Genomic DNA, 72,089 nt, shown 5'->3' with positions numbered 1-72,089 from the left:
TTGAGGTAATTTGTGCTTATGAATTGCTATAGCTAAGTTAAACTAATTCACAATATTTACTCCATTTAGTCTAATGATAAGTCAACTATGTCCTCCATGTGGTGTATCCCAAAATCAATCAATTTCACTTCATTGAATTTAATCAAATCTTTTACTTGTTTACTTGTCATATTTACATTCTAGCTAGTTTTAATTCTGTCAAACAATCAAAAAGAATTAAACCCCTCCCCCCATTTTTACTTTTACTTTTGTTTTACAAGTACTTGAACAATATTTTCATAGAGTTATAAAATTGAACCAATATCCGTGGATACGATCCCTTTACCACTATACACTATTTTAGTGTGTAATATTTAAGGTATTTATTTTGTTGGCCTCGACAACCACCAATTTTTGGCGCCGTTGCCGGGGATTGGTTTATATTTAATCAGTTTGTTTCTCTATGCCTAGATCTCATTGTGCAGGTACTCTAGTTTAAAACTGAAAAATTGAAAAAAAAAGTATGGTTCGGAAATGAACACTCCTTGCATTGAAGAACAACTTTCTGAGCTAGCTCAGTTAGTTATGATGATTGAAAGTAACTAAAGTGTGCAACCCATGCCTCTTATTTGTGATTTTTGCTCCCAAAATGGACATCATTCCGACATGTGTCCATATTTACAAGGAAGATGGGAAGAAGTACAAGAAAAGGGAAGCTACTACTGGTTAAACCAATGGAGTTATGATCAACCTCAACATGATCAATGGTGGGACAACAACCAAGCTTGGGGATACAACCAATGCCAAAGCCCATACGAAGCTTGGAGAAGTGACCAATACCAACCAACTCCACAATTCCAACATCCATATCCTCCACCTCCTCAACAACCTGAAACGCCAAGCATGTCCTTAGAGGAGATTGTGAAGAGCATTGCCACTTTTACCCAAAATTTGCAAGAAACAACGCAAGCTAGCCTCAAAAGCTTGGAGCAACAAATAACACAACTTGCTCAAACAATAAGTATAATGGAAGCTCAAGACAAACTACCATATGAAGAGATCCAATGGCATAGCGCATGTACCATTCCTTTGAAAGATGAGAAAAGTTTTGATGGCCCAATAGTGTCATATGAAGAAGAGGAAGAAGAAGTAGAAGTGGAAGAGGCTGTCAAGGAGGAAGAAAACATTGAGAAAGTTGACAATGGAATTATAGAGGAAGTGTTGGGTGTTAATGAAAGAGAGGTTGAGCCACCCAGTATCATTGAGAAACTAACTCCAGTGGTAGAACAACCACAAGAGCCAGAAACGCTAAATCTGTCGGACCCTTCAAAGGATATGTATCCCGAGAAAGAAGACGCCCAGCCGGTCACCTACTCAACAACCATGTCAAAGAGGGAAGAGTTAGTCACCTTATTGAACAAATACAAGAAAGAATATGGTTGGATGATTGCCATTATCAAAGATCTAAGTCCGATATGGTTTTCTCGTAAAAAGAAAGTCAAATACAAGAAAGGAGTCCTAATGGAGGTGTGGAAATTAAAAAATGTCGACACGGGGCAAATCTTTAAAGTCAATGGGCATCGTTTGAAACCTTTCTATGAAGATTTTAATGCAAATTTGCTAGATGTCATCCATTTGGATGCCCCGGTATACTGAAACCGAGAGGGAAGGACGTCTCGCCAAACATGTTAAAGAGGGGCATTTTTGGAAAACTTAGTGTTTTCATCTTTTCTAATTCCAAATAAATGTTTTAGATAAATTCTTTTTGCATTTCACATTTATTCTTCTCCCTTCTTGCAGTAAAAGAGTGCTGAATTTTAAGCCCCCGGTGTTCGTTTTGGTCGAGCATGAAGGTTTGAGATCTTTCACAGGTTCACAAATGGACCGCGTGTATTTGGAAGGGCGTCCGCGTGGGTTATACAAACGGACCGCGTGTGGCCAATAAAATCGACCAAGTTATTCTTCAAATATGGATGGTTACAGACCTTTTTACGCGAACCGCGTATACTCGAGGGGTTGTCCGCGTGGGTTATTGAAATGGTATGCGTGTACCCGATGCCTTGTCCGCATGTACTACAAATGGTTCGCGTGTACTCCAGAAACTGTCCGCGTGGATTCGTTGACCAACTTTGACTTCCATTAACTTTTGACCAAATAACTTAAGTGACATGCAATCCTTCTTTTTCATTAGCACACCAGTTGTTTCCCTCTCTCTATGCATTCTTTCTCTCTCAAGAATCAATACCCATATCCTCCTCCCGATCCCCCGGTTTAAGTACTTTCGCCTTACCCCAAGCATTGAGGACAATGCTTATTTCTAAGCTTGGGGTGGGGTATCCCCTTTTTTTTCTTTTTGCTTTCCCATGCATTCTAACTTAGGTTGCATAGCATTTTAGCTAATTTGCATTCATTTTTTTTATTTTATTTTTTATAAAATTCCAAAAAGATTTTATTTTCTTCTTTTCTACTTTCTATTTTTGCATAACACTTAGCTTAGGGCATTAGCATTCATGCATTTTTGTTATCTGTTTATTCTCACCCCTTGGATACCATGGAACAGGTTCACAGTTATTGTATCATTATTGGTCCAGGATCTTGTCGCTATCTCACCCATCGAACCGGGACCACTAGCTGCAGCTTGGGACTTCATACTTGGGATCAGATGTTGGAAGCTTAAAGGGGTAAGTGATCATGGCCAGGTAGTTTCACGAAGAATTATGCATGTAATACTAACAACTGTAGGATATACTATAGCAATGGATGTTCTTAGCCTTGCGGTCCATTCCGCCAAGAGGATCACACTTGATCATGTTTGAACCATTAGGATGAAGCACTGGTGCTTGTCCTCGAGTAGAATCCTTATTCGGTCTCTTTACATCACCATATTCTTTTTGCGATTTACTTAGGATTTTAGACAGTCTTTTAGCCTATATTTGGGCATTTTCTTTATTTTTGAAAAATCGCAAGTTTGAAAAGGACCTTACATCTTTACGCTCCACACATGGTCATTTTCACATTTAGACCATTCATATTATATTATTACTCCCTCGGTTCCACTTACATAATTTTGGGAACCAAATTTTGAGTCAAAAAGTTTTCTTGATAAAAACAAAAATTCAATATGTTAGTGAATTACCTTCAAGTTTACTGGTATTCATGTTAAAAAAAAACCTCAAGTAAATTCCAAGCGGCGATTATCTTAGATGGGTGACCGGTTCAATTATTGAACAAACTTTCCTACATTCTGGTCACCCGACGTTTGATATTCATTTATTTAGGTATGTTTTATTGTATATAGATCGAGTTGTTTTTCGCAAATTGGTGATGTTAGGGAGATTGTTGAGTCGGATACTACGGGAGGTTTGGGCCAACACTAAGTGAACTGATTCCTACAATGGTGCCCGAGCGATGAAACCCAATCACATTTGAGAGTGGCCGACAGACGTGAGATCACACAACTTTCGTGATAAGAGTGTACACTTAAAGAAGAGCTCCACTCGAGCCCATCCAGTTGCTTTCTCCCTACTACATATGTTCTTCATTGTATGCATGTTCCATTGGGGCTGCGATTGACCATCCCTCCTTACTCACCTAGAGGAGTTGTCCTAGTTGTGGTTTATGGTTCCATTGTCATCGGATGAAAAAGTAATGAAATAATAGCAAGATCAATTTTGACCATGTTGACTAACGTTGATCAGGTTCCGCGGTTCTATCCATTCTTTTTATTTTCTTAGGATAGTTTATCCCGAGTTCATTTTAGTCTTGTCTTACTTGAGGACAAGTAAGGTTTAAGCTTAGGGTGATTTGATAGTTTCATTTTATTTACTTCTTTTTATAGTTTATTTTAGCACATTCCATCTCATTTTAGTTAATCTTCATGCATATTTTCTCTTTTTGTTATTTTTCTCCTTTATTGGGTGCTTTCCAGTCTTTTGAGCTTAATTGCAGGATTTACCGAAGACTATTTGTCATTGGAGGTATGGAAGGAGTGCGGTACTTTTGGAGGCTTGCGGTTTGCTTGTGGACTTGAAGTGGTGTGATTGGGCAGGTTGTCAACATAATCAAAGGAGCAAGTTGGGCTTAATTTTAGATGAAGAATGATGATGATGTGAAGAGAATTTTGAACTAGATAAGATCAAGGAAGCAATGGACCATCTTGGGAGAGTCAAGAAGACACAATTGTGCTATCAAGAACCTTCACATGTGGGCTGGACCAAGAAATAAAGGAGAAAAACGAGAAGGACAATCAAATGGGCCAAATGGCCCAGAATCCACGCGATCCGCGTGGATTTACAAATGGTCCGCGTGGATCGCACTGTGAAGAATCCGAATTTTTGACTTTTTGAATCTATTTTAGGAAGGTTGGTGTAATGCTTTTGGGGGACTTTTGGATCCGATTTTTGACCACTTTTACTGGAGTTTTGAATGAAGAAGGAAGAAAAACACATGGAAGAACAACTCTACTTTTCTCTCTAGAAGGCTTGGGAAGATTTTGAAGATTGTTGTCATTTCATTTCATCTTACACTTTGAATAATGTTTGGTATCTCTAAACTATATTGCATTTCTTTTACTTGGGCCATGCTTGGCTAAACTTTCATTTGGTTGATTAGGGTTTAACCCATGGATGATTAGTTGCTTTCAAGACTTATTATTATCTTGTGTTTGAAGTTTATGGAAATGTTTTCTAGTCAAACATCTCCTTGTGTTTATTTATCTTTGATCATGAGCTTTGATGAATGAATGCTTATTTTTGTTGACTAATTTCTTGGTTAAGTAATGGACCCTCAAATTAGTAAGCAACAAATGGTTTATATGTTTGTTTTCATTTCATTTAGACCATGGGAATGTTTCCTCCATAATTATAATGTAAGCATTTGATTATCTTTTGGACTTGGTAACTCTTAGAACTTAAAGCTAATTGATTTTCACAAGATTACATGCTTCATTGATTTTGTGACTTTAATTAAGGAAATGGGTTAGAGCTCCTCTATCCATTTTAATAACAATGAAGAGTTGAGGTAATTTGTGCGTATGAATTGCTATAGCTAAGTTAAACTAATTCACAAGATTTACTCCATTTAGTCTAATGATAAGTCAACTATGTCATCCATGTGGTGTATCCCAAAATCAACCAATTTCACTTCATTGAATTTAATCAAATCTTTTACTTGTTTACTTGTCATATTTATATTCTAGCTAGTTTTAATTCTGTCAAACAATCAAAAAGAGTTAACCCCCCCCCCCAATTTTTACTTTTACTTTTGTTTTACAAGTACTTGAACAAGATTTTCATAGAGTTATAAAATTGAACAAATCTCCGTGGATACGATCCCTTTACCACTATACACTATTTTAGTGTGTAATATTTAGGGTATTTATTTTGTTGGCCTCGACAACCACCACACGGGAAAGTCAGCTCTTTGACTGACACTTCAAAATTCCTTTTAAAACAAACTAAACACGAATATTACTAAGCCTTAATATACGTTCGTATTTATAAAGTTTAATCGTTATAATGTTTTTCTCAGATTTATCAATAATACCAAAAGAATATCGACTTATAGTTGATAGGGAACAACCATGTAAGATCGTATCGGATGTAGGATTTGTTTGGTATATAGAAACATATTGTTTGAAAAATCCACTTTAAACACCTCACATATCTAGCCTAGACATCACTCCTATAAATAGATCGATCAGTATAACGACTGATATTACTAATAAATATAATTTATAAGTTCCTAATAGAGATTACGAACATAAGTATAAGTTATACTTAAAGTACGATAAACATAACTCGACTTACATGTTGTTTGGCAAAAAAACTCGGACATTACACGGCCAAAACTTCAAAACTAAAAGCTCTATTTCTTCGAGATCTCTAACGTTTCATAGCTTCGCTACTAACACCTAAGAAGTTCTAAGATTAAGCCTCAAGAAATTGGGAGAGCTTGGGAGAGAAATGGAGGGAATTGGCAACTAAAAGTGTTGGAAAACAAGCAAATATACAGGAATTCTCAGGGGGGGGGGGGGGGGGCGCACCGTGCCTGAACATGTGTCAAGATCCGAGCTCAAGACCTAGGGAGGAAGGGTGGAGTAGGATGGTGCCAAGTGTCGCTCATCTGTTATGCCACATGTCGCGATCTTGAATGTCCGAATTAATTATTTTTCTAAAAATCATAACTTTCGCATACGGACTCCGATTTTTGATGGTTTTTATATCCAAACGTATCTATCAACGAGTACTAAAACTTTAATTTATACCTCGTCGGCTGATTTTTAATTTATTTTTCCTTTTATGGTTCGAGAGGGCTTACACTATAAATAACATCGTGAAATTCATAACTTTTTCATACGAACTCCGTTTTTGATGTTTTTATATCACTGACTTTGTATTGACGAGTACTACAACTTTCATTTAGACAATGTCGGCTAATCCTCATTCTATTTCAGTTTTATATATCTGTACAGATTTCGACGCTTTCGAAACTTAGGGACCGAGTTTTGTTCATATCTTTCGCATACGAGTTTCGTTATCGACTGTATTTATATTGAAGAATTCATATCTATGATATCTTCAACTTTTGTTTACATTGTTTTGGCTAACAATCAACAGGTTTTAATTTTGATTTTTGTGTCGTTCACTGTTGTACTGTGTGGCACACAAAACTTAGATAAATCATAACTTCCTCATACGAAGTCAACTTTAGGCGTTCTTTATATATATGCATTCCTATTTACGATTAATACGACTTTCATTTATGATACTTAGGCTAATAAACAACTTATCTCCGATTCACTTTTTATGACACACGTTGTCGTATCGGTTTGAACGTGACACTTAGATAAATCATAATTTCCTCATACGAAATCAGATTTGGGAGTTCTTTATACCCACATAATCATCATCAGGACTGATACAAATTTCGTTAATATTGTTTATCCTAAACATTCTTTTATTTTTATTCTTTATTTTATCGCTTCAACGATAAATTTTATATTAAAGTTTTTCTACAAATATCATATAATCCTAATATTTATCCACATATCATATATACGATAAATATTTATTAGCTCGTAACACATATGAAGAACAACACATATGAAGAACAATTACTCTAATCAACGATCTTAATTGTTCGATAAAGTGTATAATTATTATTATACCTTAAACGTCAAGCCCTGAATTGCGGGCGTTACAATCAGCTTCAGGGTGCATCTTGGTTTTTTAAGATTGATTTGAGATCATGTAACCATCAGACTGGATGAGGATGTTCAGGAGATGACCTCCTAGACTCATTATGGCAACTCCGAGTTCATGGCGATGCCATTCATGCTAACCAATGCACCGACATCGTTCAAGGATATGATAAATCGGGTGTGTAGAGCGATGATTGACCAGGTTGTGATTGTATTCATTGAGAAGTTGTGGGAGGGTCTCAAGATTTTTAGGAGGGAGATGTTGTATGCCAAGTTCTCCGAGTGTGAGTTTTGGTTGTGTGAGGTTCAATTATTGTGACACCTCGTCAACCAGAATGGTATATTGGTCGATTCGACCAAGATCGAAACAATGATGCAGTGGGGGTTTCCAAAGACTACATCTGAATTTCGAAGTTTCCTTGGGTTGAATGCTTATTACCGAAGATTTATTCAGGACTTTTCCAATATAGTCATACCCCTGACCCGTCTGACGAAGAAGATTGTTGTTTTCCAATAGGGGCCTGAGCAGCATACAACGTTTGAGACATTAAGACAGAATTTGTGTGAGGCACTGATTTTGACCCTTCCCGAATGTGTGGATGATTTGTGGTTTACCCTGATGCTTCGATTTTAGGTATGGGAGTCATGCTCATGCAGAGGGATCATGTTATCATGTACTAGAACAATTTTCACACCAATATCGGTATGACTTCATTCGGGCTGCTTTATGGGAGGAAATGCCAGAACTCGGTTTGTTGGGGAGAGGTTGGTTAGAGAGTTATAGGAGCACCAAAGTCGTGATCAAGAGTATTGAGCTTATACAACAGGTGTGTGTGGGGGATTACATATTGCACATAGTCTACATCAGATTTATGTAGACCAGTTTCGGTCCGATCTTGAGTTCCAGGTCTAGGATTTTGTACTTCTGAAAGTGTCACCTTGGAAGGGTGTCATCAGATTTAAGAAGCGGAGCAATCTGGGCCCCAAGTATATTGGACCTTTCAGAGTGGTTACACGTGTGGGCAAGGATGTCTACCGATTACACCTGCATGAGGAGCTTAGTCATATCCATAACACTTTGTGTGTTTTGTAGTTACGGAAGTGCTTAGTGGACGATTTTGCAGTTGTTGTGTTGGATGATATTCATTTAGACACGCGTCTAAATTATGTGGAGAGATCGATTGCTATTTTGGATAGGAAGACAAAGGCCTTGCACGAAAAGGTATTTGGTTTGTTTAAGGTGAAATGGTAGCATCATAAGGGTTCTGAGTAGACTTGTGAGCCTGATGAGGAGATATATGAGCATTAACCGAAGTTATTTGTTGAGGCAGATTTCAAGGACGAAATATAGTTCAAGTGGGGGAGAGTTGTAACACCCGTTCCTCATGTATGAAGCATTATCTTATTGAATTATTTTATGTTTGCGAGTTATGGTTTTTCATCAAATAGTGACGCAGACATTAGTGTGTTGCAATGTGGTTCAGGTCAACAAGTAGAGACCCTGTCGGGTAGGCACCGCGGCGTGATGGCGGATGGGATCAAAACCCTAAATATCGGTCCTTGAGCCATATTTAATCAACATGTTGATTAGAATTTCTTATTATATGATCCTCCAACTCTCATAAACGAAACCCTAGCCTTTATATTGTGATTTTGAAGAACTATGGATTTTTGATGTGTTTTTTGTAAAAGAAATAGCTTATGGATCTTAAAAGAGCAATTTGAAGCTGAAATTTTTTGTTGGGTTTTTATTCAAAAATTAGTTTAAAAAACATAAGATTTTAGCAACAGAAGACTTTAGAATTAGAATGAACATAAAACTAGTTTATACCCACCAGGGATCTTCTTGCAAAGTTTGGAAAAAAAAAAAACAACAGCCAAAGAAGAAGAAGACAACCTTTGTAGTCTTTGAATCCTAAAGGGGAGGCTTGGAAGTTGTAGAATAATGTTTAAACCTTTAAGACACCAACATTAATCCAACTTTACGATGATGCTAGTCTTTAACCTCTTAAAATCTTAAGCTTAAAGTTCATATCCAAATATGAACTTCAAGAGAACAAAAAATGCAAGTATTCTTCAAGTAAATGAACAAAAAACTAAAGAGAACGAGCAAGGGAGAGAGAGAGAGAGAGAGAGAGAGAGAGAGCTATGTTTTTTGCTCAAAAAATGACCAAAATGAAAGCCTCATGTCTAGTCTTTAAAGTTGAATCAATATCCAAAAATCGTTATCACATTAAGCACTTTATGACATTAGACCATCTTGTTCCATATGATTGCAAGCCATGCTTTACTTTCCTTTTAAAATAATCAAAAGACCATGACTAGTCTAACTAGTTACATGATTTATAAAAGAAAGTCAAAGTTTTATAAATTTTATAAACTCTCTTGTAAAATATAAAACTTAAATTTTGGGACAAACACAAAAATTCTTTCTAGTCCAAAAATATGTACATGACTTGATAAATCATACTGTGTGATATATTATGTTACTTGCTAATGAAAATTATTATTTCCAAGAAATAAATAATTTCAATTAATTATAAGAGTTTATTGAATATTTATTAAAATCAATTTCTAATAAATAATAAATTGTATTGTAACACCCTAAATCTGGTACGACTCGAAACCCTCAAGAATTTACATTTTAGCATAATAGGTCCTTTAAGTACGTTGGGCGTACTTAAGAGGACGCTTAACGTACTATGTATGGATGGTCGAGGTGGAGCTGGACGTATGTGCCAGGGGTCCAAAACCCTAATTTTCGGACATGAGGCCTATTTAAGCGACCTTAAGTCCATTGGACTTAACCCTAGAGAGCCTCCGCAGCCTTAGAACGTTCTTTCACTCCAGAGAAACTTGTGAGACCATTTTGAGCTTTAAAGAGTGCATTTGTAGCCCTTTTAGTGTTCATTCCAAGAAGAAGAGGTGGTCAAGCAAGCTTGGGACGAGTTGGTGCTTCAAGAACCTGCATCTTGGTCATCTTGCAAAGCTTCTGGAGGTAAAAAGCTTGGATCTTTCATCTTAAATCTGTAGATCTAGCTAGGGTTTTCTATCTTGTCCCTTTTGGTTGATTTTGGACCTCCATTGGTGAGTTAAGCAACTCCAGTGGATGGGAATGACAGATCTGGGGTCCCTTGGTCTTTTATTATCATAAAAATGGAGTCTTGAAGGAAGTATTGGCCTCATGCATGGGTTAAAGACCTTGAAAAGGTCTTAATGGAGGTGTTGGGTGTATATGAGGCATGCAAAGGCATAAAGTTGCCAACTTTATGCCTTAGGACGTCTTAACAAGCTTAGATCTAGATTTTGGACGTAAAGGAAGCGAGTATTAAGCACTTAATGGAGAGAGTGCTTAAACTGGTAGTACGTTGGGCGTAACCCACCCAAGACCCCAGTACGTTGCGCGTACCAGGATGGTACGTCGAGCGTACACATCACAGTTGGGCCGAATCTTTTTTGGGCCTTTGAGCTATTGGGCCTCATTTGATTATTGGGCATGGTTGTATTCTGGGAATTATGAGTCATATAATCTGTTATGGGCCATGGACATATTGATTGGGCCTTATTGGGCCAAGAGGCCCATTAAGGATTTTAGACTTGGACTTTGGGCCCATTAGCAAGGGATGGATAATTGGGCCTTATGGAAGGGTTTGAAGTTTGGGTTTCCTTTGATTAATTAAAGTCCTAACATTGTTTACTATTATTATTCAGCTCGGGAGGTTACAGACTGTTAGGAGAATAGCTTTTGTATTCAGCAGATAGAGGTGAGTCTCCACCATACCAATGGGTCTAAGGCACCAAGGCCGGCCCATTTTATGATGTGTAGTATCCTAGCTGAGATTGCATTATGTGACATGTTAGTTGGTATGAACTAGGAAGTATGCTTTTGATATATGTGGTATGTTGTATGGAAGACCATGAGAGAGCCCATGGCACTCGGATGTAAGACCATGTGGAGAGCCCATGGCTTTCCTATCAAAGACCATGGGAGAGCCCATGGCACTTAGGTGTAAGACCATGCGGAGAGCCCATGGCATCCTGGAGTAAGACCCTGGGGACGAGCCCACGACATCCTTCTCGGTTGTATGCATGATTTATGTGATGTATGTAGCCTTAGGGCTAGTATGATATATAATATTTGAATTGTATGTGTGGTATGCTCTTGGGAACTCACCAAGCATTCGCTTACAGTTTTTGGAATTGTTTCAAGTACATCTGAGCCCAAGGGCAAGGGCAAGACATGATGGTGCGGCGTGCACTCTATCTCTCATTATTATGTTACGGGACACTCTGATGTTTTAAACAAAGTTGTAAATGATATGTTTTTGAAAACAATTGTAACTGGTTTTGTGGATGTTAAACATGCATTTTGGATAATTAAAAATAAAAATTTGTCTTGAAAAATTTGGGTCGTTACATGTATCAAGTTATTATTAGTATGACCCTTAGGATCATATGTTAATTAGTAATATCACTTTAATATGACTATTGAGCATACAAGATCTTTCTGTTTCCACCTTATAGACCCATTATTTGCTTTGTAAGTCATAATGTTCAATGATTTTATCATTTGCAGGCATAGATCTATGTGTGCAGTGAGATCTTGGTCCCTTTTGGTGTTTTCCCTTAAAGTTACTGGAGCTTGGAGAACTCCAGGAAAAATGGTTAGATTGGAATAACTTGTGGACCATTCTTGAGTTAGAAAGTTGGTACTTCATGCATCACCTTTGTGACATACTTGAGTCTTGGTCATTTTAGTCCCTTAAAAAAGTTAGGGTTTATGATCTTGGTTGCTTGGGTTGAGAAATGGATAAAGTTGTAAAATTTATCCATGCAAATCATTAGGCAATTCAGACGTGAGATTTGAAGCTCTGGACATTAAGGATTCAGATTTTATTAGATTAAGTTTTTTTGGACGTAAACCGTGGCACAGTGGGTTGTACGACGTGACGTGGATCGTGAGATCCAGCCACGACTGTATTGACGTTTAGTCGCGACATGACCAATGAGTTAGTCGCGACGCAGTGGTTTGTGACTGTTGACTTTTTAACCATATTGAATTTTGGTCAAGCTTGTTAAAAATTGAGATATAGGATAAGTAAGGACCTCTAGCTGATTTCTAGGTGGTTCGTGTTGTTGATTCTTCCCTGTAACGAGTATTTATTGTTTCAATTTTCGATTTAGGTGAGTCTTCTCACTATATTACCTATGTCCTGATTGGATCTTTTGTGTGTTGAATGAATGTGTATTATTATGACATGTTAGTATGCTTAGGTAGACCAATAAGGTATTGATTGTGGATCGTGGTTTGAGGCTTGTTGTTTGTTTGATTATTGATTGGTATGTTATGTGCTTTGTTAGGTTGATGACAAGTTCGGGTTAGGTTGTGAGTCAAACAATGCTCAGTGGATTGATGACAAGATCGGGACAAGTCATGAGTTAAAGAGTACCCTATTGGGATGATAGCGAGATCGAAATTGGTCGTGAGCTAAAGAGGCCCAATACTTGCATGTATAGTTATTACTATGATGTTTGTAATATTTTGAGGAACTCACTAATCTTTGTGCTCACAGTTGTGGATTAAGTGTTTTCAAGTTGTGCTTCTGGCAGTGGGAAGGCTCTAGCTGGATTGTGACACATGCGCATCTCCTATCTATTATATTATTTGGCTTCCGCATTTCTAATACATTTCACTGGGATATCATGATTTTAACCTTTTGGTACTTCAAGTTTTTATAAAACATGGTTTTTGAATGTTTAAAATATAGTTGAAAAATGAAAATTATGGTTGGAAATTTGGGACATTACATGATTTCAATCTTTGTTGATGAATTCAATTCTTCATTTATACTTCAATATCCAACATCAGAGTTATCTTTCAATGTTTAAATTTAGTGATTCTTCATCCCCTCGTCAATTATGAGATCTTGCTTCACAAGATATAATTTTATGAGAAAGTGCTTGATTCTTCAAAGAACAATATCAATTGCTTCAAACTCACTCATGGGAGGAAGAAATCACAATGGAGGAGATTCTCTCTAGCTCTCAATTAGTTATATTGATGAAATGAGAAAAAGGGTTGCATCTTATAAACATATTTTTAGTTTCTACCCTTCTTTCAATATATTTTGATAAAATGGGCCTAATCCACCAACTAGTTGGCCTTAAATCAGGGAGTTAGCCCTCTTAGTCTATCTCCATTCATGTCATGAATAATAGGGTCCACGAGTCAATTAAGTGTTTCAACTCTATGGTCAAACGTACTTTCACTATTTTGACACTCTTAGTCTGTAACTTCCAAATGTTTTAAATTTCAAGTTTCACTCATTTCATCTACCATATGAACTATTTGCATGATTCATTATTTTACTTATTGTCATTATAACTTATTTATTTTTGTGTTTTTTAATTTAATTAAAAATTAAAATTTACTCGAGAATTCTAACTACCAAAGAGCGGGAGTTACACATTCTAACTTAATTATTATTACAAAGTTATCATTTCATATTTATGACTTAACGATTAAGTTATTTTGAATTCACAAGAGCTTAAGAGGAACTCTTATTGTAATTCCCCATTCCTTTTAACCAATCAGGTTTAAATGGTTCCAACATTAACAATAAACTTTCCAAGCAATCATTAATGTCTTATACCACTTCCTAATCATCTCATTAATATTAGGAATGTCGAATTCCATTGGAGTCATGAGTTATGGTAGGTGATTCTAGAGTTGATGCAACTCAAAATTTATTTTACCACATTTACTTACAATACTTCAAAATCCTTTTTCCAACAAACTATTTTTCCAATTCGAACCAATTACTTAACATAGTTCCCCATTGATTGATATTTCCAACCAAATTTGAATCAAACTATTGGAATCATAGTCACAATCACATGGCTGCCATTTAACGCATATATTAAGCCCATACTCAATTTATGAATCCAAGTAGTGACGTCCATGGCGTTTTATGATTATTTAACTTGAGATTTGATCATAAACCACTGTAACAACAAATACAATCATCAAAAATCACAAAAATCCATTTACAATAGAATTCCACCATGGATGAAGCTCTAAAGTTCCAAATCCTCACCAAACTTAAAAATAATAATTCAGGGTTTGATTCCATGGAATTTAGGAGTTCAAATCCAACAACTAACACTAGATTCAACCATAATCATCATAATAGAATCTAATTTTAATATTTGGATACAAAACCTAAGCCCTGGTTCGAGTTTATAAAAATAGAGGGTGAGTTTTTACCTTCTAAGTCTTAGTTGATCCCTCACACTCAAACCGTAACTCCATTTTCAATTGTTTCACTCCAATCAATTTAGAATTGCTTGGAATCATCCATGACACTATGACAACCAGTGAAAATGAACAATTATAAGGATTACTGGAGTTGGTGCATGGTTTTCAAACAACAACAAATCCAAATTCGTACATATGGATGCTTGATTCGCTTGGTCTTTTACTGTTAATGCAACTAGGAAACATATTTATGATGTTTCTCTTGCTATTGGTGTTAGAAGTACAAGGTGGTGTAAAATAGTTCCCAATAAGGTAAATATTTTTATGTGGATGTTAGTTCTTGATAGACTTCCAACTCGGTTTTCCTTATAAAAAAAGGTATCAAGTTAGATTATTTGAAGTGTCCAGTTTGCAAAATGGGTGTGGAAACAACTTCTCATCGATTTTTTCAATGTCAAATATCGATGGACGTGTGGTCACGTGTAGATAAATGGTGCGATATTGTCTTCCCTGCAAACAACTTTATAGTTGAATGACATTCTTGGGTAGATGACACCAAATGGTCGAGTAATAAAAAGAACTAGATTGAAGTGATTATTATGACTACGGTATGGGTGCTAAGCATTGAATTTCGGTGGTTTATGATGAGATTCCTACTCGTAATAATTCCATTTTTGATAGTATAGTTTTAAATTAGTTTTCTTGGTTAAATAAAAAGCTTCCAAAATATATGTAAATTGGAATGAGTGGATGCAATGCCCACTATAAAGAAACGTTTTTTTAGTTCTAGTCATTTGCTGGAACTCGAATATATATACATATAGTTGTTCAAAAAAAGCCTCATTACTCTCCTCCAAGTTGTGTTTCTCCCAAATATAGAGAAACACTCAAGCTTATCTACATACATCCACATACTACATTATGGTCCCTCATTTTTTATTTCTCTTATATGGTCACAATTTGACCAATTTTTTAATGGAAATTTATATTCTAACACATTGCCTCATAATTTGCCCATTCATATCAATATGGTCATGACTAAGTCAAAGTCCTTCAAGTTTGTCTAATTGCCAGTTTTAGTCATCCAACTTCAAAAGTTTTCACCTAGGCCGTTATTTTGACTTGGAAACTAATTAGTACCTTAATATTTCCTAAATAATCATTCTTCGTATAATTTATGACTTTCAAGTCCTATTTGGTCAATCAAAAGTCAATTCTCAACTTTCACGATTTGACAACTTTGGCCCTTAATCATAAAAAACATTTTTCACTAAAAAGGAAAAATCTTTTAGGTCCATTGTGAGGATTTCACTGATTCTCAGCCATTTTCACTTTGAACTTGGACTTTCGCTGTTTGATATCTGCAATTGAATTTTTTCCTTGGCATTTATGAACTATGGTATTAAATATGGGGTTATAGTGGTGGCAAGTTTGCCAATTTCATGATAGTGTTATCATATATTTAAATGTAACGTTAGCAATTAAAACAATTTTGGCTTGCAATTTGTATATTCATGGTTATATGCTTGTGTGCATTTAAAAGTGAATTTTGATGTTTGGAGGTGCATTTTGCAGTGAATAAGCCATTTTAGTATGTATTAAGGAGGGTAGGTGATGTCATGTTCTTGAATGTTGCATCCGGAAAACAGGAAGGGAAGTTGGTGGGACAAGTAACAAGTCTGTCTTTGTACCCGTGATGGCTTGCTTGTTGGAGTAGAAAATTGATGCAACATGTACTTGGTGTAAACATAACAGTTCAGTTTGCTATGCTATTAATCCAGTAAGTTTCAAGTAGATATGCTAGTCAATCTTGGAATTTTGTTAGGTGAATTGTTTGGTAAAATTTGGAATTTTGATGCTTTTGATTGCTCGTTGACATGAATTTTAATTGAGGTTGTGGTGTTGTTTTTGTTCAAACTAATTTTAATGTTCAAATTTTGTCGTTTTAATTGGTTTTTGGCGTTCATTATCTTTTATCTATATCGGTGTTAAGTGTTAACCGATGTATTTCTTCATATTTATTTCTTTTTTATTGAAGATAATTCACGACTTAGTGCAAGTTCTTGATTTGATGTTGTCATGAAATTCTAAAGTGAAGGGTAAATCATTTTTCATTAAACACACACATCCAAAGACATAACCAAAAAATATATTTTCATCATAAGCAGTTTCATTAAAAGTATATAAATCATTTGAATCATCTAAATCATTCAATCATTAAGAGGTTGCCAAAAGGTTATCAAACAACCCAAAAAAAAACAACCATATATAACTGTATAGATTAAATACATAACCTATTAAGCTCCTTAAGTAAGAAAAGAAACAATCATTAACTTTTTATCATATCATCACTATTTTAGACAAACAACTAAATAAGTGCAAGAAGTTGTAGCTAGTGTCAGCTATAACTTTTATTTGTATATGAGTGTTAGACAAAATAACTAAAAATTTTAAAATATATAAAATTATAAAAAATTCTTCAGAATATATATATATATATATATATATATATATATATATATATATATATATATATATATATATATATATATATATATAGAGGTAAAAGTTCAAATGAGAACCCCTAAAGGTTAAAAACCTCTAAACTTAAACTACAAAATAAGATCTCAGTTATTTTTCTTGCATCCAAACACTCCCATTCACCTTCAAAAGCTCAAACACAAACCCTCAATCTATCATCATCAACTACCACCATTGCCGCCGCCTACCGGCGTCGCCACCGCCGTTGACCGACGTCGATTCCGGCCATCGTCACCATCATATTCAAGCATCATCTTTTTTTTCCTTATTTTTTTTTGTGAAACACCACCAGATCTACATCAGATCTGGTGTGTTTGATGCATTTCAAGTCTAGATCTACTCCACCACCACACATATCTACTTTACCACCACATCAGATCTACTCCACCACAGATTTTCGCCACCACCGATGTTCAGATCTGTGAGCTCTGATGACACATCTTCATCTCGCCTTTATCTTTTTTTTTTCTCTCGATCTCCATGAAAGACCACCAGATCTGTTCAGATCTGGTCTGCCACCACCTCTACCAACCATAGATGTATATCGTCAACCTCCAAAATCCTTTGTTTTTATCAGATCTGAAGCGATTCAGTCCAGATCTATGATCTCCGACGTTAGATCTATGATTTCCGACAGCAGAACTATGATTTTTGCTTATGGATCTATGATTTATGCCTTCAGATCTACGACTTCTGACGAGATTGACGGACTAGATCTAACATCGATGTCAACTGCCACCACAACTACTGCCTTCCCGCTCCGGTGTAGCACCGCCAACTCAACTCCATATTTTTCTCCGTTATCTTTAGTGAAACAACACCATATTTGCATCAGGTATGTTGATATTCGTTTGTTTTTTTTTTCTTTCTGTTAAGTTATGAATTTAATGTTCTAATCTCTCATTTGTTGTTTACTTTTGTTAAACATAATTTTTTTATACTATTAAGTTGTTAATCCATGTTTATTACGTTTTTTTATAATGTTTGCATCAAGTTTTTATTTATTTTATGTTTTATTGTTGTTAAGTTGTGGATTGAATTTAAAATGTGTGTTATTATGTTAGTGTTTTCTCAAATAATATGAATTTTGATTTTTTTAAGCTTTGAACTGTGATGTTTTAATGTTTCAACTATTGTTTAGTTCTATTTAAGTTGGTTACTGTGAATGCATGAATTAATATGTTTTTATGTTATAAATACAATGAATGAGAGTCTTAAACTGATTATTAAATTGTGAATGAGTGTTCTGAAAAGCTCTATTAAACTGTGAATTTATGTGGTGCACACAATGTATATGATTAATTTTGTATACTAAACTGTGAACTGTGTATTACGTTGTAAATTTTATTCACGACTTAATATATTAAATTCACAATTTAATACATATAAATGTCTTCATATATTAACGTCTAAATATAAGTTTTAATTTGAAAATATGACTATAAATATATATTTTTTTTGTCTTAAATTATAAATTTATTATATTAAGCTGTGAATTTTGTATATTAAACTGTGAATTGTCTGTATTAAAAGTTTTAAATTGATATTATTGTTGTGAATTTATATTTTTTGTATTAAACTGTAAATTTATTGTAATAAACTGTGAAGTTTACGTATTAAGAAATGATTTGTATTTTAAACTTTGAATTAACTGCATTAAGATGTGATTATTTATTTAAATTGTGAAATTGACTATATTAAACTGTGATTTTTGTGTTTAAAAATGTGAATTGATTGCATTAAACTATGGATTTCTGTTTAAACTATGAATTGACTGTATTTTGCTGTAAATTTTTTATTATTTGTGTTAAAATATAAATTATTTATGTATAATTTTTTTTGTTCATTTTCTTATGAATATATTTATTTTTTTGTTATATAAATTTGTAAGAATCCACTAGTTTTTATAATTGTTTTGCATTAAATTCAAAACGAGTTAATTAATATGCTTTATTAGACTATGAATGTAGTATTTAAGTTGTTAATGCATGACTTTATTTACATATCTGATTTGGAAGAAATGACGGCTACTATGTTGATACACGTGGTTGGTGGCGGTATGTGGTGGTAGAGTTTGAGTTTTTCGACTTCTTTGAATTAGTGAATTATTGTAAAACATATTAGTGAGAATATGTGATAATGACAACAGTTATGTAAGATTGAACGTATTCATATTATCAAACCACATATTTTCTTATGCATGATAATGACAATAGTTATGTAAAATTGAACGTATTCACATTATCAAACAATATATTTTCTTTGTCATTCTCACAAAATAGCAATGTCCATACGTCCACACTATAGATGTCAATCCACATTTGAACCTATATATATATATATATATATATATATATATATATATATATATAGGCTTAGGTTATTTTGTTTTTACTAACTATTGTGTGCCAGAATGCACAGATCTGGACTAACGGATGGAATTAATTAAGAATTTTTTGCATTAAATTGTAAATGGACTGTGTAAATCTGTATTTTATATAAGTTTTGTGTTAAAATATGAAAACATATATGGATGAAAATATTAGACTGTAAAAATTATAAGTTTGCTCTTTTAATACCAAAAACACAAAAAATTAGGATTTTAACATGTTTAATAAGAGTACCGTGTAAATATTTACTAATTAATTGTGGTTCTTAATCTTTTATGGTTCTCATTTGAACCGCTCCATATATATATATATATATATATATATATATATATATATATATATATATATATATATATATATATATATAGTGGTTCAAATGAGAACCATAAAAGATTAAGAACCCTAAGAACCGCAATTAATTAATAAATATTTAGACGATGCTCTTATTAAACATGTTAAAATCCTAATTTTTTGTGTTTTTGGTAAGAAAAGAGCAAACTTATAATTTTTACAGTCTAATATTTATGCTCTCATATTTTAACACAAAACTTATATAAAATACAGATTTACACAGTCATTTTACAGTTTAATGCAAAAAATTCACAACTTAATACAAACTGTTTACAATAATTCACTAATTCAAAGAAGTCAAAAACTCAAACTCTACCACCACATGCCGCCACCAACCACCTGTATCAACAGAGTAGCCGTCATTTCTTCCAAATCAAATCTGTAAATAAAGTCATGCATTAACAACTTAAATACTACATTCACAGTCTAATAAAGCTTATTAATTCACTCGTTTTGAATTTAATGCAAAACAATTATAAAAACTAGTGGATTCTTACAATTGTATACAACAACAAAATAAATATATTCATAAGAAAATTAACACAAAAATTTATACATAAATCATTCATATTTTAACACAAATTATAGAAAATTCACAGCAAAATGAAGTCAATTCACAGTTTAAACAGAAAATCCATAGTTTAATGCAGTCAATTCACATTTTTAAACACAAAAGTCATAGTTTAATATAAAAAAAAAATCACAGCTTAATATAGTCAATTTCACAATTTAAATAAATATTCACAACTTAATGCAGTTAATTCAAAGTTTAAAATACAAAAATCATAGCTTAATACGTAAAATTCACAGTTTATTACAATAAATTTACAGTTTAATACAAAAAAAATATAAATTCACAACAATAATATCAGTTTGAAACTCTTAATACAGACAATTCACAGTTTAATATACAAAATTCACAGCCTAATATAATAAATTCACAATTTAAGACAAAAAAAATTATATACACAGTCATATTTTCAAATTAAAACTTATATTTATAAGATAATATATAAAGACATTTATATGTATTAAATTGTGAATTTAATATATTAAGTCGTGAATAAAATTCACAGCGTAATAAACAATTCACAGTTTAGTATACAAAATTAATAGATTAATATAATAAATTCACTATTTAATATACAAAAATTATATATTCACATCAATATTCTCAACTTAAAACGAACATTTAAACATTTATATCTATATTTAGATCTATATGGTAGTGTTTTTTTAAAGTTTATTTGCACAAATATACACAATTTAAATTTTATATACTTTATTCAAAATTAGATAAAATCAGATATATGTATAATTCTTTTTCATCTCATATTTAAGAAGCAAAAATTAAATTCATAAAAAATTACATTTTAATACAGTAAATTCACAAATTAATACAATAATTACAACTTAATATAGTCAATTCACAGTTTAATATAGTCAATTCACAGTTTAATAAAATCAGTGAAGAATCTAGAAAATAAAATTAAAATATGCAATGAATATCCATAAAATAGGTCAAACATCATAACTTAATTTGTGAAAATTAATTAAAAAACATACCATATCATTGGTTTTAACACAAATAGACTACATGTTACAATTTTTATTTGATTGAGTTTTTATTTTTTGAAATTATTCCAACTTAAAAAAAAAGTTATATGACCTTTTTTAATTTCAAGCAAAACCAACAGCGTAATTATATATCACCATAAAATTAACATAATTTACCATTTAAATTAGAATAAATATCTAGAACTTAACGATCCATACAATTTTAAAATTAACCATCTAAAATTTATATTAGAGCTAGCAAAATTATTACCGTAGACTATATGCATTACAAATTAAAAATAAACCTAGATGAATGACAAATACCTATATTATAATCAACTAAGTAAATGAAATATAAAAAATCTATAAATAAAACAACCTATAATTATTTAAATGTTTATTATATCCACATAGTAACATTAGCCAATAAAGCTATGACAATGACCGTAAAGCTGGGACAATGACTGTATACTTTTGCACTGTGGATATCAAGAGTAATACAAGACTCATAATTGTTTATTTTATAATTCGTTCTTTCATTCCCGATGCAATGAAATAGGAGAGAGATAAAGTAGTTTAAAACTTTTAATAGTAATGTTCATATCTTTGATTTTGTTAAAACATTTTATCAAGAGTAAATTACACGAATGGTCCCTATGGTTTAGCGTAATTTACATGTTTGGTCCCTAACTTATTTTTTTAACTCGGAAGGTCCCTACTGTTTGTTTTTGTTACGCGCTTGGTCCCTATCTTAACTAAAAAAATACTATTTTGCCCTGATTTTTTAATTTATTAAAAATAAACAGACTCCCAACCCCACCCCTCACCTTACCTTACCTATCCCACAATTTTTCGCTATTTAAATAATAGTCTTTTTAGGTAAGATAGGGACCAAACACGTAACAAAAACAAACAATAGGGACCAAGCACGTAACATAAACAAATAGTAGGGACCTCCCGAGTTAAAAAAATAAGTTAGCGACCAAACACGCAAATTACCCCAAACCATAAGGACCACTCGTGTAATTTACTCTTTTATCAAAAGTCAAAACAACTCTAACACATAAGTTCACAGTTTAATAAAACATTTTGAGATATTCATTCATATTTTAATAAAACAGTTTATCACTCTCATTTATAGTATTCATATCTAAAAAACATACTTTTGATTTTTATTGAAGCATTTCATCAAGCATTTTGTGTGCAACATACAAATTTACAGTTTAATAAAGCATTTCATGACTCTTATTAATAATAGCTCAAAAACATACCTGATTTTCAGCGGTGGTCGACTTCAAATCCAGATCCGACAAAGGTAGAGCAACGGTGGCCGATTTCAGTTTTCCGACGACATTAGCAACTATTTTTAGCGGTGATTCATGGTGGTGACTTCAGGATCGATATCTGATTCGTGGTGGTAGTTTTAAGATCCAAATCTGATGTAGATCTGATGTGGTCTGATTTAGATCTAGTGAGGTCTGATGCAAATCTAGTGAGATCTGATGTAGATCTAGTGAGATCTGATGTAGATCTAGTGATTCAAAAGAGATCAGAGAAGTGGTGGAAGAAGTCGTTGGAAGAGATGGTAGTGGTGATGTTATCGACAGAGACGACGATATAATCGCCACCAGCCACTAGGAGAAGGCGAGTTTTCATCATTTCTCTTCATATCTAACCACAAAACAACTTTTTCGGCTTTAGATCTTAGAGCTTGCTATGTCGAAGTCGGCTACCGGAAAAAGTTTGACGAAGCATGAGCCATAGATATGGAAGAAGGTGGAGAGGAAGCAAATCTGTACGGAGGTGGTTGTGGCGGATCTTCACCGGAACTTCATAGATCTGTAGTAGAGAATCGTAGATCTAGAAATGAATATTGTAAATCTGAGGTGGAAATCACAGATCGGGAACTGACGTGAACTTGTACAACTGATGACGGTAGTTTACCGGTGGTAGTGGATGACGACGGTATACTGAAGATGCAACAAAGAAGAGGTAGCGACGGTTCAATCCCGTCGTCGACGGTGATAAGTTCTTCGGCGGTGGTGGTTGTGGTGGTGTTCATAGAGGTGGCTGAAGATGGTTGAAGAAAGATTGGTTGAAGAAGATGAGATGATTTTTTTTGTTCTTGACTAATTATGAAACAATGTTATCAAATCAAAAGTTATAGAATGGATTTTACACAAAGACCATTATGACCTTATTGTATTTATAAAAAACTTAAAAAATCAAAATATTATAAAAGACAAAATTAATATTAATAATAAGGTAAAAATAAGTAGTTCTTAGGGTTAACATTTTTTGGTTCTCATTTGAACCTATATATATATATATATATATATATATATATATATATATATATATATATATATCTTACTACTTTATAATACATATATAATTATGGGCCCCATTAATTTTAAGACTAAAGTCTTAAAAACAAGGAGAACAAATATGAGCCATTAGATTAATTTTGAATGGTTTAGATTAAAAACTTGGTGATGAATAAGTATTAACCAATTAAATATAACAAATAAAAAACCCTCATATAATAGATAATGTATAAGTAACTACTCATAGACTGCAAATATACGCATATGAAATCACCGTTTTTTTTAACGCGGATGAAAAATGACAATCCACCTTCGTTCCCTCCAACCGTCTCTTCGTTTCCATATCCCTTCCTGCTACATTCTGTCCTATGTCTACTATCTCTATGAACGAATTCAGCCTCCACAACCATCCCTCCCACGCCCTATAAAAAAGTAACTCATTTTATGGATCAAATTACTCTCACACACTCTATCCCTCTTTACAAGCTATAATCTCTCTCTGAAGAAATCTACAATCTATACAAGCTTATATATTTACCATCAACCGTCTTTTATCTTCACCACTCTCCATCTCCCTCTCTCCATGGCTGCCTACAACCATTCTTCGAGAAGTCTTTGCTACACCGACGTTGCTAAGTTGTCGCGACTTCTGTTTTGGTTCGTTCTTTAGATATGTTGATGTGTAAGTTGTAGATTTATGTAGGTTTGTACATTTGTTTTCCAGATCTGGGTCTTCAAATGAAGGTTAGAGATATACCCTCTACTGCATGCTACCAACACCAAAACTCACGGTCTCTTGGTTTACTCTGATGTCCTACCTCTCTCTAAACCGCAGCCACCATCACTCCCGTTCTACCAGTGGTGCCACTACCTGACCACCACCATGTTTCAATCGATGCCGATATCACCATCACTTAACACCGGATCTGCCAAACCACCACTATAAGTCAAACACCCCACCTACATCGCCACTTCTCTCTGAACAAATCCCTCCATGACAACCCAACATCGGTGCTGCCAAACACCACCCCCATTTATTGCAACACCAATATTCTTTACCAGTTTCAACATATTTTGTTCTTTTAAGTTTTAATTTTTATGTTTTTTCAGAGCTTGAATGTAAAAAAGAGACATCTGACAATTTTTTGATGTCTACGTACTTGGTGTATACAATAAATAACATGTTTGGTTGATTTTTTGTTCATGAGTTTCTAAACTGGATATATACATAGTGAGTTGAAATCACGTGTTTATTTTGTTTTATGTTAATCATTTTTCAGATATGGAAATGTAAGATGACTTGATATTTTGTTTTTTTTTTTTAATTTTAAGATAAATAAAATCAGATGAAATGTTGCATGCACGATTTATCATTTGTTGTTGATATATATATATATATATATATATATATATATATATATATATATATATATATATATATATATATTATTTCTTATATGTATTTTAAATTTTACAGATTTTTGTGTGTTTTCTAAAGATATTAAGTTTTAAACCTCACTAATTTCAAACTAATAATCAAAGAACAAAGTCGTGTAGAGATAAATTAGTTTACTGGTTTTATATATTTTGTTTGTCAGGAAGATGATTTTTTGATTTAGTTAGCATTGGAAAAGGCAAGGGAATTTTGTTCTCAAAATTTTGATTTGTTAATAAAACATTTTAATCTTTATTGTTAATTTGTAATGATATTTTTAAATCATATCTGAATGTTGTTTTGTTAATATTTTCATATGTTGATTAATAACAAATCTAAATTAGCACTTAGATATGGTTTTTGCTTGATTTAAACGGCTAAGTTAAATAAAAAGGTGGATTTAAGAAATATATTATTTTTAATAATCATTTTCTTTATATATATTTTGATTTTTTTTATCTCAAGTATGTCATATATAATGTGACTGGTCGTACCAACTCCAATGGTAAAACACTAAAATGGTGATATTTACACATTAAAATAGTTTTTTCAATCCAATCACACTAAAATGGTGGCTTTTAGAGGCCATGTATTTTGGCCTTTATATTTGGGGTCTAAAATTATCTCACACACTAAAATGATGTTTTTTAGAGGTTGGTTGGAATTAAATAGCCACTTTTTTGGCTTCTAAAATAGTGTTTTAGTGTTCTATTGGAGTTGTTCTCGGTGTGTGTTTATGGAAATAGAAATTACTTTAGGTATCTTCAAGAAAGACATGTAAAGATTTTGTACAGAGGAAGAAGTGTCTACAAAATAGACATGGGTTATGGTGTTTGTCAGTAACTATTATATTGATATATCTAAATTTAAAAGACACAACGTAATTGCTTATATTTTTTGTTAAAAATTCACAAAAGTATTATTCTTACCACGATTTTCTTTTATTTGAGTAGATGATTACAAGATTTTTATTTAAAATCAAATGTTATAATTTTACATGTTATAACAGAATTTACAGACGAAAAGTCACTTTTTTTCTATTTTTTACATTTCATATAAATTTAAATAGTATTAAAATATATTAAAATGTAAAATAATAAAAAAATATGAAAATTCATGATTTACATTGAGTATTGTGTAATCACCGACAAACTCTCTTTCGTATCACCATCACCACAAATCGAAGTACATTATTAAAACTATTTTTCTTTACTTTAAATTAATCTTTTTTTAGTTTTTTTAATATCTCTCTATTAAATTTTGATTAGTTTATATAAATAGATAATAAAAAAAATGTTTTTTTAATCATATTAAATTATTATTATGATTTTTCTAAGTGTCAAAAAATTTATCGTACATAATAAGATATAGATATTTAGTTATATAACGTTGTCTTATAAGACAATTTATGACAAATGTATAAATACTGTTGAATACATATATAAATTATAATTAGAAAATCTTAATTTTATGCTTAGTAACATTTTTGTTTATTATTTAATACTTTTTGTATTGTTTATCGCTTATTGGTTGAAATGAAACTATTTACCACGCACCAAAAATAAAAATTTAGAAACAAAACTATTAAAAAAAACAATCCATCACCCACTGAAAATAAACTAATTCATTGAATGGAAACTAATTGTCGTCCAAGTTTTTATTTTTATCTTTTACTCTTCAACAAGTCTAAAGTTTAAACTTTAATGGTAATTGGTATTTCTAAATACAGTACGTATATTTAGTAATATGAGATGTTTTTATATACAAACAAACCTTGGATAAGAAAATTATCAACCACCAGCCGCATGGAAATAAATAGCCATAATAAAACTATTTTTGTGGACACTTAATTTGTGAAGATAAGAGAGTAAAATAATTTTTTTGAACTTCAAAAAACTAATTTCCTTTTTTTAACTTAAATAGAAACATTTTATATTTAACCCAAAATAAGGATGTAATTTTATGTATAAGGCTATAAGCCAAAGTAGCGCGCTTTTAACTTTAACACAAAAGTAAAATATTTTTTTTTTTGAAACCAAACTAAAATCGTATTTTTAAAGCAACCTGCCAAAAAAAATTAACCGACAAAAGAAACTATTTGACACCGCTGCATCGTGCGGGTACCCAACTAGTATATATATATATATATATATATATATATATATATATATATATATATATATATATATATATATATATATATATATAATTTAAAGGTGATCTTGTATTAGTTTAACATAAAAGGTAAAAACTCCTATCAGCGAACAAAGGCTTTTTTTTTTTTTTTGTAAAACTCCCAAAACATTGTGCCTAAAGACGAACTTTGTCTACTAAACAAATACTCCATCCGTCCCAAAATTATTGTCCACTTACAAAAAAACACATAGATTAAGAAAAAGCAATCATTAGTTTTGTCTTTTTGAGTAAAAAATGACCCTGTTGCCCTTTTCTAAAACCAATAAAAAATATGCGTTTGAAATTATTCAAGTTTACTTTATTAAATGTTAGGGGTAATATGGTAAAAATGTATATGTACTTTTGGTAGTGGACAATAATTTTTGGACAAACTAAAATAGTAAGGTGGACAATAATTTTCAAGTTTACTTTATTAAATGTTAGGGGTAATATGGTAAAAGTGTATATGTACTTTTGGTAGTGGACAAACTAAAATAATAAGGTGGACAATAATTTTGGGACGGAGGGAGTAATATATAAACTAGGTGAATCCTAGTGCGATGCGCAAAAATATAACTATATAAATAAAATAATAACTTTTATCAAACTATAATTCAATATTTATACACGAAAAACCAATATTAATAGCAACACAAACCTATAGCTAATTTATATTTTTATTAAGCACAATAATTTTAAATAATTTGTTATGCCATCCAATAATTGATTTTTTTATTACCTTTTTAAGTTGTGTATTGTGTAAATTGTATATAAAACACATGTTGATTTCTACATATAACAAATAACAATAAGAACGAAAAAATATTTTAACTTTCAATAATATAAAAACACTACAACATTACTATAACATATGTAACAAAAAGCTTATTTAACACTTATAAATCATACAAAAAGATTATAAAAATCAACATATGTTTTATATATAAAAACACTAATATCTCAAGAAAAATCTGCATTATTATAATCATTGACGTGTCAAAACTTTCACATTTGAATTTTTTTCAAGCACTATGAATTTTTTTGTGAACAAAACTTACTTATATAGCTTAAATGTGTACAAATGAAAGGAAAAAAGACATTACCAATTAATAAGCTGAAAAAACTATTGACATGTAATGATTAGTTAGCTTAAATTTGAAATCATAAATACACATAAATTAGAAAACTTTTAAGTTGCAGTAGGAGTTTCAAATGAATAAGATTCAAGTATTTTGAACTTTATTATAATAGATATATAGATAAATATTATCGCTAATCAAGAAATTTGCAATACAACAAACCTTATTAAATTAAGTTAAAAAAATGCATCTTGAAAGCTATGCTGAAGAATCAACTAATAGATTAAGACGAAAGTAACCAACTATAAAAGGTATGAGAACTTGTATCCATCTTTTTGAATCTAGATAAGAAATAAAATTGTTCTTTTTTAACAAAAAAATGAGATTAAGAGCAAGTGAAAATATATCACCCGAATGAAGGAATATAGCGATTTAGTTATGAAAAAAATGAGGCTGTTAAACTCATCCAAAAAGGCAACAAATTTTTGAAAAAAAAATTGTGTAAAAACAAAGATAATGCAGCAACAACAAGAACAACAAAAAGTATCATAACCAAGACGTGTAAGTGTTGATGTTTAGAGGCAGTAAATGGAAGAGGAGCATTAAGGTAAAAAATCAAAGCAATCAAAATTCTTTTAGGTATGATTGTTTCATTTCTTTAGATAAAACAAACTTCTTTTTACATTCTATGATGAATCACTTCAGTCCTGCTATCAAACACATAAATGAAATGTTTATATATGAAACTGCCAGCATATGATCCTTGTAACACCATTGTATCAAAACATGGACAGATTAATTGCCAATAAATCAATAATGTTGACATCCAAAAGATCAAAGAGAAAACATTTGCTAATGCTAACAAAATCTTTTCCAAACAATAAGAACAGAATATGAATGATAACAGATACCGGATCTTGCCATGAAAAAGTGATTCTTAAGTCAATCCTAAGCAATCCTAAACAAAAATCAAAACCATAATCTTAATAGATTCTGGGGTTTAGTTCTTTGGATGCAAAGCGAAACTGAATTCAATACACAAGGACCTGAAATCATTCAGTGTTTAAGGAAATCACACAAGTCATTCTATCAAATTTTGCTATTTTCATACCCAATCTGCTTCAATTGTTATCATTTCATGTTCATTAGAGGAAAGAGATGATAAGACACAATCATGCCCAATGTATTCGAACCAAATTAGACATCATCGTCCTCAAAGATACTAAAATCTCATACTCATTGGGAAATAAACTCAATTAAGAAATGTTTACCTAATAGATTCAGTAACTATCAAATGCAACAGAAATATCACTCAAAATAAAACACTTCAAAAAAAAAATGTGAACTACCGGTAATCAAAGTTTATCATGATATTGACGAAGACGACAAAATTTAAACCAGAGACAACTCATCTTATACTTAGAAGCGGAGCTTCGAGAAAAACCAACGGTTTTTTCCAGTCTTGAATCGGTCCTCGAGCCGTGCTTTGATCTCCTTGCAAGCAGTAACCTTCTTGTCACGTGACTGAAGTGCATCAACCGTTACAACGTCCTTCAGATCTACGTCGAGGGTGTACCTCGTCGGCATGATGTGGTTGTAGTTAACGAGCTTGATGAACGCCTTCACACGCGACTTCTTCGCTGTCTTCTTTGCTGAATCCTTGCGAATCACCTTCTTTGGGTACTTTGCGATTCCGGCAACGAGGCAGTGGCCGTAAGGTCGGTCACGAGTGCCGTCGTCAAATTGCCTAACAATGACCGCCTTCCTGCCGGCAAAGCGTCCATTGAGGACAACGACGGCCTTATTGGGCTTCAAAAACTTCACCATCTCCGATTCCTCTCGATGTCCTCCGCCGCCGCTGCTCAAACAAAAGTATGCACCAAGCTATTGCTAGGGTTTCGAAAACTCGACTGACCATTTCTATTTATAATGTAGTTATTAATAAAATTACGGAATTGCCATTAGGTTTTCTCTTTGGTCTTATGCAGTTTATACCCTTGTTCTTTCATCATGGTGCAGACGAGCACCTTGAACTTTGAAGTGTCTCTTCCATGTTTGTTTTTTTTTTAACCATACAATATCTATTCTAATAAATGAATTGTTTTAATATCCTTTTGTCAAGTGTCACTCTAATATAACTCATCATTAATATTAGGTCATGTGTCATGTAGATATATTAGACAACTCATTTCAAAATTCAAATTTATATTTTCTAACTAGGTTATAACCCGTGGAAACCACGGTCGGTATATTTAAAATTTCTATATAAATAAAAATAATAATAAATGTAAAAAAACCAAGATATTGTCGATTGTAAGTAATTATGAATTAATTTGTTAAGCAAAATAAAATAATAATGTTATTAGGATAAGATTTTGTATTTTCAAAATTTGGATTAAATATGATTTGTTACAAAAAAAAAGGAAATAATAAAAATCATAGAAAAATGTCACGTGTCAAAGAGTCATTCTAAAAAACTGACACGTGTCATTTTTAGGTTTCATTTATTAGAAGAGGTACATAATAATAAATGTAAAAAAAAACAAGATATTGCCGATTGTAAGTAATTATGAATTAATTTGTTAACCAAAATAAAATAATAATGTTATTAGGATAAGATTTTGTATTTTCAAAATTTGGATTGAATTTGATTTGTTAAAAAAAAAAGGAAATAATAAAAATCATAGAAAAATGTCACGTGTCAAAGAGACATTCTAAAAAACTGACACGTGTCATTTTTAGGTTTCATTTATTATAAGAAGTAGAAGTAGATTATATGTTAAATTTGAAGTTATAATAACTTTAAAAATTTGATATATCTCTTAATTAATAATTTATTTAAAATGAATTATTTAAAATAATTGATTAATAATTATATTTTTTTATTATAAAAGTTTAATTAATTTTATAATCGTGGTTCTCACGGGTTATAAACTAGTTATCTAAATATATTAAACTAAGGTCATCCACATCAGTGCAATGTCACTAATTTTTCGATTGTGACACATCAGTTTTGCAATGACTACTCACATCAGTGCAATAACATTCATCTTTCAAAAATGGTCCCCACTGCCACATCAACTATTACTTTATATATATATATATATATATATATATATATATATATATATATATATATATATATATTAATGTTTACTCAATAATAAATCAACATAAATTACATTAGTTAAATTTAAATCTTTTATTTAGTTAATAAAATAATTACGAAATAGATAATCTAATAATAGTATTTTAATCGACCAATCACTTAAGTAATTATGAAACGAGATAATGATTTAAAGATGTGTAATATATTAACTAGCAAATCGGTAAATAAAAATCACGATGATACTTTAATCAATTAAACAAGTGATTTAATTAAATAATTGAAAAGCATTGTAATATAATTATATATAGCAAGTAGCACATTGATGAGTGGAGGGACCCACTTTTGCATTTGAAAGCCTTTCTATATTTGCAAGAACTTGTTGAGTTGGATTTGCCATGTCATGTTCACAGAGGTTTGCTAGTTCATTTACAATACCGCTGTGGATGCTCTAAGGTTCATGAAAAAAAAACTCAGCATTTTTAATAAAACATATGATAACTTATAATCTAAAAAAGTTTTTGGTAGTACTGTTTGTATTTAAAAAACAATAAACGTACTATTTGAAAGAAATCCGAGTTGATTGAATATATGATACTATTTTGTCTGAATCATGTGAAAATGGGATCCCAAACTAAAGTAAGCTTGTATGAGACTATGAACATGAAAATATAATACGTGTATAGAGAGGAAAATGTGTTAAGTATAGTCAGAGTAAGTTTAGATAGCTTGAAGACAAGTTGGTGCGTCCAACAAATCAAACTAAAATCGTTATTGTTTTTGCTTTTAAAAAATATTTATTTTGAAAATCAAATTAACTTTATTTTCGGTAATTTTCTTCATGTTCAAAAGTGTTTGATAAATCATAACTTCCTCACATGTTTACATTTATAATATTTATAATGTATGTAATGAGTAATGACATTTAAATTTAATTAGGAATGAATCATCCTCGGTGTTGAAAATGGATGTTGTTACAAAATCAAATAACGAAAGTGAACAAGTAGACATAACCCATGGTGACTCGACCAAACGTTAATCCAATCATAAATTATCAAACAACGTCTACTTGTTTACATAAAATAATAATTTATCCTTAGGGTTTTTTAGTGAAAGCTTTGTCGGGTGAAGTGGTCCCATGATTTACAAATGGTATCACGTTCAGGATATCAGTAGAAAGCGTTACACTCAAGGTCCTTTCGGTTTCAATTTTTGCATGAGTGGTACATGTGGTTTTATTTTGTTACAAATTTGATCTAAAATTACTATTTTACTCTTATTAGACATTTCATTGAACTTTATTTTTATAATTCAATTTAAATTTAATAAAAAACTATTTTTAATTTTAAACAAAAAACCTTATTAAACCACACTACACCCTTTTTTTCCCACTGGTTCCCCACATCATCGAGTTCATCTTCCCAATGTCATACTTCCGTTGGAATCAACACCCTCCTCCCCCCCCCCCCCCCCAAAAAAAAAAAAACCACCATGGACCTCTGTTATCATCACCACTTCTTCTAACATCACCAGTTACCTCCATTCTCTAATGTCTCATCGCCAACATCATCTCCAAGCAACGGTAATCCTTTAACATCTTCAAGAACTGATAAAGACTTATATTTTTATACAAATTAATTGATATATACAAAATATTTTGTATACAAAGATGAACATATGTCTATTTGTTCATTATCGACTCCTCATCTTCATGTACAAGTTCATTATCGATGCAACACACGTGTTTTGGTCAAAAATCAACTAGGTGGATATCAACCAAAGTATATGAGAGACTGTGGTGCTGTAAGTAAAACGATTAACGAAATTAGAACAAGATTACACAAGTGGTTTACAAGGAAATCCCTTGATCCTTGCTAGGATTTCCGACACAAAACCTTGGGAGGTGATAATTATCACCTTATTTGATGATTTTATTGATCGAAAATGATCGATTACAGAGAATATGTAAAGAGTATAAATACAAATGTTATTGTTTTGCTAAGTCTCGTGTGCAGTGTGATGAATACAAGTGATTTGTATAGTCAAAGGATAATAACTAGTGAAAATTATGGGATCCTCCGAGATCAACTTATAGTCGTTGCTTGCTGAGGTGGTCCTCTGGGTCTTTTGCATGGTTGTGACGACTATTTGTTGAAAGCATGACTTTGACTAGTTATTTCTGCACATGTGAGAAGGCAAAAGAATATCTGGCTGTTATAAATAATAAAAAATATTAGTCAGGATCCTGGAGTATATTCGGAATCCTGAGGTTTGAGGATCCTGAGCCTTTGAGGATCCCTAGTCTTGAGGATCTCAAATTAGTTCCGAGATCCTATCCCTAACAACACGTATCTTCAGGTATTGTTCTTTGAAGTTCTATGTTATTAAAATGTTTATTTTTGGAAAGTTATGTCTTACGCTGAGCATAGTATAGTCCCATCCGTTGAGTATATGAGAGAGATTTGATGTGGATGTTTAATGACCTATGTTAAACATAGGTTAAGCTACGTTGAGCGAAAGTGTCTTGGACCAAAACCCTAAACCTAGGGGTTGGTGAGCCCTATTTAAAGGCTCTAACTCAATGGGATCCTCCCCATGCATGCTCAACCTCCACCTTCATAAGCAACCACCTCGAAACTCTAGCAACCATGTGTGAGTTTTGAGCTCTTACAGTGTTTTGTGTGCATTTTTGAAGGAAGAGTTGCATCGTGGAACCATTTGGAAGCTCCAAGCCTTTTAGATTTAGAATTTGCATCACATCATCCACCTCCACAAGGTATAAAGCTTTTATCTTGGTGCTCATTCATGTTAGATCTAGTTTGATTATAAGTTTATATGCTTTTTGTCCCCATAACCTGGTCTTTGTGAGTATGAGTTACTCCATACCATTTGAGTGCCATTTCCAAATGTCTTTGGGGTTGTTGAGTCATAAAAATGCGAGCTTGGTCACTCTCATCCATCCATGCATGAGTTCTTGAGCAACAGAAGACTTTATAAAATTAGGGGATGGTTTTGTGCTCGTTGATGGCATGCAAATGGATAAATTCAGAGACTTTATCCATTAAGATTTTCATTAGATCGGATCTGAAAGTTTAAGGAGCTAACTTATGTATTAAGAGCTTAATGAAGTTTTGGGACATCAGATGGCTACGTTGAGCATAGATTTCTCTACGCTAAGCGTAACATAGAAAAAGACCCGTTTTTCAGGAGCTCTACGCCGAGCATATAACAGTATGCTACGTTAAGTGTAAGTCAACTGAGGGTTGATCGTTGACTTTTTGACCAAGTTTGAATTTTGGTCAAATGTGTTGAGATTTAGTCTTGGAAAGGCAAATGGTCTTTTGCCCCTATGAGAGTTAGTTATTACCTTAATTGTTAATTAGGGTTTATTATGTATGTTAAGCGTGAGGAGATTCGATACCATCAGCTTGAGTGTATGGTTTGTATTGTCTTTGGATTGAAGTGAGTCTTATCACTATATTATGTAGGATGCTAGTTGTCACACCTTCCACGGCCGCTGGCGGAAATGTCGAGTGGTGACGGTATTTACATAGATTACCCAAATCACAGAACGCAAACCATAATTATCTCTTTGTAAACAAAATATATTACAAGGAATTAAATGAAACCTATCTATCTTCAAGTTGATTGTCCTTCCTTACCTTGATCCTTATTCCATCATAGGAATACATACGATTTTGAAAACGTCAACTTGATGTTGGTGAGTGCATAGGTTTTGAGATAAACATATAATAAACTATTTTGAAAACTTTTTAGGAATTTTTACGATGATTATAATTATTTTACTTCTATTCCTTGTTTCTTATGCTTTATTATATTGTCTCTTTCAAAATTTCATTTCATCTGATAACATAATCCTATCTTATTATCTTTGTGAGATACTTTATCGCTCTTATCTTATTATCTTTTTAGGATATTCTACTAATCCTAACATTTTATTTATATATGATACTTTACCAATCCTATTTTATTATCTTTTAGAATATTTTATCAATACTATATTACTATATTTGTATTTTAGGATATTTTATTAATCATAAGTTCATAACATATTTTATTTAATACGTGAAGGCGTCCCTTTAGGTAGTCGGATCTCTAAGTTGGTTATAATGTATTACCATGAGCCCCCATAATCAACATTGTTTGACTAATAATTTTCCCGCACGATGGTTCATCGGACGTCGAATACCGTTTGAATAATAAAGAAAGTTATCATGTCGGGATTGTAGCTAACAATCATAGGTGGGAGTGTCAATCCCTGTATAGATCTATATATATATTTCTAGCTCTCGCAATATTAATGATTACAGGTTCAGGCTAGACAAATTTAATCAGACTAAGGATGAATAATAACAGCTCACTAATGCATTAACCTTAGGTAATTTTTATCTTTTATCTTTTATTTCCTAATGATTTCCTATAACTATCACAATATAAGTCTTTTACTTTATATTTGATAATAATAACTTTTTGATCTCATATTTATCTTTTATATATATATATATATATATATATATATATACATACATCCTAATTATGGTTAATTTGAAATAGGATATTTGGGAAGGGTAACGATTAGGTACATTACATATCCCTATAATTGACCAATATTACTTCTAGGTACTATCTTATCCTAGGGAATTGACAATCATAAAATCTAGATAATATCTCTTCCTAGACTATCGGACATCATAACTCTTAGGCATAATATCATAGCTTACAACTAGGTATAGTATATATGACTACATTATCCTAAGGTTTCATGTTTTATATCACGATTAATATTTATAGATATAAATATATTTTGATAAAACAGTTTGTTAAGCATGTATAACCCCCTATAAAACTTTTAAAATAGTGAAAAGGGGTTGTGAACTCACCCTAGTAGCGTGATCAGAAGCATCCTTGCTACTACACCTGAAACTTCGCGCCATCAGGAGGATTTCCGAAATAGCTCAAGATATATATATATATATATATATATATATATATATATATATATATATATATATATATATATATATATATATAGAGAGAGAGAGAGAGAGAGTGTGTGTGAGTGAGAGAGAGAGATACATGTTTTGGATGTGAGGAAATCAGAAAGTGATGTGCAAACGACTCGTGGATCCATCCAGAGTTTGCCATGTTTCATACTTCTGATGGTCCACGTCTCTCCAATCTTGACGAATCTAGTTGTCAGACGTGCGCGTCGAGTATGGCACACACTTGGGGTGCAACTCTAAATCTTTTATAAAAATTCATATCTTCCTTATATAAATCTTGTTTCTTACCATCTTTATATATTTGTGTAGCTCTCTACTAGTACTACAACTTCCCTTAAGGTTGCGTTGCCAAATTTTAACTTTTATTTTTAACTCGTATTATATATTTTTCTAAAAATTGTATATTCTTTAAGCGAACTCCGTTTTTGACATTTTTCCTTTTAAAGTTCTTATCTCTCAGAGTACTACACTTTTCTTTTTAGTGATGTTAGTCAAAACTCAACAGATTTATGTATACTATTTTGACGTTAATAGCATTATTAACGCTGTTGATTTTTACTTTTTATAAAATCATAACTCCTCCAGTCGGAGTCAAAATTTTACCACTTTTATATCTTTGGGACCAGTTTGGTGTGCACTTTCCTAGTATAATGACCGTTATTAATAGTGGTACGACTTTAGGTCACTCATTTTTTATCCTATTAAAATCATAGTATATTTGATCATATTTTCCCGAAATATGTAAAACTCTATTGTTTGTCATCTATCGATACTAATCTCTAGTGACGGTTGATGACGAAAATTTCTCAATTGTCACACGAGTTGTCTTCATGACACTTGCATGGAAGACCATGATTTTGCCCCTAACACTTGTATGAAAGACCACGATTTGGCCCCTGACAATTGCATCAAAAGTCAATATTTGACTCATGGTACTTGTATGTAAGACCAGAATTTGGCCATTGACATTACAAGGAAAGACCATGATATGACCCATGACAAAAAGTGATTGTTTGACTATGATTTGGCCCATAACCTTCACTTGGGGTTGGAATCGACGCGTGAATGTATGTATGGTATGTGACATTTTGGGAAACTCACTAAGCTTTGTGCTTACGATGTAATTTTTAAATGTTTCAGATACTTTTGGTTCCAAAGGGAAGGGACCAACTTGATCGCACTGCATTTCCTGAAGTTTTATTCCACATTTTCTATTTTATGACTTTATTCTAATGTTTTGATTTTGATAATACTCTTTACTTTGATTACTTTGTTAACAAATGAATGAATGGTTTTGGATGTTTGAAAATGAATATCTTTACTTAGTATTTTTGAGACTTTTGAGACGTTACAATCGAAACCATATAATTATAATAAAATCCATAACCACACCGTGGTGATTCCAGAAAATTACTCAACTCAAATCCTATCGTAAGGATTCCGACTGAGAAGTTGATTTGATCTCTGACACGAGCCACCTCCACGATGGACAACCACACTACCAATATTTTGACGTTTATTTCCTTAAGATGTTCCGGTTTCCCTTTCTCCATCATACCACTAAGACCTTGTGGTATACATACCACGAAGCAAATCGTGGTCTAGCTGGCCACGAGAAAGTCTCGTGCACACCACCCCGACGTTCCGTGGTCGGGCGTGGTCGTGCTCATCCGTGCTCTCGACAACGAAATCAAACGGAGAAGATGATTGGTTGTTGGTTTATTTGGCCGTTGAACGACTATTTTGACCGTTTGTTTTTTTTTCAAACTCAATTCACTACATAAATAAACCTTCTATTTTCACCAAAACTTACACCTCATTCTAATCTTCATTCTCTAAAACCACAAAACACATATACAAGGATTCCACAAAACATATTGAATTTCTAAAAGCTTTTGACTCGGATGACGACGTAGAATTCGTCGACACATTCTTCAACGTTGTGCAACACATTCACGACGAAGAAAGTTCGAATGCAGCTCGTACAAGGGCGGTCGTCAATTGTGATCGCCAAGCCGCACACGACTTATTGGTACGTGATTACTTTGCCGATAATTGTCTTTATAATGACAATTCCTTCGAACGTCGTTTTCGTTTGAATAAGGCTATATTTTTACGTATTAGTAATGCTTTAAAATCTCGTTATGATTTTTTCAAACAAAAACCCGATGCTAGAGGAAGAATGGGGTTTAGTAGTATACAAAAATGTGCGGCTGCTCTTAGGTATTTGGGATACGGTATAGCATTCGATGCATCTGACGAGTACTTGAAAGTATCCGAGAGGACCGCAGTTGAATGTGTAGATTGGTTTTCTGCATGTGTTTGTGAGGTTTTTCACGAAGAATATTTGCGCAAACCTACTCAACGTGATATTGAGAGATTATATTCGGCTCATGAAGAGAGACATGGATTTCCGGGTATGATTGACAGTCTAGATTGTACGCATGTGGCTTGGGAAAAATGTCCAACTGCATGGCGTGGTCAGTTCACTCGAGGAGATATAGGTGAACCAATTATCATCCTAGAGGCTGTTGCATCTCAAGATTTGTGGATATGGCATGCCTTTTTTGGAGTAGCGGGGTCTAACAACGATCTTAATGTTCTTGGCCAGTCTCCACTTTTCAACGATATTTGGACCGGCAAAGCACCTGATATGACGTTCACGGTGAACGGGCACGCGTACAAATACGGTTACTACCTTGGTGATGGGATATACCCGGATTATTCTACATTGATGAAGGCATACTCGGTTCCTCGAAGTAAAAAATCAAAGTTTTTTACAAAAAAACAGGAATCGGCGAGAAAGGATATCGAGAGGGCATTTGGAGTCCTTAAGCAGACATGACATGTAGTGAAATATGCTACACGACTCTGGGATAAAGAAAGAATTAAACGAATGGTCCTAGCATGTATTATAATGCATAATATGATTATTGAAGATGAAGGTCGAGCGATTTGCACGTATGATCCGAACGACGTTGTCGTTCCAATTGAGGAGTTAGTACCCGGAACGAATGCGTTTTTAGAGCGAGTTCTTGAAATTCATAACAGTGAAACGTGTTTCAATCTTCGAGAAGATGTCGCAGAACATTTGTACCAACATAGCATGAACGACGATTAGGTTTTTTATATGTATGTTTCTTTGTTTTTTTAATTAATGTAATTTTTTTTTCTAAATTAACTAAGTAATGTAGTTTGAAGTTGTAATTTTATTTTTATAATTAATGAAACACTAGTTTAAAAAAATGAATGCTTTTTAATTATAAAAAATGTAATTTTATTGTATTTTTGAATTAAAAATAAATAAAAATAATGATGTGGAGTGGTGTGTTAGTGGTAGGTATCCCATGTTAGTGGTAGGGGATTGTGGTGCTGATGTGGCACCCACCACATATGTGGTATGTGGTGGGTATAGCGGATGACCTAATTGTTGACTTCTAATTGAGAGCATAACCTCGAATTTTGAAAGAGTACGTCTCTTTCATGTAAGCCTTGAACTCCCCAGCCTTTTTGTTTAGATCGTAGCCTGTGATGCCTTTCGGAGGAAGGCCAACCGGAGAATCGTACTCTAATAGCTCATCGTATGTTGTTGGCCGTCGATATCAATGGATGAAATTAAGTGGAGAAACAGGAAGAACGATGATAGAAGAAGACACCGAGTCAGCGAAGAAGAAGAACCATTAATCCACCAGAGAAAATCTGTTCTCATCTTCTTAGACCTTCATCTTGAAACCTTTGCTAAATCCATCATATATGAATTTGGGGATGATGCAGATCACCTAAAATTGGAAAAAGTTAGTGGCGGCTGATCTGGTTCACCGTTGGAGAACATAACTTCAGAGAACAAAGAGAGGCGGGTGGTGAAAGGGGAACGCCGGTTATTGGTTAAGGTGATGTTGAAACCACCATATTTAGAGGATAGGTGATGTTAAAACCACAATCTTTGGATGATAGAAGGATGTAGAGGAAGAGGTGATCGAGGGAGCGAAGGAAAAGGGTGTTCATAGGGGGTGTTGAAGCAATGGAAATGGTGGGTGTTCATGGGTGGTGATCGGTGACACTGTATAGGGAGAAAGGGAAGATGAGTGAAAGAAGTGGGTTGTACGAGAGAGAGAGTATATTTATTATTATTCTTTTTTATTTTAAATATAATTAATCAAAAAGAAAATAAAAAATAAAAAAAGGGTATTAAAGTCATTTTACCGGGCTTAGAGACCAATCATGCAAAAATTGAAACAGTAACATTTTCTAAAAATATCCTAAAAATGTTTCTAATTTTTAAATTTCAAATTCTTGCAAATCCACATGCTAACCGCTGACAGGCCACAGCAGAGGAGACTAAGCAGCTAGCCCAAAGATGGTAACCATGGAAGCCCAATTCAAGGCCTGGGTAGGATAGGGCTGTTAGGCACTTAGGCTGTACCGTTGTAGGGGCGTATTAGCCCAACAATGGCTACACAGACACACTCATACTGATACAGTCCTACACGGCTACACTACTCATCGTCTCTATAATTCTATATCCATATACCATAGCCAGACGTCTTCACCGAAAACACGAGTCAGACAAGACCACTGTGTACGCCTTCGGTGTACACGTTCTGCTCAATTTGTTTGTTTTTTTTTTGTTACTGTTTTTTGTCCTTTATAGTTCGTTGCTAACTTCAATCTCTCACAATTCTGGAGTTTTCAATCTCCAGGTGGATAATTTTCATATTGAAGCTTGATGGCCCCTCTTACATTAACTATTAACTCGAAGAACTCATCAATGTCTTCACCAGGTAACTTCAATTTGTCAACATTTCTCAATTTTGGCATAATTAATCCAATAATTCCATTAATCATCTTAAATTCAACACTTCTCATCTGAACGAACAAGGGTCCAATGTCCATATCCAATTCAATTCATTGATGAATATGATAGCACTATTAGAAAATTAAGCATTATTAGAAAATTAACCGATTGGTAAATAAATAGCTGAAGATATGAATACAAACATAAGAGCCCCACGTTTCGTCACTCATATTGTAATATTGTCTCTGTTAGTGCCATTTATTTTGAGCAGGTGTGTGGTTTTGCAGATGTATCAAATGGGAAATCACAAAGGTTGCAGTTAATACCAAAAAAGTCTTTTGCATCAATCAGCTCAGGGGAAGATAAGCCAGTTGATTTCTTACGAACATTATTTGGTATTTCTTAAATTTGTTTACTTGTATCGATTTTTTCTCAAAGTATACTATTGTTAATCTTGTTCGTAAGACCCAACTAAGAAGTTGTTGATGCGAGTTGAATGTTATGGAAAAGTTTGTTGTTACAAAGTTATAATTATTCCTGTGATAGTGCAGAGGGTTTCATAGCAGGAGGAACAGCTGGAGTTGTTGTTGAAACAGCTTTATACCCAATTGATACAATAAAGACAAGATTGCAGGTATATCAATTTAAATCAACTGTTTGTTGTATAATAACAAAAGAGTTATCTATGAGTTAATATCTTTGAATTACTTTGGGGAAAAACAAAAAATTCTAACATGTAAAAAAAAAACTTTAACATGATATTTTGATTGTAGGCAGCTCGAGGTGGAGGAAAGATTGTTCTCCAGGGGCTATATTCAGGATTGGCTGGAAATCTTGTTGGTGTTTTACCGTAAGTATTGACTTGTCTACATAAATGACTATTTTACCCTTTTGTTTGGAAGTGATGCTTATAACAAATTACTGAATGTAGGGCTTCTGCTTTGTTTGTTGGTGTTTATGAACCTGCAAAAAAGAAACTACTGAAGATGCTCCCTGAAAATCTTAGTGCTGTTGCACATCTCGTAATTCTTATTCTCTCAAATGGAAAATAGTTAAATACAGCTTCTTGTTTACAAGATTAAAAAAAAAAAAAAAACTTTTTTAAGTTTATGATGTTTTTTTGATTTTTATTTCAAAAATTTGCAAAATGTTATGTAGACTGCAGGTGCTATCGGAGGAGTTGCTGCATCTCTAATACGCGTTCCAACAGAGGTAAACTTATTATTTTTCATGAACATTTCCATTTCTCTTTTACTTCTTTTATAGGGTCAATTTACCTTTTTACCCTTTTAACTTCTTGAGTCTTGACAAATAGGTTGTAAAGCAAAGATTACAAACTGGTCAATTTTCTTCAGCTCCTGATGCAGTTCGCCTTATTGTTTCCAAAGAGGGGTTTAAAGGTCTATATGCGGTATGCATCTTTCTATTTTTGTCACCAAATTGCAGAAAATAGCAATGTACTTATATAACAACTTACTTACATTTATATACTGATAATAGCAATATATATATAATATGAAACTTGTAAAATGGTTACAAGTTTAATGTTACATGTTGCTCTTATCAATTAAGAAATGTGTAAATACATTTCTATTATGTGTATAGAAATATAAATGCATGGTTATTATTTATTAAGGAGTTGTAAAAAACATTCAAGTGTGAATAAATTTAGGGATATGGATCTTTTCTGCTACGAGATCTACCTTTTGATGCTATTCAGTTTTGTATATATGAGCAACTTCGGATCGGCTATAAGTTGGCTGTGAGTATTTATTTAAAAAAGACCAAAATTTATATATATGCTAAATTACGAAATCGCCCCTTGCAAACTTTTGATTTGTTTTAAAACATCCACCAGGCACGTAGAGACCTTCATGATCCAGAAAATGCTGCAATTGGTGCTTTTGCTGGTAAGTGGTAACCCTTCCCTCTCTATATATATTTCATTGTTTGTGAAATTGTCTAAAATACCCTCCAACAAATAAAGGACAAATAGGTAATTCTTGAATTATGTTTTGTAGGGGCGATTACGGGAGCGATTACTACTCCACTTGATGTGATAAAAACTAGGTTGATGATTCAGGGATCAGCAAATCAATACAAAGGGATATTTGATTGTGTTCAAACAATTTTGAAAGAAGAGGGACCTCCTGCTCTTTTAAAGGTATGTGTGTGAAAATTACTAAAATGCCCCTGGACTGTGGAAATTTAAAGTGTTGAGTTCTGAATTTGTTAAAAAAAAAATAGGGTATTGGACCTCGAGTTTTGTGGATTGGAATCGGAGGTTCGATTTTTTTTGGTGTTTTGGAGAGAACAAAGAAAATTCTTGCAGAAAGACAGTTTCTTCAACCACCTAATGATCAAAGTTCTGATACCCCAAAGCAAGATTAAGGCAGCTAAAATGTAATTTATTTTTATATGAGAGAATGAATTAGTGAAGATTTGCTAAAATAGCAACTTTTCTATTGATGTGGAACGCTAATAATATTGTGTATCTTTTCAAGTTTCTACACCCAGCCTATATCATTTCTCAAATCTACATTTGCTACAAAAAAAGAATAACACCACAAACCAAAAATAAACAAATCATGAGAAACACTTTTATAATATTAACTAACTAAAAAGTAAATACCTTCATAACAAGAAACCCAAAACAAAAAAAAAGAAGGGAATATAAAAGTAACACGGTGGAAAGAAGCTCATACTTGTGAGTTGTGAGATGGATGACTTTTGTTATAAATAAAACAATCAATTTTTTTTTCTTAAATAAAACAAATTCCTCAGCAGAATCCAACTGTTCATAGGATTCCCAAGGTCCAGCATTAATGTTACATGAAAAGAATGTGTAAACAAACCAAATAGAATAGAAAAATCATCGGTTTTGAAGGGCTTCAATTGCCTTTTTCCATTGATAAGCTCTCTGCTTTGGATCCTCAAATGACATCACTTTCTTCGGCTGCATAAAAATCAAACAAGATAATAAAATATAATATACAAATATATTTTCTGTATATCACTCATTAGACAACATTTAATGAGAAATTCTTTTTGGGCAATCTCGTGTTAAATTTTTAGGTTGAGTAAAAAGGTGACATAGGGGGAAAAGCGAAGGACTCACTATGAAAACTTTGAAATGTGAAGGGCTTGAAACTTGGATGCTAAGATCATTGGGATCATCAGACCATATCATGTTCCCTTTTCCAGCTAGCTTTGAGGGGTCCACATATATCAACTTTGGCTTATTGGTCAAAATAAGTTGCACTTTTTTGCTTGATAGTTTTTGCAGTTTCTTCACCATTGAAATCATAAGAATAGATTCACCTGGCTCCAAAAATTCTTGCCTGTTGACAAGTCAAAATAAGTCAAAACATTTAGTCATCATCCTTCATGTTCCATATTTTGTGAGATCATACTTTGTAAGGAATAGGAATGTACCTATATAGCAACATATTTATATTTTCTACCCATAATAGCAACATACATTGTAAGAAAATCAAGCTTAATAACAAAATTTATATTTTACCATTTTGAGTCAAATGAGTCTATTGTCGCGAGTTTAGTTATATGGCTAATATCAGAAGAAGATGTAACATCGGAAAAGGTATTTCCAATTCCGATTCCGTCACCAATATGTGTGGGATTCCAAGAGGAATCTGGTGTGTCATCGCCCCCACTTGTCCTACCACCCGTGTGACCCTGTATTCCAACATTTTTAACATTAGTAATTATTAAAAAAAACAATGACTTTGGTCTCCATAGACATTTAAAAATACCTTCTCAAATACAAGTTTAGGAGGACTTCGTGATCTTATATTATGCCAATCAATTCCTTGAAAGAAAGGATGATTTTTTAGTGAGTTATAACCATCACGCCCTGCACCAGGTCTTTTTGTAGGATCAGTATCCTGCAATTTTATTTTTTTATTTTTGTGATTTAAGTTGTTAAAAAGAAGAAAAAAACATAAATAAAAGAATAACATGATTTGAATGTTAATGTTACCAATAATTTATCAATGAGATCTCTGGCATCATGAGAAAAGTATTCTGGAAATCTGACATCACGGGCGATAATTCGTTGAAAAATGAGCCACTCACTTGCATCTTTGAATGGAGAAGTTCCAGATAGCATCTGAAACAATGTGCATCCAAGTGCCCACAGATCATTTCTGTTTACAAGGGGCATAAAAGTCATTTCCACAATATGAAAACAATAAAGAGTGAATGATAAACAAGAACAATACTCACCCGATAGTTGCAGGAGAGGAATTCAATACTTCTGGAGGGACATAAGCAGCTGTCCCCACAAATGTGCATGCCTTGTCATCTGAAGAAGAAGAAGAATATAATGATTTTAACACATGAAAAAGAAAAAAGAAAAAAGAATAAAAAAAAAAAGGAAACCTGATGCTGCATTTGGAAGGACTGTTATTTGGCTATCTTGCATGGGTTTTACACTACCAAAATCAGCAATCTTTATGTGTCCATCTGATGTAAGAAGCAGATTCTCTGGCTGTTATTAACATCATGTCAGAATTCAGAAATAGTTATTCAATGTGTGTGTGTGTGATTATAATTTATAAATGGTAGCAATTACATTAAAATAAAACAAGATTTTCAATTGTGATACCTTAATGTCTCGATGTATGAGACCTAAATTATGTATGTATTCAAGAGCATCTATAACTTCAGCTGCATAAAAGCGAGCTTCATCCTCTGTCAATCGACCTTTCTGTAAAAAAAAAAAAAACAATTTAATAAATATCTTACAATGAAAAATATACAAACTAAAGAGAACATAACTACAAATACTTACCCTTGTTATTTGATCAAAAAGTTCTCCACCTTCACAGGACTCGAGTGCCATGTCTTCAATATATAAAGATTCAAAACATAAATATATATATATATATATATATATATATATATATATATATATATAACAAAGGAATTTTAGGGTAATATAAGATTAACAAAATCCACAAAAAAACTGTGCTTACATAGTGAAAAAGTATCTTGGAATGTAAAATGGAGTTGCACGATTCCAGGATGAGTCAGCTGATCCAATACAATCCTCTCTAGTTTCACATAAGCAGTTTTATTTTCTTTAGTTATGAATTTTTTATCCATGATCTTTAAAGCATAAACTTTTCCTGTGTCTTTCTTTCTTGCTCTTACAACCTGATAATGTCAAATTGCAATGTTTATATAGCATATATTGCAAAAGAATCCAAATATGCAACAAGATTATTTTTGTAAGAATAGGTCAATAAAAAACTGTAGGGTGAATGATAAATGGATAGAAGATACGCAAACATTGACCCACAAGTCAAAATTAACAAATAAGCAACGTAATAATTGAGCTACTATTGAGATAAAGAATTGATAATTCAAAATATAATCAATAAAATAATCAAAAATGGACCTTTGAGTAAGAACCAACGCCATAGATCTTCCCCATTTCGAAATCCTGGATGGTGAAATTCTCTTGTGGTGCCCTAAATTTAAAGCTGTTAGATTTATTGATATCTTTGCCCCCATGGTTAGCTGAATTGTCCTGAATATGCAGCTTAGATTCGACATCCTTCTCCATTTCGCCCCCAACCATTGCCATCATTTATTTCCTGAATTTCGCCCAAAATTGAACCCTAGAAAATCAAGCGCATCCATGCGAAAACGTTGCGTCCGGTGGAAATATCCCCTATAAAGATAATTGCTTGTCTCTTTCAATCTCTACAAACCTCGGAAATGGAGTGTATTACACGGCCTTCAAGAAAAGCGGGGAAATAAAGACCTTTGAATAACAGAGCATATCATAATAACACAAACGTCAGATCAGAGACCCATATCGCCTTTTCATCTGAACCCAATTCGATAAAGCCAGCAAACATCAATTGAAACAACCCAAATAAAGCAATTGTGATGCTTCGTAGCATAAACGCATTCAAAACCCTAGAAAGCAAAATTGAATGGAAAAGGATGGGGATTGAAGATGAGAAAGAAGACCCATTTGAGTAAATGATGGGGAATTCTTTTTTTATCGATGTATCAATCTATTTTTCATCACTTTTTTGGTTTTTTGTCAATAATTTCTTCTACAAAGGGAAGTGATGGAGGGAACAAAGTTAGAGCGAGAAAGCAGGGGTAGAGAGAGAAGAAAGACACGTGTTAATTGGATGGGTGCCTAAAAAGCATGAAAATTTACACATTGGAAATGCAAATATACAGGTCTTGACGATGAGATTGGCTTTGGTTGTTCCTTGTATTCTTTTTCCATTTTTATTTATTATTATTAATATTATTATTATTATTCTTTTTCTGAAAAATGCTGATAGTATAATGAAATTTGGTTATTTTATCTAGGACTTATAATATTATAAATTTTTTATTTTGACACCAAATTATTATTTTTTTCGTAATTATGTCATTATATTTATAATTTTGTTGCAATATCAACAAAATGACTGATTTTTCATGTTCTTTCGATAACCACTTTTCCTAAACACTAAATATATCAAGATTACGATTTTGACACCGGGTTTAAATTTGCAAGAAAATCACTATATTACCACAAAATTTTAATTTTGACACCGAGTTTTTTTTTTTTCAATTATGTGATTATATTTACAATGTTGTTGCAATGTCAACCAATTGACCGGTTCATATGATTTTATTGTGGTTTAGAAACTCAATTTATAAGTTCGATTTGTACAACAAATAAATAAAGGTCGGTCACATGCTTCAAACTCACTTACAAGTAAGTGAAAAGGGTATAGTCACCATTTCTGGAGATGTTATTGTGGTTTAGAAGCTCGATTTGTACAACAAGTAATGAAGACCTCTACAGGGTCGATTTAGTGGTTCAAACTCACTAAGCATCTCCTGAATCGACATTTTAGGGGTCTCTATTTACTTGTTGTACAAATCAAACTTCTAAACCATAATAACATCTCCTAAAAGGGTGAGTACGCCCTTTTCACTGGCTTTCAAGTGAGTTACCACTAGATTGACATTTGGATGTCATTTGTAAAGAAATACTTTGACGAGAATTAAACATTATATATTATAATAAAAAGTTTCACCTAAAAGGATGAATGGATGAGTACACCCTTTTCGCTGACTTTTAAGTGGTTTGAACCACTTGATTGACCTAAAAAGATGTGTGAAATTGGGTTTGATACAAATTGAGCTTCTAAACCACAATAACATCTCCTGAAAGGGTGACCATGCCCTTTTCGTTGACTTGTAAGTAAGTTTGAACCATTGGACCGACATTCATTTATGTGTTGTATAAATCGAGTTTCTAAATCAAGCTTCTTAACCACAATAACATCTCCTAAATCGGTCAATTGATTGACATTGCAACAAATTTGTAAATGTAATGACATAATTGAGAAAAAAAACTCGGTGTCAAAATGAAAATTTTGTGGTAATATAATGACTTTCTTGCAATTTGAAACTCATTGTCAAAATCGAAATTTTGGTAAACTTAATGACTTTATTGCCGTTCAGGAAAAATGGATACACGGAGAACATGGAGAACCGGTCATTTGATTGATATTGCAACAAAATTGTTAATATAATGACATAATTGCGAAAAAATAACGTGGTGTCAAAATCGAAATTTCGTGGTAATATGGTGACTTTCTTGCAATTTGCCCTTTTATCTATTAATTCATTTAAGTTTTTATGCAATTAGCTTTTAAAATAAGAAATTATATTTTAATGTAAAATTCAGTTCAGGTGAGCAATTGTCAAGTTTAAAATTTCAAAGGATTTAACCCTACTCATGACGTGAGGAATGTATGTCGTGTCGTGAGGAGTTTAATGAGTACACACATCACTTTTGGGCTCACGACGTGAGCACATATTGGCTCACGACGTAAGGACTGCCTGAGAGGAAACCCTAATTTTGGGGGTTTTATTTCCGTCTTTAAAGGAAGTGAGGGTTAGGGTTAGCCCACCCTCATCCTCCATCACCTATTTGCACTCCCCTTTGAAACCCTAGCATCCATATTTGATCTTGAAGCTTATTTGTGGTGATTTTAGCCAAGGAAAAGAAGAGGAAGAGCATCTAGCCCATTGTTTCTGCGTTCAAGTCTCACCACCAAGCATTTACACATCTTCGGGACCTTTTGTGAGTTTTAAGTCTATTGCTTTATGAGTCCATAAGCTTATATATAAGTTTTTATGCTTAATCCTTCATGTTCAAGATGATGTAATGGTTAAAAGCCATAAAGTTGCCAACTTTATGGATCTCTAGTGTCCTTTGAGTAGTATAGATGCTAGATCTGGAAGATGATTGAGTTTTATGGCTCTTGCATGAGATTTGATGCCATTTTTCATTTTTGTCCCCTAACTATTGTTTGGGACATGCATTGGACATGCATGTCCAAAAAGCCACGATTCTTATGATGTTTTGTAGTAAATAAGACTCTATGGGGGATTTGGTTGATGGGCCAAAAGAGATTTAGAGGTTCATTAAGAACTTCTGATTAGAGCGTTCTCAAGAAGTGAACATAAGGGTATCACGACGTGAGGATGGGGTTCCTCGACTATTTTGGACTTATTAGGTCACGACGTGACCACTAGGGGTCATGACGTGATTAGTGGATTGTTGGAATTTTGAGTGTGGATTGATTTTGACTTTGGACATGGTTTGACCTGAGGGTATTTTGGGTATTTTGAGTTGTAATTGAGACTAGTCATTATCTGATGATTAGGTTACCGTTGGGTTGAGATTCGGAGCTGTGTCCTATTCATCGATCTTTTTCAGACTGAGAGATGACTTTTCCTCGCTGTACTTGTGGGTCGAAGGCACCAAGGCCGACCCATTGGAGTGATATCATTTTATCTCTCTCTCTCTCTCTCTGTATATATATATATATATATATATATATATATATATATATATATATATATATATATAGAGAGAGGATAGTTCATGTGAGAACAAATATTATTGTGAGAATGTAAGAACACCTATCAACCATTAGATCAAAATAATAGATGGCTTAGATTTCTGTTATTAAATTAGGTAATTTGTGAATTAAAAAATAAAAAAAATATTATTTATTTCGAAATAAGGGTAAATTGGTAAAATAGCTAAAAATTAAATATGGAAATATAATTAGTTTCCTATTTTTGAGGAGTTTTTAATGGAGCTTTTGAAATACTAGATTTAAAACAAAACAAATTAAATTTCAAAATTGAAAACGTGCAAGTTCTGATATAATTCGAAATTTCAATTTACAATTATTATTTTACAATGTTGGTATATTCTAATCAAAATGTGCAATATTTTTAAAAAATTCTTATATGAATATTAAATTCGTGATATGAATTTGAAACATATTATTATTCATATATAAACACACACATAATCTTCATAGACAAAACATTAATATTCATGACAGAATATATTAAGATACAATTTTTTTAAAGAAAAGCATAAATATTCATGGTAGAATACACACACATAATTTTCATAGAGAAAAATATAAATATTTATGACAGAATATGTATACATATAATTTACATAGGATAAAACATAAATATTACAGAATAGATTATACACACATACAATATTCATAATAGAATAAACGCACACACAATCTAATGTTTATCTATAAGTTCTTGTGTAAGTACTCATGGTGCATCCAGAAAAACTTCATCAACTCGACTTGGAATTGCTTCATCAACCCACCTGCATAACACAATTCAATAAAATCATCAAATATTCATTTATACAAACATGAATACTGTATGTACATGAAAAACCACATACATACAAATTCACACATGAAAATTTTAAAGCAATATCCATTCATTCAGGCAACAAATATTCAAGTGACAGTTAAATAATCTATTTAAAAAGCATTAAACATATAACATGATATCACTACAAAGTATTTACATATAAATATGCTTTTGACAAAACATTCAGTATAGAGTATTCACATATAAAAACTTACTATTCTTAATAGAATTTTTATATTAAGCATTAAATATGACTAATCAAAACCCAAACAAAAAGAAAAGCAAAATACAAGTGAAATTCATATTGAAGATAAATAGAATTGTGACATGAAGTCCAACTAATTAATTGAACGGAGGGATAAAAAAGTAAAATTTCAGGGAAAAAACTGAAAAAAATACCTATACGAATCAATGGAAGTTCAACGCAAAAAAGATTATAGAAATTTCAATCGACGACATTGAGGACAACCATGAAATCAATCTCTCTTCTTCTGTTAAGATTAAAATTGAGCTTTTTAAATTCAAAATATAATTTCAAATAACATTTTGATAAAGATTAAATTCAATACAGAATATTTAATAGAGTGTTTAAATTGAAAAGTGAATTTCTAATAGCAATTCAAGTTCTTAGAAACAACTAACATTGATACAAGAATTATTGCATGTTGCTTAGGAAAACCTTGGAAAATCAAGAACAGTCTACAAGAAATAGTTGGAGAAATGTAAAATTCTTACCACACAATTGCTTTAATGGTTTCTTGTATGTTTATAAATTCATTTGTCGGAAAAACCGATTGTACTTGCTGCAAAATTCGTTGTCACTGTCAATTGGTGACCATCAAGTATCCATCATCATCCCTTCTTTTTGCCATCATCGTGACCTAAATACACTACTCCCTGCACCGATTGACCATGGTGATCTCTCTTGTTTCCCAGAAACGCAAACAACATGTAATCACCATCGAAATCAAGATGGGAAATACAGAGAATTAGGGTTCTGATTTCATGAAGCAAGATGTGAAAAAAGAAAATAAAATGAAGATTACCAAAACATAAAAGAGAAAAACATACTTGTTGATACCTTGATCGACGACGACATTGACAAGGGGATCGATTTCTTGCACGAGTGGACGAAAAGAGCAGCAATGGCCGAAAGCGGCTAACTTGAGGAAGCGTTAATCGGATCTCATAAAATGCGTATAAATGGCAGCCTAATTGGAGAGATAAAAACCAATTTCCAAAAATATAGGATTATTTAATTATACTGTATTAATGACATATGTAAAATACCATGAACGCCCTTTTACTATTTTTTTATTATTGAATTAAATGGATAAAATGATTGGCTGAAAAGCGTTCTTACGTCCTCACAATAATCTTTGTTTTTATTTAAACCTACTTCTATATATATATATATATATATATATATATATATATATATATATATATATATATATATATATATAGTGATTGATGATATATTGAGTATGTGGTAGATCAGTATGATTGTATGATGGTTGCTGATATACGTTAGGCTGGTAGATATGTAGGACTACATGTGATTATGTATGTATAATTATCTGTCTGCTGAATATGCTTATTATCTTTTATATGTCGACATGTTATATTGGGATTGAGACTACTGCTTTGTGCTGTTAGTCAACAGATCGGGGCAATCCAACCGAGAGGTTGTGGCCCAGGGTATTCTAATCGGGAGGTTGTGGGCCAGGGTAATTCAACCGGGAGGTTGCAGACCCAGTACGTGACATGCAGGGCAATCCAACCGGAAGGCTGTGGGCCAGGGTAAGCCAACCGGGAGGTTATGGACCCAACATGCAGGATTGTATATGTTATGTGTTGTGTGGTGGTACTTTGGGGAACTCACTAAGCTTTGACTTACAGTTTCAGTTTATTGTTTCATGTACTTCAGATGAATGTGGCAAGACGAAGGCATGATCGTGCACATCCTTTGGTTTTATGTTGTTTGGATTTTGGGATACTCTGATTACTAAAATACACTTTTGAAACAATGGTTTTGTAAACATTTATGGTTATGGGTTTTTTTTAAAAGTTGAATTTTATTGTGATTTTTGAGAATGTTATATTTAATTTACCATTATGCATCAAACAACAGGAACAACTGGTTGCATTCATGATGTGACATTACAACTAATCGGTGTTGTAAAACTCGGCCAACTCGGGCGAGTACTCGAACTCGACCTCTTACCAAGGCGAGTTAAGCCAACTCGGCCAAATAACTCGGAAATCGGTCAAAATCGGTAAAACTCGGACCAAATCGGTCAACTCAGGCGAGTACTCGGCCAACTGGGTCAAAATTGTCTTAAGAAGAGGGAAAAAATCAAGAATTTCAAAATTAATATGTATAATACACTTAATGATTTATTATTTAACACACACATGTGATTACTACTACATATATATCTTAAATTTTCAGTAATTATTCACAAAATGAGACATTGTGTGTATTTCAGTTTTTATGTATTCACATGTATCTAATTTTTTTATATATTTCAATCAACTTATGATTTTAACTTATGATTTTGACATATATAATTTCCTTAAAAATATTTCTACATGAATTACCGAATCTGAGTACTCATCGAGTACTCTCGACTACTCGCTACTCGGCAGTCGACTGAACGAATGCTAAATAGCGAGTTCTACAACCTTGCAACTAACTAGACAAAAAAATTATCAATATCCACGTAAGTAATTCAATTATCCACCTCACATTATTTAACATAAAGTCTACTCTCTTCATTCTAATCTTAGAGATCAAGAATGAAAAAAGTCTAGGGTTTAATCTTGTTTCTCCGATCGAAGTCAAGAAGCAGCCAACCATCTGACAATGTCAACCTCGATGTCAAACCCTACTGAATTGTATCCTCTAGTGGAGCTGAACTTCAAATGTGTTTTTCTTCGAAATCCTTTCCCGTATAATCATGGTATCAAATTCACATTCACTGATCATGATTTTGTCAGAATGACATACTCTGAGTGTATCACATTTCCCGAACGTTTCATGCAAGAAAGTATAAAGAAGTTATTCTACTATGAGCCATCTAATACCTTATTGTATGGTATTACTCCTATTACACATGATGAATATTACGATGATTTCATTTTTGATGACTATAGAACCGATGGTATAATTTCCCTCTATGTGGACCATGTCGGTGAAGGGTGAAAGATTAGTATGGTTCTGAGATAAAAGAAGAAGATGGTGAGGATTCATGTATTAATGGTGGTGAAATGAAGAAGAAATTGATAACCTTAGAGATGTGGAGGTAGAATTTAACGTGGAAAGAATCACTATGAGCAAAACAAAGAGTGATGAGTTTTTTAGTCAATTATGTGGTGAAGAGGAGGAGGCAAATGATAACAAAAAAGATGATGATGGCGAGTGTGAAGCAATACCTATGAATTAAGAACATTTAATTTTTAATGAGTCAACACCTAGGAAAAAGCAGAAGCTCATACTTGGAATGAGATTCCAAGATCCAACTCAATTAAAATCCATGTTATGCAACTATGTTGTTGCAAATGGGTACCAAATTTGCTTTGAAAAAAAATGATAGGAAAATATTATTGGTTAAGTGTTACAAGGGCAGGTGCACATTTAGGTTGTAGGCATCTTGGATAAGGGAAGAAGAAAGCTTATAAATCAAGTCTTTAAAGGTAGATCGTAAGTGTACAGGGAACTAAAAGTTAGGATTAATGGCCGCTTATTCCTGGATAGGGAGTCATTATACAAAAGAAATCATACTTTGACAAAACATGAGTGTTAGAAAGATAAGATTAGCAGTAACATAGAAGTTTGGTATTCATGTCAGTATTGGTCAATGCAAGAGAGTTAAGAAATATGCAATGCAACTAACAAATGGTACCCTTGTTGACCATTATGCAAAGTTGTGGTGATATATAGAAGAGATTAGGAGATAAAATCCAGGTTCCACTATGAAGCTTGATGTGAATTATATGCCAGATGGGAAGAACTACTTTAGTAAGTTCTATGTTTTCTTTGATGGATTGAAGAAGGGATTGAGGGATGGGTGTATAAAGATAATAGGACTAGATGGTTGTTTTCCTAAAGGGATTTGTAAATGGGAGTTGTTATGTGTTGTTCTTAGGGATGTAAAGAATGATATTTATCCCATTGCATGGGCAGTAATTGATAGGTTTTCTATATACTTCCCTAGATTATTATTTGGTAGCGGAAACATGTATTTTAGTCTAAGGCATGCAAACAACTAAAACCTACAAGAATATTTAACCTAAATAATATGAACAACTACAAGAAGGATGAAGTATTACTAACCTTTAGCTAAAATAATTTGCTTGAATAACCTTTGATGTAGATCTCGAATTCCACTAAGCTAAGCAAGATAACAACCAAAGTAGATTGCCTATAATGGTTCACACCTAACAATTCCAAATTATTAGTGTTAGAATATTAACCCTTAGAACAATAGAGACTAGCTAAAGAATTAATCAAGAGAAAAGAGAAAATCTATATGTGTAGAGTGGGACGAAATTTAGGAGTGCCAAGGAGGGGGTATTTATAGTTTCTGGTTATTTGGAAAGAAAGTTGATTTGAACTGGAAACCATATAAAGATAATAATTAAATAATCCAATTTATCTGAAATTCAAATCCCTTCCTTGTATAGCCTTGGACGAAAATTCCAAGGGATATCCATACTAATTTTCTTTCATCCCTTCCAACTATTCAACTATTGAATAATTAACATTTAGTCCTTGTACTTTTTAATTAGCACAAATTAATTCCAAATTAATTCTAATTAATTCAAATCATTTCCAAACTAGTTTCTAATTAATTTATCATCACATGAATAATTTATAAACTATTTGTATATCTCTCTCTTATAATATTCTAATATAATTTGGATCATTGAGGGTAACCCAAAAAGGACCATGCCATTAATGTAATTCTTACCAATTAGCTATGACATTGGACACCATTCCAACAGTAGTTGTGTGGAGAATAAAGAAAAATGGAAGTGGTTTTTAGATCTACTTATTAATGACTTAGGACTTAATTTAGGACAGGGATACATTATCATATTTGATCAACACAAGGTACTTTACTTCATTCTACTATAAGACAAATTAGTCGGGGTTTTCTCACTAAACAGGCGTGCATGAGAAAAACTAGGAAACACGTCGTGGTCCTAAAAGACACGTTGCGTCTGCCCTAATTCAACAACTTCAAAATAACTTAATCTATTAAGTCCAAGCTTCCAAATTCAATATCTAGATCTAAATGATGTATTAATGGATAAATTTTCCAACTTTATCCATTAAAACATCCCAAACTAGCTAGATCTAGAACTCTAGTTTCTTAAAAGTCCAAGATCTCATTTTTCTTCAATCAAGGAGTAAAGAGAGCTTGTGCATGCTTTCTAAACTCAACCAAAAGGTCAAATATAAAGTCTAATATGATTACAATATCATGTAGTTGTACAAACTTCAAATATCAAACCATTAAAGGGACCAAAACACCAAAATATGGACCAAAACACCATTATCTCATAAATCCAGAGATGGAATACAATAAAGTAAGGACTTTGTAACTTACAAAGGTACAAAAGGTAGATGGAGGTTTAAATCTTCTTTCAAAGCTCCAATAATCAATATTGCAAGAATACTTCACTCTAGAACCACCAAAAGCACACAAAATGGATGAGATGAGAGAAGAGAGGCTCAAAACTAAGAAATGGAGGATATGGTTTCTGAAAGTTCTCTCAAAATGTGATAAAGGATGAGAATGAACCAACCCTAGGGGGTTAATGGCATTTAAATACCCCCCAAAACCCTAAAAACACGTTCAACCCAAGGGCTTGGACGTGTCACGACCAACAAATAGGCCCGCCGCGTCCACCAGACAATCCTCAGATTTTCAAATTTTATGATTAATTCCTTTAATCTTTAGTCTCCGCTTCTACATTTCCTTGAACTATAAAACCCCCCAATAAAAGTGTGGAAAACATCATCTGGATATAGAGTTACAATATCTTATTCAACAGCCTTTAAGGTATGATTGTAGAGATGAATGGACATAATGAAAGTATGTCGACAATAACGCAAGGGCTAGATGATAAAATGGAATGGGAATATTAGGGAGATAATGGATAAAGGTTCCACTCATTTGTTGAAGGAAGTTAAAAGTGATATTTTTTGTTCATTCTTATGTTATAAAGGGAATTTATGTACCTTTGAATACATACACAAAATAAATAGGAGGAAGAAGGGACAATGAGAGTCAAGAAAGCTACAAAGTAAAAAAAATAAAGATGAATAGATAGAGGAAACGAAAGAGATATTGACAATAATGAGAAAACTTCAAAAATAAAAGTGGAAATGGAATCTTCTAATCAAATAAAGAAGTTGTACTTGCTACACGTGTAAGAGGAAATGAAATTCTATGAGGGGTGTAGACAAAAAAAGATGTCAGTATTTGATAATTGTACACTAGAATGTAAAGTGTTGAAGATCTGGAACAAAAAAGAAAAGTTCATTAGACGACTGTAGCTGTGGTCCGGGAGAATGCGAACATGAATGCAATTCATGTATACAAGTATGTTATATATCTATAAGTTTCTAGTCAACTTTGGATAAATTAAAATCTGTAGGAGGGGCGAAAGATACAAGAATTTGGAAAAAAAAATTATACATACAAGTTACAACTAGTAGTATTATGTGTAGACCAGATAGAAAGTTGGAATAAAACCGATAAAGGTCTCATGTGTGTATGTAAGGGAGACTAAGAAACGAAAGTAAAAAACTTTTATTAAAATCTCTTTAATAATGAGTAATGTATGGAAATGGATCCCTCCAATGTATGAGTTTAAAATGATAGATTTCATAATTAAATTTGAGGATTTTGTATGGAAACCCCCGGTTTATTATGAAGGCGAGAAGTAATTGAAGTTCGTGGTAATGAAGGATTATAGGTGTTGGTGACTTTAGTATTATCACTTAGTGTATTTATTATTAAGCTTGAGATATGTTGAGTTCTATTTATTCACCGAGGATGGAGGTGTGGGGTGCAAACTCAGAGTGATAAATGTGAGCTTAAAATACGGGGTACGAGGCAATGCCCCTATGTACAGGATTCCAAGGGGCAGAGCCCCTGGCGGTTGTGACATCATTATGATGTAAGAATCAATTATATCTTATAACCACCGTTCTAACTACCGGTTTTGGTGCCAAAATGGATGTGATCTGTAACGTCTCAAAATGAAGACAAAAAATTTTCATTTTTATTTAATAAAACTATTATCCAAAAGACATTATCATAAAACCATGGTGGAAACAAAGTGTATCAAATACATCATATCACATTAGAGTAATCATAAAATGCAGAATAAGGTGGTGTGTGCACTGCAATCATCTCGGTGTAACATCCCGATTTCTAGGTATGAGATTTGTCCTTAAAAAGCAAGTTTTCTTTTGGACCAACTCGGCGAGTTGATAGCCTCAAATCGGCATGTTGGAGGGCTTTTGGGCCGCACATTCTTTTGGACCAACTCGGCGAGTTGGTGTGGATAACTCGACGAGTTGAAGGCTGGGTGGAAAACCCTAAATTTGAGGGTTTTGCACCCTATAAAACCTCCTTAAGTCCTTAAGGATGATCTTTTATCAGCCTCCAAACCCCCATATCGGCCCCTTGTGAACCCCAATCACCTTTCCCTCTCATTTTGTCGTCTAGTGTGGTAATTTTGGAGCAAAAGGAGAAGAAGTAAGAAGAAGGAGGCAAGAATCTATCAAGTAAGGCTCTCATCTTCAGTTTGAGTCTCTTCTGGACCTTTGTAAGTGTCCAAGACTCGATTTTTATCTATCTATGTAGCTAGATCTTGAGTTTTTGTAATGCCCGTGTTTCTAGGCTAGGCATTAATATTGACTTTATAGTCTAGGTTAACCTTTGTAACTCATTTTGAATAAATGAAAAGGAATTATGTGAATATTATGTGAATTATGTGTTTTATGTTTAATTATTAGGGTTTAATTAATTAAGAATAAAAATGAACGTCAAAATTAAATATTAGATAAAGTCGATATCTATTAAGAAACTTGTAGTGGGCGTGACAAGGATTACGGATATATAAAGAATGCCGAAATCCGAGTTATAACGAAGAAGTTATGACCTGTCGAAGTTTCGCGACAAAACCGGCACGGTGCCGAATGTCGTAAAAAGTGAGTTTTTGATAAACTACTTTTTAGCCTTAGTGATCTAAACGAAACTCGTAGTGGTCGTTAAACCGAGAGTAGGTATAAAAAGAACGCCCAAATCTGACTTCGTATGAGGAAGTTATGATTTTTCGAAGTTTCAGCTTAGCAGTAGACAACTAAAAACTCGAAGTTTAGATCGAGTGATTTTTAGCCGACACGACCTAAACGAGAATCGAAGGTCTCGTCATTTGTAGCACAACGGTAAAAAGACAGACGAAAACGGACGTCGGATGAAGAAGTTATGAATTTTTAACGGATTTCCTGTCCCGGTCTGTTAAAAATAATAATATAAAAATTAAATTCAAAATTAGCCGACGAAGTCTAAACGAAAGTTGTAGAGCGTAATTTTACCTACGCGTGCATATAAAGAACGTCAAAAACGGAGCTCGTATGCGAAAGTTATGGATTTTAGAAGTTTTGGCGCGAAAACCGAGAAATTTCGCATAGGTGGCTTCGGCCACGTCACCTTCGCTTAGAACGTGCCACGTGTCCGAAATTGGTGAGTCATGCGAGCCACGTGTCCGAAATGCTGCTGAGTCATCCGATCTCGTGAGTCATCCGAACCGGAGAGCAAATCCGAAGAGGTCCACAAAGGATCCGACGCGTGTCTACTATCACATGTCCGAGTCTCGCAAGGGGGTGCCACGTCCGAAGTCTCGGACTAGACCTCGGTCCAATCAGCGGTTGCCACCGAGACCCTCGCACATGCGAGCCATGTGCTGCGCGCCTTCACCCTGTTGCCGCGTGTCCTCGCATGCTGACTCCTCTCCTCCTTAAGCCGACTTCGGAACCCTATAAATAGAAGGGTATGCGAGCCTTCTCGATTATAACCCCCGGAATACGCCACGAAAAGCCCGAGAAGCCCGAAAAATTTATCTTTTCGGTTTCGAAGCCCGGCCCTCGCAGAGCCCGGTTTCTGAATAAAACTCCCGGTTTTATTAGAAACGAACGTTTTAGGAAACGAATTGCTGCCCGAAAATCAAGTGAGTGTATAGTCACCTTCATCTTACACCTAGATATGAAGTATTTTATATAAAATACGTGCTACGTGTAATTATATTAATTGTTTAAACTGTATATGTATTTTTATCTACAAATATGTTGGGTAAAACATGGGTAGATAGTGATGTGTGATAAAATAAAAGTGATGAGAGGCCACGATGTGATTTGAGATCCAATCATCTAGCGGAGTTTGGATGACGACCACAGACTTTCTAGACAGTCCAGTGGAACACTGGCAGGCCCGCAACCTGTAGGTGTAATGAACTAGAGTGTTTATTCGCTGTACTCCATCCCCCTCATGGTTGCCTTTAGGACATGTATGGCTGAGGAAACCCCTTAGCAGTAGTGTCCATCCCGATGATATTCTTTAGGCTAGGTCCCTTGTGATAAGTGTTTAGGGACGTAAAGTGAGGATAACGGGAACGGGTAATCAGGGTTATTGTTGATTGGTGAACTTAATAAGTTTATTATTATTGTGGGTTGAAAACCCTATATGCTCACCAGGATCTCAAGCCTGACCCACTCAGCTTTTTATGTTACAGGTAGTGGACCCCGAGCATAGTCGGAGGACGATGAGAGATTTTGGATCATAGGCCATTAGTTGTATATAACTGTTGAAAGGCTTATAATGTATTGTTTATGCTTTTGATCTGTATCGGAACATGACATCCCGAGGTTTTGATATGAAATGAAATTATATATTTCTTAAAGAAAGGTTTTGACAAACTTTTATCATATTTTGTTTTGGGGACCAATTCCGCAACATCTTTTAAAAAGATTTCTCTGATTTTATTTTAAAAAGCATAAATTAAATCGGTCTTTTCTGGCCGAGAAATTAGGGGATGTCACAGTTGGTATCAGAGCATTAGTTTAAGCGAACTAAGAAATTGTAGGATTTCTAGACTTAAACTTAGAATGCTAAGTGATGATTGTGAGATGAGTGTCTACCATATTTTAGACACGAGCACTAGTTTATTTTAGGAAAGGTGCCTAAAATGCTTTTATGTGCTAAATGTTATATGTTTGCCATATATGCCATTATTTGTTCGGATCTATGGTCTGTTGCCGACCGGATCTGGAAACCTTATGTGTGTAGGATTCTAAGCGTACGATTACGACATTAGAACTAACATGTAAACGTTTCGGAGTGATAAGGGAATTTAAATACCTATCGAGGATAAAGACCTAAATTCGCCTTATTCGGTATATAGATTGTAATGGCAAGAACTCGTAGTGGAGTTGCAAATGCAAACGGAAACAGGGATCAACAGCCTCAACCTCAAGTAGTTGAGCAAGTACCTGTTGTAGGAGCTGCACCTGAGCCAATGACGATGGCTGGGGTACAAGCAATGATGCAGATGATGTTAGATCGCCAGATGGAGGAGACAAGGCGATTACTACAACAGAATAGGGAAGAAACTACGATACCTGTTGAACAGCCCGTATTGAATGAAGGGCAATCAGTAGGAGGGAACTACAGTGGGACTCTTGGTCAAGCCAACCCACCGATAGTTAGACAAAACAACCAGGATGGAGGAGTTGATGGACGCGGATGCAAATATAAAGATTTCATGGCATCTAAACCACCATGTCTATCTGGAAGTCCGACACCGATGGAAGTCATGAACTGGATCTCCGAGATGGAGACGATGTTTGAAAGCTGTGAGTGCAGCAACAAACAAAAGACCGCACTTGCAATTCCTCTGTTAAAGTCTGGTGTACTGAGCTGGTGGAAGTTACTAGCTGATTCGATGCCCAAGGGAGAAGCTAACAAGATATCTTGGGAAGATTTTGTGGTACAGCTGAAATTGCAATACTGCTCAGAGCAGGATCTTCTGGAAATTAATAATGAGTTCTAGAATTTAAAGAAGGGAAAGATGAACGTTACTGAATACGCTGCTAGTTTTACGGAAAAGATGAAGCTCGTTCCTCATCTAGTTCCAACTGAACTCTCTAAGGTCAACAAGTTTGCCCTCGGATTACCAGCGGACTTTGGTCCGATGGTCAAGCAAGCAACCACTTTGAAAGCCGCCATCTGGGCTGCTAAGAATGTTGAGGTTCAGATCAGAGAGAAGGGTCTGGAGAGGGCAGAAGTTGGTGAAAAGAGAAAATTTGAAGGAACTTCAGGTTCCAACAAGAAAAGCAAATTTTCTAAGTCTAAGAAGTTTGGAGGAGGAGGAGGTGAAGTGAAATGGTGTGAGAAGTGCAAGAAAAAGCACTCTGGGAAATGTAGCGAGGGGGTGACTTGCTTCAAATGTGGAAAGACTAGGCATTATGCCAACGTGTGTCCGTCCGACAAGAGGGTATGTTTTGAGTGCTGTGAAGAAGGGCATGATTTTAAAGACTGTCCAAAGAGGAAGGATGCAGCAAAGCCCAATCTACCACCAAAGCCAAAGGCGAGAGCCTTTCAGATGACACTTGAAGCCGCGAAAGAAGAAACCGATGTCGCTTCAGGTACCTTTCTCGTAAACGAATTACCTGCCCAAATTTTGTTTGATTCTGGAGCCAATTACTCCTTTATATCTCATGAATTTGGTAGAAAACTAGCTTTGCCTGTAGATAGACTAGTTAATGCCTTATTAGTCGAGATTGCTAGTGGCAAGTTTGTACCTGTTAGCCATCGTATGAAAAACGTCCTCATTGACTTGGATGGGAATAAGTTCCACGAGGAATTATTGCCTATCGAGTTAAATGGATTCGACATAGTTTTAGGAATGGATTGGCTTAGCGCCAATGACGCCGAAATATTGTGTAGGAAGAAGATAGTAAAAGTAAACCCGCCAGGGAGAGAGTCGTTTATGGTGTATGGAGACAAACGCAGAGTAAACTCTGGAATCATTTCCCTAATGAAAGCCAGAAAGTGTTTGGCCAAGGGATGTACATCATATCTAGCGTTCGTGATCGATGCTAAGAAGGAGAAGAAGGAGGTGCAGAATATTCCGGTGGTGTGTGATTATCTAGAAGTCTTTCCCGAAGATCTTCCCGGATTACCCCCTGATCGACAAGTAGAATTTCGTATCGACTTGTTACCAGGAACGACGCCGATAGCAAAAGCACCGTATCGATTAGCACCAACAGAGATGAAAGAACTTATGACACAACTTCAGGAGTTATTGGACAAAGGTTTCATTCGACCTAGTTCATCGCCCTGGGGAGCCCCTGTGTTGTTTGTAAAGAAGAAAGACGGGAGCATGAGAATGTGCATCGATTACAGAGAGCTGAATAAAGCGACGATAAAGAACAAGTATCCGTTGCCGAGGATCGATGACCTGTTCGACCAATTGCAAGGTTCGAGCTATTTCTCTAAGATCGATCTTAGGTCGGGATACCATCAACTGAAGGTGAGAGAGCAGGATATCGAGAAGACTGCGTTCAGAACAAGATATGGACACTATGAATTTTTGGTTATGTCGTTCGGATTAACCAATGCCCCATCAGCTTTCATGGATTTGATGAACAGGGTTTGTAAACCATACCTTGATAAATCTGTGATAGTATTCATTGACGATATTTTGATCTATTCGAAAAGCAAGCATGAGCATGAAAAGCATTTGCGTGAAGTGCTAGAAGTTTTGAAAAGGGAGAAGCTGTATGCAAAGTTCTCCAAATGTGAATTTTGGATTCAAGAAGTCCAATTTTTAGGTCATGTGGTTAACCAAGAAGGAATAATGGTTGACCCAGCAAAGATTGAAGCTGTGATGAAGTGGGAACAACCAAAAAGTCCTACGGAGATTAGACGCTTTTTAGGATTAGCTGGATATTATCGAAGATTTATCCAAGGCTTTTCTTTGATCGCTACTCCATTAACAGCTTTGACCCACAAAGGAGCTACTTATGCTTGGAATGGGAAGCATAAGGAAGCCTTTGAGAAGTTAAAGAAAAGATTGTGTGAAGCACCGATTCTTTCATTACCGGAAGGAGTTGATGACTTCGCAGTCTATAGTGATGCCTCTGGAGTTGGGTTAGGATGTGTTCTGACCCAAAGGGATAAAGTGATAACGTATGCATCGAGGCAGTTGAAAGAGCATGAAAAGAACTACCCCACTCATGATCTGGAGTTGGCAGCGGTAATATTCGCCTTAAAGATATGGAGGCATTATCTTTATGGTACTAAGTGTAAACTTTTCACTGATCATAAGAGTCTTCAATATCTCTTTAATCAGAAGGAATTGAACATGAGACAGCGACGTTGGCTAGAGTTACTCAAGGACTACGACTGTGAGATACTTTACCACCCTGGTAAAGCAAATGTTGTTGCTGATGCTCTCAGTCGGAAGGTGAACCTTGAAAAGAAAAGGCCAAGAGCGTTGAGAATTGAAGTTGTCTCTACGATTGTGGAAAGTATAAAGAAAGCTCAGGAGGAAGCTTTAGAGAAAAATGACCGGAAGGAGGAACGTTTGGGTAAAACGTTGGTGTTTGATACAAACGGTCAAGGACTGAAGGTATTCAAAGATAGGATTTGGGTACCTAAGACGGGAGGAGTGAGAGATCTTCTGATGGAAGAAGCTCACAAGACCATGTACTCAATTCATCCCGGCAGTACGAAAATGTATAGGGACCTAAAACCCTATTACTGGTGGCCGACGATGAAGCTCGATGTTGCTAAGTATGTGGCCGAGTGTGTAACTTGTGCTAGGGTTAAGGCACAACATCAGAAACCGTATGGGAGTTTAGAACCTTTACCTGTACACATGGGTAAATGGGAAGATATCACTATGGATTTTGTGACTAAACTGCCCAGAACAAGGAACGGTCACGACATGATTTGGGTGGTCGTTGATCGCTTCACTAAGAGTGCGCATTTCATAGCTGCTAACGAGAAATGGTCTATGGATAAACTTGCGAATTCTTATGTGAAGGAAATTGTGAGGCTACACGGTGTTCCGTTAACGATTGTATCCGATCGTGACAACCGTTTTACCTCAAGGTTTTGGAGGAGTCTACAAGAGGAATTGGGTACCAAGTTGTGTTTGAGTACAGCTTACCATCCGCAAACTGATGGTCAGAGCGAACGAACGATTCAAACATTGGAGGATATGCTAAGAGCATGTACCCTATAATTCCAAGGTAACTGGGATGAACACTTACCTCTAGTAGAATTTTCCTATAATAATAGTTTCCACTCAAGCATCAAGATGGCACCTTATCACGCTTTGTATGGAGAAAAGTGTCGAACGCCGTCATGTTGGCTAGAAGCTGGGGAGAAGCAGTTTATGGGCCCTGAAATAGTCCATCTGACTGCTGAAAAGTTGAAAGTGATAAGGGAAAGGATGTTAGCTGCTCAAGATCGACAAAAGAGTTATGCTGACAAGAAAAGACAACCGATATCCTTCGAAGTTGGAGATTCGGTTTTACTTAAAGTCTCGCCGTGGAAGGGACTTATAAGATTTGGTAAAAGAGGAAAGTTGAGTCTAAGGTTTATTGGACCATTTAAAGTTCTTCAGAGGATCGGGAATCAAGCTTACAAGCTAGAATTACCGGAAGAAATGGAGGGTATTCATAACACCTTTCATGTGTGTTATTTGAGAAAGTTCACGGGAGATGTGCCCGACATAATTCCGATTTCTGAGTTAAGGTTGGATGAAAACAAGAGGTTGATTGAAGAACCTGAGGCAATCGTTGACTGTAAGACTAAGAAGCTGAGACGCAAGATGGTCGATTTAGTGCTTGTGCGTTGGAAACATACGAATGGGCCAAATCTCACTTGGGAAACGGAGAGTGACAAGATGAGTCGCTACCCGCATTTGTTTGCTGATGTGTGATTCCGGGGACGGAATCATCCTAAGGGGGAGAGAATTGTAATGCCCGTGTTTCTAGGCTAGGCATTAATATTGACATTATAGTCTAGGTTAACCTTTGTAACTCATTTTGAAGAAATGAAAAGGAATTATGTGAATATTATGTGAATTATGTGTTTTATGCTTAGTTATTAGGGTTTAATTAATTAAGAATAAAAATGAGCGTCAAAATTAAATATTAGATAAAGCCGATATCTATTAAGAAACTTGTAGTGGGAATGACAAGGATTACGGATATATAAAGAATGCCAAAATCCGAGTTATAACGTAGAAGTTATGACATGTCGAAGTTTCGCGACAAAACCGGCACGGTGCCGAATGTCGTAAAAAGTGAGTTTTTGATAAACTACTTTTTAGCCTTAGTGATCTAAACAAAACTCGTAGTGTTCGTTAAACCGAGAGTAGGTATAAAAAGAACGCCCAAATCTGACTTCGTATGAGGAAGTTATGATTTTTCGAAGTTTCAGCTTAGTAGTAGACAACTAAAAACTCGAAGTTTAGATCGAGTGATTTTTAGCCGACACGGCCTAAACGAGAATCGAAGGTCTCGTCATTTGTAGCACAACGGTAAAAAGACAGACGAAAACGGACGTCGGATGAAGAAGTTATGAATTTTTAACGGATTTCCTGTCCCGGTCTGTTAAAAATAATAATATAAAAACTAAAGTCAAAATTAGCCGACGAAGTCTAAACGAAAGTTGTAGAGCGTAATTTTACCTACGCGTGCATATAAAGAACGTCAAAAACGGAGCTCGTATGCGAAATTTATGGATTTTAGAAGTTTTGGCGCGAAAACCGAGAAATTTCGCATAGGTGGCTTCGGCCACGTCACCTTCGCTTAGAACGTGCCACGTGTCCGAAATTGGTGAGTCATGCGAGCCACGTATCCGAAATGCTGTTGAGTCATCCGATCTCATGAGTCATCCGAACCAGATAGCAAATCCGAAGAGGTCCACAAAGGATCCGACGCGTGTCTACTATCACATGTCCGAGTCTCGCAGGGGGATGCCACGTCCGAAGTCTCGGACTAGACCTCGGTCCAATCAGCGGTTGCCACCGAGACCCTCGCACATGCGAGCCATGTGCTGCGCGCCTTCGCCCTGCTGCCGCCTGTCCTCGCATGCTGACTCCTCTCCTCCTTAAGCCGACTTCAGAACCCTATAAATAGAAGGGTATGCGAGCCTTCTCAGTTACTTTTGGAGTTTTGTCACTTTTAGCCCCTTTATTCATATTTTCTTCATTTTAACATTCCACAAAGCCCCAGTATCGATTATAACCCCCGGAATACGCCACGAAGAGCCCGAGAAGCCCGGAAAATTTATCTTCTCGGTTTCGAAGCCCGACCCTCGCAGAGCCCGATTTCTGAATAAAACTCCCGGTTTTATTAGAAACGAACGTTTTAGGAAACGAATTGCTGCTCGAAAATCAAGTGAGTGTATAGTCACCTTCATCTTACACCTAGATATGAAGTATTTTATATAAAATACGTGGTACGTGTAATTATATTAATTGTTTAATTGAGCTGACTGTTGAATTGATGTTTTATACAAGTTTTAAACTGTATATGTATTTTTATCTACAAATATGTTGGGTAAAACATGGGTAGATAGTGATGTGTGATAAAATAAAAGTGATGAGAGGCCACGATGTGATTTGAGATCCAGTCATCTAGCGGAGTTTGTATGACGACCACGGACTTTCTAGACAGTCCAGTGGAACACTGGCAGGCCCGCAACCTGTAGGTGTAATGAACTAGAGTGTTCATTCGCTGTACTCCATCCCCTCATGGTTGCCTTTAGGACATGTATGGCTGAGGAAACCCCTTAGCAGTAGTGTCCATCCCGATGATATTCTTTAGGCTAGTTCCCTTGTGATAAGTGTTTAGGGACGTAAAGTGAGGATAACAGGAACGGGTAATCAGGGTTATTGTTGATTGGTGAACTTAATAAGTTTATTATTATTGTGGGTTGAAAACCCTATATGCTCACCAGGCTCCCAAGCCTGACCCACTCAACTTTTTATGTTACAGGTAGTGGACCCCGAGCATAGTCGGAGGACGATGAGAGATTTTGGATCATAGGCCAGTAGTTGTATATAACTGTTGAAAGGCTTATAATGTATTGTTTATGCTTTTGATCTGTATCGGAACATGACATCCTGAGGTTTTGATATGAAATGAAATTATATATTTCTTAAAGAAAGGTTTTGACAAACTTTTATCATATTTTGTTTTGGGGACCAATTCCGCAACATCTTTTAAAAAGATTTCTCTGATTTTATTTTAAAAATCATAAATTAAATTGGTCTTTTCTGGCCGAGAAATTAGGGGATGTCACAATTTTGTCCCTTTTTCTCCTCATTCTTGGATGTTGCAATGGATGGACTTCATAAAGTTTGCAACTTTATGAATCTCCAGGTCAAGGTGACCCTATTGTGGTTTGGATCTGGTCTTTAGCCAAGTCTTGATGCCATGCATGGAGTTAGGTCACATTTTTCCTCTTTTGACCCATTCTGGGTTCAAGACATGCATTGGACATGCATGTCTATGAAGCACCAACCTTTGGGACGTTTTTGAGGTTTGAATCTCTTCTGTAAAAGTTTGGATTCCAGATCTCAAGGATTTCATGCTTTTTGGTCAAACCCTTGAGTTTTCAAGCCTTGTGGAGGAGTTTTTGAGCTCTTGGAGTAGCTCCAAAGGATAAAGTTGGAAACTTTATCCTTATAGACGACATTTGAAGTTTAGATCTGAGCCTTAGGGTCCAGGGAATCGAAGAATCAACTGTATGTATTCAGTTGGGAAAACTCGACGAGTTTTCCAGCCAACTCGGTGAGTTGACTAGGGTTTTCCCGAACTTCTGAGTATTATAGAAACTCGACGCGTTCATGGGTGCACTCGACGAGTTGGGTCAACATGGACTGTTGACCTTGACCGTTAACTCTGACCTTGACCATGGTTGACCAAGTTTGACTTTTGAGGGCAATTGGATATTTCGGGATTTTGATGGAATTTGTCACATGGTGGTTATGGGCATTAGAGTCGAGAGTTGAGATTTGGAGCCAGACCTTATCAGTTCTGCACTGCTTGAGAGGTGAGTTTTCCTCACTATACTTTCAGGTCGAAGGCACCAAGACCGGTCCATTGGTTTGATAACATGATATTGTTGATATGCTGAGTATGGGATATATGTGCATGCTAGTTTTGATATGTTAGTCTGGTAGATCTGTAGGACTACCTATGATACTGTCTGTTTATATGTATATGATATTATTTGTTATATGTCGACATATTGTGTGGGTTGGGTTGAGGTTGTACTGCTTTGTGCTGTAACCAACAAACCCTTGAGTATGCCAGATATGAGCTGAGGGCTAGGGAGGGCATGCCAGACTCATACTGAGGACTCATGAGTATTCTAGATATGAGTTGAGGGTCGGGTAGGACATGCCAGACTCATACTGAGGGCTCAGTAGCATTCCAGATACGAGCTGAGGGTCAGGTAGGGCATGCCAGACTCGTACTGAGGGCCGGGGAGCAAGCCAGACATAAGCTGTTGACCCAGGGGGCAAGCCAGACTTATGATGTGGGCTCAGGGGTAATCCAGTCTGTCAGTTGTGGACCCATTGCATGTTGTTATTATATTTGTGTTGTTTGCTATGTGTTGGTATTTTGGGGGAACTCACTAAGCTTTGGGCTTATAGTTTTGGATTATGTTTAAGGTATTTTAGGGGAACTCACTAAGCGCAAGTGATACAAAAGATCGGGTAGCTCCCGAATCAAACAATACCAAGGAAGAAATACCGTTCACGAGGAACGATCCTAAAATAAAACGCATAAATATAAGCAGACAATTCAATATAAATAAAGAGATAAGGAGAAGATACATACCCGTCACCACATCAGGTGCTGCGCGAGCCTCCTTGGCCATCAGCTGAAAAGCCCTGCTCCTCACCACAGGTGCATCCGCTTTGTCCTGACGGCCATCACTAATCCTTAGTATTACTGAAGCGGGTGCTACCACTGGCCCCGCTGCTGCCAAACTCGGACAATGGGCCTTATTGTGGCCCCTCTGATTGCAATGGAAATAAATCAGATCAGATACCATGGTGGTGGTGGTGGTAGTAGCAGTGCAATCCCTGCTAATATAACCTGCCCGACCGCACTTGAAGCAGCCAGAACCACTCGCCCTGCATGTCCCATCGTGCGTCTTGCTGCACCTACCACAGTGGCTCCAACCCTGCTGGCCTCTCGATCTTGTATCCATAACCTTAGGCCTCTTTCCAGAACCTCCTAAAACCTGAGCCTGATCCGACTTCCTCTTCCTCTCCATCTCGAGATCAATCTCTCTCTGGCTCTCGCAATCATGTCCTCTAGTGTCTTGCAACTGGATCGGTTCACAAACTGCCGAATATCACCCCTCAACATCTCGCGATATCTTTCCTTCTTCGTCTCCTTGCCCGCCACATACTGAGGAACCAATAACTCCCTCTCACGAAACATCACGGTGATCTCATCCACTTTCTCAGTTGTCTGGAGAAGGTCCTAGAACTCCATCGCCAACTGCTGCACCTCAATCACTGGTGCGAACTCAGCTTGGAATATGGTCGTAAAATCATCCCATGTCATCGAGTCAACAACCTCATCATCAACAGAGCGCCCAACCTCCTCCCACCAGTCTCGAGCTCTGTCTTTCAGAAGATAAGAAGCAAGTCTGACCTTTGCCCTATTGGGACAACTGCTAGTGCGAAAGGCGTTAGCGACATTAGCTAACCAACGTCTGGTCGCGATCGAGTCCTTCTCCCCGTAGAAATCTGGAGCCCCATATGCTCGGAACTCCCTGAAGATCAGCGAATTCCCCCCAATCAAAGCCACCATATCAGAACAGAAAGAGCCCAAGCGCTCCTACAACACCTCCATGATACCTTCCTTGATCATACCAAAGCTCACATGAGTCTGCTCAAGTATGTTGCGGGTAATATCAGACGAAATGAACTCCTGCAGCTGATCATCTAACTGTCCGACTCCAAAACTCGAGCCTAAACCCTCACCCGCACCAAAACCACCAACCGGTCTGCCTCGAAGAGTCACCATACTGAAAATAGACCATATAAACCATCAGAATACGCATAAATAATTTCGAGGACTCTCATACTCTACAAGTTTCCTGGTTTCATCGCAGCTCTCCTTGACTCGCATACGGATCCTCTACTTCCAGTAGTATGGGCCCATACTACCTTCCCCATCTATCCGTATATTCCTTAAGGATCGCTTTGAATCCTCCAAGTCACTCCTTATCCACATATACAACCCTCCGCAAAACAAGGCTCCTAACACTAAATCTCTTCCTAGGTTTTCCTAGGGCAGACACCACGCCACTCTCCACCATCAGCTGGAGAAGGAACTCCTACTAACACCCTCTAACAAGCTCACGAATATAATTACATATCGCCAACACCAGATAATTCTTAGAATGAAATGTCTCACACTACAACAGTTGGACTCAAACAAGAGTTGCGTAATAGAGTTAAAACCTAACCTTCTAAAACTATTTAGTCTCAATAACATGTAACTCAGCATATTCGCTTACTAGTTAGCTGAAGTTAGTGAGAACTCCAAAAAAGAACAAAGCAAGCAACATTCGAGCATCGAGTAATCGAAATCAAGCATAACCTAATCATGCCATCCTATCACTGACTGATCAGTACTAGCATGCAAGTCTAAAAGCTCATACAGTAGGCATATAAATGCATCTCTCCTAACATCCTATCATGAAAATCCTGAGCATATCCTTAGCCCTAACTAGCACGTGATTCACAAATTCATAACTCAAAACATATAATAAACATGTATGGGTATTTTGGAAAAACTTACTTGAGCTCGGTCGATTGCATGCACCACACCCTTTTCTTTTATTAGAAACCCTTTTCATAAAACATTTCTTTTTGAAAAATTCTACCAAACCCTCAGTTTGAGTTCATACATACTCGAGAGTACATCCGAATCCCTCAAACTAAGGCTCTGATACCAACTTGTAACGTCACAAAATTA

General features: G+C 34.6%; 4 protein-coding genes across 6 annotated transcripts; 2 read left to right on the top strand and 2 right to left on the bottom strand.

Annotated features, from left to right (window-relative positions):
• Positions 1-29,503: 29,503 nt before the first annotated feature.
• Positions 29,504-30,186, bottom strand: LOC145133953 (large ribosomal subunit protein eL27x-like). Its single transcript, XM_079068895.1, has one exon. It carries the CDS (start codon positions 30,118-30,120, stop codon positions 29,713-29,715), a length of 408 nt encoding a protein of 135 aa, XP_078925021.1. The 5' UTR covers positions 30,121-30,186; the 3' UTR covers positions 29,504-29,712.
• Positions 30,187-38,605: 8,419 nt separating this feature from the next.
• LOC145130237 (uncharacterized) lies at positions 38,606-39,268 on the top strand. Its single transcript, XM_079065071.1, has one exon. The coding sequence runs from the start codon at positions 38,606-38,608 to the stop codon at positions 39,266-39,268; it is 663 nt and encodes a 220-aa protein (XP_078921197.1).
• A 1,627-nt stretch (positions 39,269-40,895) lies between these two features.
• SAMC1 (S-adenosylmethionine carrier 1) lies at positions 40,896-43,730 on the top strand. Of its 3 annotated transcripts, none has more exons than XM_079064049.1 (12): positions 40,896-41,002; positions 41,124-41,204; positions 41,506-41,613; positions 41,770-41,852; positions 41,992-42,068; positions 42,150-42,240; positions 42,377-42,430; positions 42,534-42,629; positions 42,891-42,980; positions 43,077-43,128; positions 43,240-43,382; positions 43,466-43,730. In XM_079064049.1, exons 2-12 carry the CDS (start codon positions 41,150-41,152, stop codon positions 43,607-43,609), a joined length of 993 nt encoding a protein of 330 aa, XP_078920175.1. In that variant the 5' UTR covers positions 40,896-41,002; positions 41,124-41,149; the 3' UTR covers positions 43,610-43,730. The 3 variants fall into 3 exon arrangements, with proteins under 3 accessions (XP_078920175.1, XP_078920174.1, XP_078920176.1); XM_079064048.1 differs by having other exon boundaries at positions 40,896-41,015; XM_079064050.1 differs by having other exon boundaries at positions 40,924-41,035.
• Positions 43,731-43,906: 176 nt separating this feature from the next.
• LOC145129351 (3-phosphoinositide-dependent protein kinase 2-like) lies at positions 43,907-47,410 on the bottom strand. The gene is made up of 11 exons (XM_079064047.1): positions 46,641-47,410; positions 46,216-46,396; positions 46,032-46,084; positions 45,846-45,947; positions 45,620-45,728; positions 45,464-45,542; positions 45,219-45,384; positions 44,992-45,123; positions 44,742-44,914; positions 44,337-44,559; positions 43,907-44,174 (listed from the first exon to the last, which is right to left on the bottom strand). The coding sequence occupies exons 1-11, from the start codon at positions 46,830-46,832 to the stop codon at positions 44,091-44,093; spliced, it is 1,494 nt and encodes a 497-aa protein (XP_078920173.1). The 5' UTR covers positions 46,833-47,410; the 3' UTR covers positions 43,907-44,090.
• Positions 47,411-72,089: the final 24,679 nt, after the last annotated feature.

This window comes from Lactuca virosa, chromosome 8 (genome assembly GCF_052849685.1).
Source record: "Lactuca virosa cultivar CGN04683 chromosome 8, Lactuca_virosa_CGN04683_v6, whole genome shotgun sequence".
In the NCBI taxonomy this organism is placed as follows: domain Eukaryota; kingdom Viridiplantae; phylum Streptophyta; class Magnoliopsida; order Asterales; family Asteraceae; genus Lactuca; species Lactuca virosa.
Note: the sequence above shows the minus strand (reverse complement) of the source record. Positions and strands in the feature narration are given on the sequence as shown.

Bases quoted from the DNA above. Each gene is read 5' to 3' on its own strand.
- LOC145133953 (XM_079068895.1), bottom strand. From the start codon at position 30,120: ATGGTGAAGTTTTTGAAGCCCAATAAGGCCGTCGTTGTCCTCAATGGA.
- LOC145130237 (XM_079065071.1), top strand. From the start codon at position 38,606: ATGGGGTTTAGTAGTATACAAAAATGTGCGGCTGCTCTTAGGTATTTG.
- SAMC1 (XM_079064049.1), top strand. From the start codon at position 41,150: ATGGCCCCTCTTACATTAACTATTAACTCGAAGAACTCATCAATGTCT. The intron at 41,614-41,769 runs GTATTTCTTAAA...GTGATAGTGCAG, and splicing joins TTTCTTACGAACATTATTTG to AGGGTTTCATAGCAGGAGGA. The intron at 43,383-43,465 runs GTATGTGTGTGA...AAAAAAAAATAG, and splicing joins GACCTCCTGCTCTTTTAAAG to GGTATTGGACCTCGAGTTTT.
- LOC145129351 (XM_079064047.1), bottom strand. From the start codon at position 46,832: ATGATGGCAATGGTTGGGGGCGAAATGGAGAAGGATGTCGAATCTAAG. The intron at 45,385-45,463 runs GTGAGTATTGTT...CCTTGTAAACAG, and splicing joins TCCTCTCCTGCAACTATCGG to AAATGATCTGTGGGCACTTG. The intron at 44,560-44,741 runs GTAAAATATAAA...ACTTGTCAACAG, and splicing joins GACTCATTTGACTCAAAATG to GCAAGAATTTTTGGAGCCAG.